This window comes from Euprymna scolopes, chromosome 2 (assembly GCF_053919585.1).
Source record: "Euprymna scolopes isolate OS-2025 chromosome 2, ASM5391958v1, whole genome shotgun sequence".
NCBI classification, from domain to species: Eukaryota; Metazoa; Mollusca; class Cephalopoda; order Sepiida; family Sepiolidae; genus Euprymna; species Euprymna scolopes.
The window spans coordinates 149,306,383-149,367,330 of NC_136483.1; the positions used below are offsets into that span (position 1 = coordinate 149,306,383).

At 33.9% G+C, this 60,948-nt stretch overlaps 1 protein-coding gene and 2 pseudogenes across 1 annotated transcript; 2 read left to right on the top strand and 1 right to left on the bottom strand.

Moving 5' to 3' along the window:
• Positions 1 to 31,354: 31,354 nt before the first annotated feature.
• On the top strand, positions 31,355 to 60,134 carry LOC145297556 (uncharacterized). Its single transcript, XM_080143555.1, has 7 exons — positions 31,355 to 31,511; positions 34,304 to 34,364; positions 36,045 to 36,181; positions 39,697 to 39,846; positions 44,748 to 44,956; positions 50,363 to 50,517; positions 59,813 to 60,134. Exons 1-7 carry the CDS (start codon positions 31,460 to 31,462, stop codon positions 59,955 to 59,957), a joined length of 909 nt encoding a protein of 302 aa, XP_079999681.1. The 5' UTR covers positions 31,355 to 31,459; the 3' UTR covers positions 59,958 to 60,134.
• On the bottom strand, positions 54,933 to 55,069 carry LOC145242586 (U2 spliceosomal RNA; annotated as a pseudogene).
• LOC145242032 (5S ribosomal RNA) lies at positions 55,445 to 55,563 on the top strand (annotated as a pseudogene).
• Positions 60,135 to 60,948: the final 814 nt, after the last annotated feature.

Here is a 60,948-nt window from a genome sequence, read left to right on the forward strand (position 1 = left end):
TGCCTTAATTTGCCATGGCTTAATTTGCCATGTCTTAATTTATCGTGCCTTAATTTGTTGTGCCTTAATTTGCCATGTCTTAATTTATCGTGCCTTAATTTGCCATGTCTTAATTTGCCATGTCTTAATTTATCGTGCCTTAATTTGCCATGTCTTAATTTGCCATGTCTTAATTTATCGTGCCTTAATTTGCCATGGCTTAATTTGCCATGTCTTAATTTATCGTGCCTTAATTTGTTGTGCCTTAATTTGCCATGTCTTAATTTGCCATGTCTTAATTTATCGTGCCTTAATTTGCCATGTCTTAATTTGCCATGTCTTAATTTATCGTGCCTTAATTTGCCATGGCTTAATTTGCCATGTCTTAATTTATCGTGCCTTAATTTGTTGTGCCTTAATTTGCCATGTCTTAATTTATCGTGCCTTAATTTGCCATGTCTTAATTTGCCATGTCTTAATTTATCGTGCCTTAATTTGCCATGTCTTAATTTATCGTGCCTTAATTTGCCATGGCTTAATTTGCCATGTCTTAATTTATCGTGCCTTAATTTGTTGTGCCTTAATTTGCCATGTCTTAATTTATCGTGCCTTAATTTGCCATGTCTTAATTTGCCATGTCTTAATTTATCGTGCCTTAATTTGCCATGTCTTAATTTGCCATGTCTTAATTTATCGTGCCTTAATTTGCCATGTCTTAATTTATCATGCCTTAATTTACCATGCCTTAATTTGTTGTGCCTTAATTTCTCCTGCCTTAATTTGTCATACCAATTAAATCTTTCCTTATAGAAATTTTTGGATGTGTTTAAATTAAGATTAATTTATCCAATCTCAGCATTTACGGTGAAAATACTATTTTTAATGCAAGCATTGGTACAGGCGGAAGAACAGGGTCTCTTATATGTGGACGCAACTAACGTACCATAATAGAGCGTACGCGCTTTCCTTAACAGTGCACGCACCCTTGAGAAATCTGCAACAATGTCGAGTGCGGTATTTATGAAGTGCGAAAATTTCATTTGTGTTTTTACGCCATCATATCACCCTTGGCAAAGACTTAGGATTAATTTTGAAATCGAGGCCACGAATTTTCTTCTTTCTGTTTTTCTTTCTTTCTTTCTTTTTTTTAAACTGGAAGCAGACAACCAGGTTATGATGTAGAGATAAAGAAAGAAACCGTGTTCAAGTCCTAAAATAAGTGGAAAATGTTGCGAGAGACATCCTTAAGTAATGCCTCCTATTTTTATTCCGCGTGAATGGATTAGAAGGGTTACAAATTGCATTGTTTATGATGACTGAACTTACTCATTCATGGCCTGAAAGTTTCATCTTTCTCTCACAGATATTGACGGCGTGAGACTCTAAAAATGCAACCCATGTGATGAACGTTCGTCAGAAGCAGAGATGCGTAATTGAATTCCTCCATGCAGAAAAAATTGAATCGATCAACATTCGCGGCACCTATTAAAAGTTTACGAAGGCAATGCAGTTGATATCAGCACAGTCAGGAGACGGGCTCATCGATTTCAGAATGGCGATGTGTGTGACAAAGCGCGCGTCGCACTTTTACGATCGAAGCATCAAAAGAGGCTAGCAAAAGCGCATTGAGAATGGTGGTGACTATGTAGAAAAATCAATTTTGGTGTACAAAAGGTCATTCGTTGTAATGGTACCACTCGTGTCTTCGTAGCTCTTTAACCTTTTAGTTTTTAAGTTACAAAATAGGAGACTTTACTTTTGAAACGTCTTTCGTAATAGCGAAAGCTATGAAGGTTGAACAATAAGAGCAAGGAAAATAAATTAACAGCGACAGTCATAGCCTTATTTCTGAAAAATTATATATTTATTTTTACAATTAAACTAGCAAACCTCCGAGCGTTGCCCGGTTCAGATATGATAATTTAATTTATGCAAATTTATTATTTATTGTCAAAGCCAATTCTCTGTTGAATATATATTGTACCCAATATATAGTAGTGATTTCAAAAGTGTTTAAAAAAATACGATTTGGGTTCTATTAGCTAGAATCGAATCCAAAGCACTTGGATTTTTAGCGTTATGCTCTACCATGCACATTAAGATGACGTGCGCATCCATGCTTTATAAATGAACCGACTTAAACGCATACATTTATATTTGCGTAAGCGTAGAACTTACACATTTAGTAGACTTATGTCTGCCAAGTTCCATTTTTTTCACCTCCTTAGACTCTATTTTCCGGTTAAAAATCAAATCATATTTGTTTTACACGTACAAGTCCTCTACATGTTAAGTTTCAAGTGTGTAGACCAACAATTGACAAAGTAATTTGGTATGGACTGTTCCGCAGAAAGAAGCACTCTGAATTGGAACAAAAATAAAAGTTTACCAATCCTAGAAGGATTTCATTTCACTGACTGGAGTCAAAACAGACAAAGTGTTACATCCAGTCAAAGTGTTGCCATATCTGTGGGATATGCTAATCAGAAACTGTTTTCTTGTCTTGACAGAGTACAAAATTGAATTCGCAATCTAATGAAAAGTGAAATATACTACTTTCTACATTCCTGTTCTACTAGTTTTTCTCTACTCTATCATTATCTCTATAGAATGTGTCCCACTAAGCTCCAATCTTTGGTTCGATCTTGAAGACATATTAGAGCCGGGCAATGTCATAAGATGTGCTTGTTGACGATTATTAAAATCATTTTAATATTTGTAGAAATTGAATGTCAAAAATTATGTTATCATAGCGAAATAAATATTTACAGATAAAATTATTCATGTTAAAAAGTTTTAATAAAAAAGAAATGTTAGTTTTCATAACTGGCACAAACAATAATTTTAAAATAGGTCTGACCTCTAGAGTCCGACGTAGTTTGACGTAGAGCTGATGTTGAAGCATTTCTCCTAACAAATACCCCGGATATCTTAGCACTAAGTGAGACTAACCTACACTCCTCCATCCCCTCTAACTACTTTAACATGCCTGGATATCTCCCACTCTGCCGTAAGGACTCTGACAGACATATGCACGGACTTGGAGTTTACATTCGTAATACCCTTCCCTTGACTAGAGAAACCAACCTAGAAACGGATGATCAAGCCTTTATGTGCTTTAGACTAATCATGCAACACAACATTAGCTACTTTTACTTTCTCTACCGCTCTCCCTCGACCCAAGACTGCACCATAATAAACAAAGTATCTGACAGCATAGACACAGCACTCTCCTTCGACACTAGCGCCCAAGTACATGTATTTGGTGACTTTAATGTCCATCACAAAAACTGGCTTGGATTCTCTACTTATACAGATGCAGCAGGCAGCGCAACTCATAGCTTCTCTGTATCTCACTCCCTATCGCAAATTGTTACTTTCCCAACCCGCTTCCCTGATCAGGAAGAGCAACACGCATCACTATTAGATCTGTTTTTGATCACAGTTCCTGATGATTGTGTAACGAAAGCCGACAGCCCACTTGGGAACGCTGATCATGCGGTAATAATGGTTGAAATCGCCCTAAACTCCAGACCCAAAACTGAAGAGCCAGTGCTCAAAACAACGAGATATTATAAAAAGGCTGACTGGGAAGCTATCAGAGATCTTATCAGAGACGCCCCATGGGGAAATATTTTTTCTCTTCCTGCTGAACAGTGTGCAACTGAGACCACTGAATGGTTCAAAACTGCAATCGAAGCGCATGTTCCCATGCGGAAATTCTATAGCAAGCCCCACTCTCCCCAATGGTTTACTTCGACTTGCGCAACTGCCATTGCTCAAAGGCAGCATGCATTCCGCAGGTTTAACCGACATAAGTCCAGTTCAAACAGACAAAAGTACATAGAAGCTAGAAGTAACGTTAAGAAAGAAATAGCGACAGCTAAGAGGGAATTTACGGAAACCACTAAAAAACGCATCGAAGCACAAAAATTAGGAACTCGTGACTTCTGGAAAATCTATAACAGTGTAGTAAATAATGGGCAATCAACAATTCCCCCACTAACCAACAATCACGAGGTTCTTTGCTCAGCAACCGAGAAGGCTAACATGCTTGCCAGTCGGTTTGCCTCCAACTCTACACTGGACCCTCTAAACCACCCCCTACCTGACTTTCCTATGCGGACAGACGCCACGCTAGACGATTTGGAAATCACCCCTGCTCAGGTGCATGCTATCATAAAAAACCTTGACACTTCCAAAGCATGTGGACCCGACCTCATCCCAGCTGTGCTATTAAAAAAGTGCTCAGCCGAAGTAGCTCCAGTTCTCTCCAAACTCTACAACAAATGCCTTAATGAATCTTGCTTTCCGAGCTGTTGGAAAACTGCTTCTGTGGTACCAGTATTCAAGAATTCTGGCGAAAGAACTGACCCATTAAATTATCGCCCTATTAGCCTCCTCCCACTTTTTGCCAAAATATTTGAGACCTTAATTAACCATGCTCTAGTCCAGCACCTTACAGATGCTAAACTTCTGACCGACCATCAATATGGATTTAGACAAGCCCGTTCCACGGCAGACATCCTCACTGTAATCTCTGAACGCATATACCATTCACTGGACAAAGCGGGAGAGGGCAGAGCGGTAGCTCTAGATATATCTAAGGCTTTTGACAGGGTATGGCATGAGGGTCTCCTCAGGAAGATTAGATCTTACGGTATCACCAGGTAGAATACTTAACACAATTAAATCCTTCTTAGATAAGAGAAAAATCCAGGTTGTCCTCGACGGTCGTACGTCTAAACAATATAATATAAATGCGGGAGTGCCCCAGGGATCTATCCTTGGTCCTCTGCTGTTCCTGATATTCATAAATGACCTCCCCGACAAAATTGCCTCTGAGATGGGTATATATGCTGATGACACCACACTCTATAGCAGGCACGACAGGAAAACAAATGAACATATATCTAAAGTAATGGCAGAAACACTAGAGGATGACCTCAAATCAGTAGTGGAATGGGGACAAAAATGGATGGTAACGTTCAATGCCACCAAGACAAAAATGGTTTCATTCAATAATTACAAGAAACCTTCTCTACCACCTATAGCAATGGCCAACAACTCTTTAGCTGAGAGTACGTCTTTCAAGCTCCTTGGCCTAACGTTCACAGGAAACATGAGCTGGAACAATTACATCGAGGGCATTGCCAGGGCCGCTGCGAGGAAGGTGGGCTCTCTCTACCGTGCTAGAAAACTTCTAACACCCGAAAGTATCCTGTACCTCTATAAGGCCACTATTCGCCCATGTATGGAGTATTGCTGTCACGTTTGGGCCGGTGCATCGGCTACTAGTCTCTCGCTCCTTGACAGGGTTCAAAAGAGAGTCACAAATCTGATAGGCCCTAAACTGGCATCAAAACTTCAGCCTCTGTCCCATCGTCGAAACGTTGCATCCCTCTGCCTGTTCTACAAGTATTATAATGGTGAATGCTCTGAAGAACTGCAAGCACTTGTGCCCCCACGACGTGAACACCCTCGACAGACCCGACAAGCTACAAAATCCCACCCCCACACTGTAGAGATCCCTAGATGTAAAAGATCTTTCTACTCCAGTAGTTTCTTCCCCAGAACTGCTAGGCTTTGGAATTCCATTCCAGGTCACTGCTTCCCCAACTGTACTGACATGCATAAGTTCAAGTGCAACGTGAACCAACATCTCGCTGCCCTAATCCCTACATAGTACCCCAGTAGATGTTTCCCCTGATAGTAGCCCCCTACATTAAAGTGGCAATGTTTGGGGTGAAAATGTAATAAAAAAAAATAAAAAAAAGATCACTTAGGATGACGTGAATCCCAGGAGAGAGCTTGGAAACGTATCAGTTGGTCTAGAGTTGGGAGTGTCGGAAACGCCCTTCATGGGATTAATGGACTATATCATGATGTCACTTCCTCTGGTGACGTCACTTCCGGTAACGAGTACCAGTGCCCAGTAGTCAGAAATTGGTACGCGGCCAAGGAGGTCGTGTGCAAACGCCCAACAGTTAATGAATGGTATTGCTCAATCCGCCTTGCCTGTAATATATGTGAATACATGTTTGTTCCTAAAAGTCCTGTGTTCATTTCGTTTTATTACCATTTAACACCATAACAGAGTCAGAGTCAGTCAGAGTCAGAAGGAGAAAAACAGTAGTAGACAGTAATGGATCCAAGCAGGAGAAAATGCCAATAGTAAAAAGCGAGGACCAACGTTACACCTTTCCAATGGGGGAAACATCCGAAATAAAGCTGCTGTAAATACCACCAAGACTTCAAGTTGTACGAATCTTTATTAGCAGCTTTTCCGATGTTCCGTCAAATCAAGGTCAACCCAAGATGGACCAGGTATGTTTCTCATTAGCCGATGTAAAGCCCCAGAGACTGTTATTTTTTCTTGTTTGTTATGGTTGTTATATGTCCTGTTTGGTCTGGGCGATAAATAGGCACATTCATATCTAGACGATCAATATATATACACGTCAATAAACACATCATATATACACACATCATATAGATGACTGTAACACGTATATACACTCTCATACAATCTAACGATTAGAAGACTCATGTATACATGTTATACACCTACCGGCTACACAATATTCACAGCAGGAACTCATCTTATTGCCACAACTGAAAATAAAAATTATTTTTTCTGTGTTAAATCAAGCATCAAGTAATTTCTACGAACAGTATTTCTTTTTCAATAACTTCCCTATCTGTAAAAACATATTACCGCTGGACTACTTCCCTGCAGACTATAACGTTGTCATCTTCAAATCCAATGTCAATCAACTACTTGTCACACACCGTCATCAAAATCAATCATATTTTTCCATTCTATTAATAACTTTTAATCGCGTCATAATAATCTTTATCGTTCAACTGGCAATCGATCCATCAAATTTAATTTTATCCTTGAATGGCTTTTGGCCTTGATAAATGATGCCTTATTATTAAAATAAAAAATACAATAGTTTTTCTCAATGTAAATACGTGAAACTACAAAATATATTTGCCATAATGGTAAGAGTGTTCGCTTGTAGGCCAGGAGAGCAGAGTTCAATCCTCGGTCGTCATACTAAAGAGTTAAAAGCTGGCATATGATGCCCCCCCTTGCTAAACACTCAACATTAAAAAGTGAGGATTAAGGATAAGTGGAGTTTTCTTCTACATCTTGGTGTAACAGCTAACGAAAAGGGGACCTTCTGGTTGCCTTCGACTATGGCCAATTACTTTTTTCATTACAAAGTATCAAACTAAATTGAAGAATTTAATTATATTTCTAGTCGGGAATTTCAAGTCAATTTTCTCATCAAAATGATTGAATTCAAATTATGGTTTTGTTGTTTCTTTGTTTTGTTGTTTCTTTGGGTTTTTTTTCCATCGATGTTAATCGCAACTAAAGTTTGACTTTGTAATTGCTGTCATTATGTTCTTGTAGGCAATCTTTGTGTTGCTAATCTCAACCTCATGTTATCGTTATTGTTTAGTCTCCCCCCCCCGGTTTAATTTTATTAGCGCTATCACAAAATTGGTTGATTTCTGTGTTTGTTACGAGTTTGGGAGGTTATTAGGTTGTACAATCATTATAAAAGAACTAGCAAGCAAATTCAATGAATAAAAAAATATGCCAAATTCAGCATATTTTCCTATTTGAAAATATATTTATTCGTAAGTTAATTTGATTGTAGTTAACCGTTCATATCTCTCTACCCCTCTCTTTCTTTTTATCTATCTTTCTCTCTATTTCTCTATCTGTCATACAAACACCCATGTATTATTATTTGTATTCATTAGTTCTCACACAGGTCATCAGAGATCACTCACGGTATTATCTGAAACCTAAAATAATTAAAACACACAATATGGGAAATTTTTAAACATAACTCAATCCCAAAGCTGAAAAATATTTCATCATGTACTTTTTGTAATTAAAACATAAAGGATAAAACACATTAGAGAAAACACCCTCATACAATAAACTTAGATTTACTTTAAGATATACTATGACAAGTAAGAAAAATATATTGTCTAAAACAGAAATTCCTGATAAGAGATTGGTTATAAGCCGAAAATTGGAAAATTTAAATAAATGAATGTTTATATTATTCCTTAATCGGAATTCATTTTGAAATGAGCATTATATATATTAATTTATTTTTATTTAGGACTATTATTCTCATTTTTATTAAATAAACAACCAATAAAGATGGAAAAAAAAACAACTAATAAAGATGAGAATAATAGTCAGAAATAAAAATAAATTAATATATATAATGCGCATCTCAAAAATGAATTCCAATTAAGGAATAATATATATACCAATCGGTACGGACCCGACTATGGAAGATCAGATAAATAAACGTGGATTTATAAGATCAAAGAATCCAACCTTGATCCCCCTTCGGGACCCATGGCGCAGTTAATAGAGACGTTGAATCTATACGGTTCCAGATGAGCATTGCCTGAAGATAGCGGTTTCAATCCTACCCAAAGCGTGCCAGAGGTTTACTTGGCCAAAACGTGGTGAGACGACAACAACTACGGATGGCAGTGATTGCTGAGAGTGCAGTTAGGAGATTCGAAGTTCCTATCCGTCGCGGTTACCACCTGACGAAGGCCAGTGGAATAGTTCGCCGAATGTCGTGAAAAACAACAACCAATAAAGATGAAAAAAAAAACTAATAAAGATGAAACTAATAGTCCGAAATAAAAATAAATTAAATGAATGTTTATTTAAAAAATAAAGAATATCTTACGTGTCTGATCTTCTAACCGTCATGTTTTGAATTTCATTTTCTCCGTACTTTTAAAAAGTGGATATCTATTAAAATATATTTCCATGTATGATAAAATGACTGCAGAAATTCCCCTCTGGACCAAAATATCATAGGTTTGCAACAACAGATGCCACATACAAATTCAATACATCTAGGCTAATAGCCACTATCTTATGCAGTTTTTGAACACAATTTTAGAAACATTTAGTTATGATAATGAAATACTAGATTGTATCCTACGAGCAACATCATCATAATCATAATCGCAACATCTTTAGAGGAAGGAGTCCCTATTTTTCTCCCTAAATATTTAGTCTTACCACTGTTACCAGGTGTCACCGGGACGAATTGTACACGTTCCACAGGTTCTGTGATTACACCGTCCGTAACTGGCTCATACATACATAGACCAAACATAATCCTTCCATTTTCCGTTTCAAAAATAATAGTAAAGGCCCCCTCAACAAAATCCGTCCATTCTGATTGACTTAGCTTTGAAAATTCTCATTTTCCGGAATCCAGTTCTTCGCTTTATAAACGAACGATTACTAACATTCAATTATGCCATTACCAAGAGCATATTATTTCTCCCAGCATCAAGTTCATTTAATGCATAGGTAATTTCAGTCATGTAAGATTGAAAAATACAAGAGAGAAAATCATTAAACGAAAGTTAAATAATCCGTTCACTTGCTTTTTTAAAAAGTTTAAAACACGTTATCCACTATAAAAATCTCTTTCGTCAACGTCTTTGTCCCCCCCCCCAAATATTTGCGTTTTTATATCAAGATTTCTCCTAAAAACAAAAAAAAAAAAACAAAAAAAAAACAAATTAAAAAATCAATGCGATTTTTTATTTTATCTTTTCCATGCGATTTGACGACATTTATAGGTTTTTCGGTATTATGATAATGAATATCGCATGTAAAACTGTCGCTGACAAATAGTTTTTATGTAATATTGTAATGCTTTCCGACGGCCAGCCAAACAACGCACGTGTCCGCATTGTTTGCCTTATGGCAAGACTATTTGTCAGCGGCAATTTTACATTTGTTATTCGTTTATAGATTGCCCGAAAACCTTTAAATGTCGTCAAATTAAGGCGGTGAGAAACAAATGATTTAACTTTTTTGAAACTTGAGCATTACCTTTATTATATTGCCATATTGAAGATGTTAACTGTGCACTTGAAGAAGTTATTTTCCACATTTTTGCGTTTTTTTTTTATTATTATACCGAAAAAAAAAATACGGAAGTTTTTTTAACGAAATAAAACAAGCTTATTTTTTGCCAACAATTTTATTTCCACAGCATATTTCTTTAATAAAATATAGATTTTTTTTTTCGGAACAAATCGTAATGAAAAAGACGCGATTATTTGAAAGCCAAACTCTTCAATATATGCATATATATGAAATGTGTCGGTTTAAAACATCACCAATCTACACAAGCACACAAAAAATAAAAATAATGATGTGTAAAATACATAAATGTTTATATATTTACAAACAGACTTTGTCTTTTTTTTTTTTTTTTTTTACTTCGGCATTTTGTTTGTGAAAATCTGGCCATAGTTATCAATTTGGCCTTTTTAGGCCTTTTTTTTCGGAAAGATTTTACTTCAAATATTTAGTAGAGTATGGCAACCCAATAAGGGTCAGCTATTGGACACGTTTACCCTTTTAGAACCTTTAAAACACACATAACTTTCAGATTGCAAAATGAATAAAACAAAAGAATTGGTGAACCTAAACTGTGCTGCCCCTACCATTTATTTATTTTTTTTATTTTTCACTTATTCGTAATTTTTCAGGCGATTATCAGCGCTTACAGGCTTAAATTTGAAATTATAATGTTCTACTTCAGTAAACATCCATTTTGATTAAGCAATTTTTCCTTTTCAATTTTTCATAAATTTTTACGGCGCTTATCATAGATTACACGCTTAGCTTTCACATTAAAAAAATACCTTGGAAAAAAATAAACAAAAAAGGAAAGCATTTAACGGCTAAGGACAGCATTAACAACTGACATCGCAAAAAAGTTTGTGTTCCATTTATTAGAACGTGATTATTACAAATCAATACCCGACTATTACAGTCATTAAAAATACTACCTTCAATTTCTTTTTTCATCTGCAAATTAAGCCCGATGTACTCGATGATAATTGCCGGAAAAAAATTAAAATAAAGTTAAAAGGAAAATTTTGAATGCTATGGGAATCATTGTTCAGGTCTACAGCAGTGTTTTTTTGTTTTTTGTTTTTTTAGGGGGGTGTTTCTTTTCCTTGTGACACAATGTTTCCTCTGAAATAAATGCACTGGGTTATAATAAAAATTTCTACCAAGGCCTTCAACACTACAAATAATCCATTTGTGTAGATTTTGGACAAATTAATTGTTGTGTAAACCTCTTACGACGAAAACTACGAGAGCATCCATTATATATATATATATATATAAAATATATATATATATATATATATAAAATATATATATATATATATAAAATATATATATATATATATAAAATAAAAATAAATAAAAATAGAGGTAAATTAAGAACAAATTAATTTATAATTAGATATTAAGCAGAAATGAATTGTAACTTAATGACTTGTGACTATCGATTGTAATAGTTTTTATACTAAGATTTTATATAATAAACGTATATCAAACATTAATTAATTTAGAATATAAACTGAATTAATCATTGAATACTATTAAGTAAGAGACATTAGAACTGTATAAACATTAGAGGGATATAGATGGAAATGGGTTATGTATGATAAAAAAAATGTTAAAAACATAAGTTAATATAGCGATGGATTTGTTCTAAGGGCGATAATTCCATCATACTTGAAATTGAATTAATTCTAACTTTGTACGCTTAAGGCAAACAATTGAGTATTTAGCGTAATTATAAATTTCAACCAAACATAATTATAGGTTTAGAATTAACTAATACTAAGAATTATAATTGAAATAGTAATAAACTTGATTATAACAGTTAAGTGAACTTAATTATGTATGGTTTCAAATTCAAATTAATAAATAATTTAATGCAACCGTAAATTGTAAATTGTTTGTTTTTTTAGTTTAGTTTAGTTTACTTTCTTATATGAAAACATGTGTAATAGTTGATAATTATTGATGGCATTTTCATAAGTATGAATACATTAATTAGAATTAATAAATTTATTAATTATTAAACGGAACATTTTGACAGAATATTCCTAAATCAATAGAACTTGTTAGTAGGAATAGATGGGTTTAGTGACTTTATTCTTAAAATTCAAAATGGCCTAATGGAAACATATAAGGTATTTACAGCTTCTCTTTCAATTTTCGGATTTTAATCATGTCAAAACGCACTTTATTTCCTTTGAACGTATTGATTGTTGCTATTTCTTTTGATGAGTTACGGGCAAATAGATTCACTGATTGATATAATTATTAAGTGATTCATTTTGCGCTACTAAGCAGATACTGCCAAGAATTATAAATGTCAACTGAATGAATGTCAACGGAATAAATTATAAGATGGTCAACATCATGAACTTTGGAATATAGTCTGTTGTCATTCATTATATTGCTCTGTAATTACATTGAGCTTTTTAAATAAGGATTAGTATATATTATAAGGAAGTAAAATATATCCACAGATATATATATATATATTAGTGTGGGGACGATTATTCGGAATCGGGAATCGGAAAAATCGGAAGATTTGGGGATATCGGAATCGGTATCAGAATCGGAAAACTTGATGCCTATTTTTCTATTTGATTTTGTTTAAACCAAACTCTTCCGTTGCTGGTAATAATGATAAAATAATAAATATTTATTATTTTTAAATTACCAGTTAAGCTAAAATCGATAGATCATCATCCACAAGTGTATTTTTACGTTTACGAAAATATCTGCATATTTAACATTTGTGTTTTTACAAAAATCAGAGGAAATAACAATCTTAAATTAAATAATTAGAGATTTATAAAGAATCGGAATCGGTAATTGTATCGGAATTAGGAGTTTAGCTCAGAATCAATAATTCTATCGGAATCGGGAAAAATATTGGAATCATCACTAATATATATATTTGTATATATATTAGTGGCCTGGCAAGTCTACAAGGGAGACAACCAAGCAAAAATTAAGCAAAATTAATTCCAAAGCAGTAAATCCGAAGCTAGCCTTCCAGGACACTATATATATACAAATGTAGGCAAATTTGGGCATATTTTATTGATTTCAAAATGTAGTTTCTTTTTGCAAATCGTAATAAAATTTCAACCATAGAATAGTATTATAATCGTCAAAAAGCCTGCAAAGTTTCATGTTTCGCCTAATAGAATCAAAGATATGAGCATTTCAATATTCAATTTGGCTACGAGTATATATATATATATACGAATATTGGCTGAAGAGAGCTTGGTAAGGATACCTTAAACGGGCCTTATTATCGGGCTTGAAACCGACGGTACCAATGATCTGTCTCAACTAACAACTTTCTGTACACAAAATATAAATACGCTCTTAAAATTTGGATTTTCCTTTTAATTGAGCACTCTGCTAGAACTCTTTTTCAAAAAAAAAAATAATCATATATATATATATATATATATATATATATACATATATATATATATATATATATATATATATATATATATATATATATATATATATATATATATATACTGCACGTGAAATGTTTGTGGTAGGCGGTGCACAATCTCCAACACATATCTCCTGGGTCGACATTCTTAAATACCAGTGGCAAGTGAAGTGTATTTACAAGACGACTGAAAACAAATGCCGATATAAGCGGAGAGCACATACAGCGCCAAGAATTCCCAAATGGCAACCCATATGGTACTTACCAGGCTTAACGTTGCTTAACTTCGGTGCTCTGACGAGAACCGGGGGTGTCAAAGAGATTATTTTTTTATTTGTTTTTGATTATGCCGTATATATATATATATATATATATATATATATATATATATATATATATATATATCAGCGACTATTGATCTGAATTTAACAAATGAAGGCTCGTTGAAAAGCTAATGACCTGACTTGTGTAGTGAGCTATGTAACATTTGCCTTTAAGCTCGCACATTATGAGGATCATCCAGAGCCTATTTTTGGGACGTTTTGTGGTCGTAAAATGTTTCAATGATAGTCATTTGTTTTCCTAGTTTTGAATATGAATTACAAAATATCTGATATTTCCTCCAAAATCTCTGGCTTTAATGGAGGGGAGACTAAAACTTTCTGCTATGGTTTCAAATGATCTGAAATAACAGCAAGGGCTCAAATCAAGTTATTAAGTTAGATCCATGTCTAATGAACCTATATCTAAAATTTCAAGTGTTAAGACCGAAAATTGTCGGAGGAGTTTGGTAGAGTTCTCAAAAATCAAATCGTTCAACTTTGACACCTTAACAGCGAAATTTCTGGCCGGAAATCGATCAGTTCGATGTTCCCAAATCTTAGTACCCCGTATATCAAATTTCGAGTCTGTAGACTAAAAATTGACAGAGTTATTGCGTAGAGAAACGTACACAAACAGACAGATACACAGACACACAGACAGACACACAGACACGTTCACTTTTATAGATATATAGACTAGCATTTCAGCCCGGCGTTGCCCAGGTGTTTGGATGTGTATGTTGAGCAAAAAAAAAAATCGTGGTAGTAGGAAGGCGGGCTCGAACCCGTACCGCAGAGGAGGAAAAGAACGGAAAAAATCCTGACGTCTATGCTGTTACGACCACTGCCAAACCGGAAGTGACGTTTTTTAAAATTAAGGCTAGACAATTTAAAGGAGAGGATTACTTTCAAAAATATCGGCGAAAAAAGTGACCCTCCCCCTGTAGAAAAGTGCCCAGTTTAAGGTGAAGATATTAATGATTTTAGCCAATTTTTCGATATTTGTCGTCTGAAAGGTCGAACTTGGTAAAATCCGTCGCCTCTGTCGCAAGTTTTGGGCAGACATGCAAACATACATACATACATACATACATACATACATACATACATACATACATACATACATAGATATATTGGTAACTAAAAATGTTCGACCCAAACCGATTAAAAAGCTTGCCCTATCTCTGAATACCCTTTATGTAAAATTTCAAATGTTTAGACCAGAAATTGTCTGAGTAATTTGGTAGAGACCGCAGAGGTCAATTTTTTTTTAAATTTTGACCGCTAGTATGACCCCTTAACATTTATTGTTTTGGGCTCAAATCAAGTTATTAAGTTAGATCCATGTCCAAGGAACCTATATCTAAAATTTCAAATGTTTGGACCCCCAATTGCCGGAGGAGTTTGGTAAAGTTCTCAAAGGCCAAGTTTAAATGTTTTGTTTTCAATTTTGACACATAAGCAGTAATTTTTGCCGGCTAAAAACAAACTTGAAGTATTCTACATGTCTAAATATAGTATACATCAAATTTCAGCTCTTTGCTCCGCGTATTCGGGGGAGTGTTTGATAGAGACTTTTCGCACACACATCGACAAAGTTATATATATATATATATATATCCGGCGTTGCTCGTTATTAAACGAAACGTTAAATTCCTTTAAGAAAAAAATGAAGTAAAGAAACGGAAAGAAACTGAGACATTGCATGCTTGTTTTCTTTTTCTAAATAGTTCACTTCTTGTAAGTAAAAAAAAAAGGAAGAAAATACTCGAGCTGAGATCGAAAACAAAAACCAAAAGACAGTGAATCAAGTACGATAACCATTAAGCTTGGTTGACACGAGTTTTTAAAAGTGTATTCAAGCCTACTTATTTTTAACATAATGTGAACGATTCGCGCATGCGCAGTCGTGAAAAAGTTGACAAACAGATAGAAATTCGATGAAACCCGAATACCCCATTTTCAAAATGACCCCTCAGCGGCACTTTTTTAAGGGTGAACCCCGATTAAAAAGTTTGAATACTATATACCAAATTTCAAGTCTGTGCATCAAAAATTCGTTGAGTATATAGGTTCAGAAGTGTCTTCACACACACACACACACATTCTCTTTCTCTCTCTCACACACCCACACACCCACACGCACACGCACACACACACACACACACACACACACACACACACATATATATATATATATATATATATATATATATATATATATATATATATATATATATATATATATATAAACATAAACAGAGAAAGAGTAGAAATAGTTGCCGTTAAGTGTTACCTTTTAGTGTGTTATTTATCTGTTAATGGTCCTGGGTCAGACGTTTCCACACAGCTTGTCTCTTTCTTGTCTAATTACTTATTAAAAAGATGATGCTGAGTCGTGAAAGATCCCTCGTCCTCTCTACGATGCATCTGTTACTTTCCTTTATTTGCCCTTCTAGTTTTCAATTCGTTTCATAAGCCAGTATATCTAATCTTTGCCACAGGGGCCTTCAGGGTCTTTATTTTTCTATCTTTCTTTTTATTTCCCCCCTTTTTTTTTAGTCATTCAATCGCTTAAGCCCTCTTCATTATTAATTCATTTATCAATTCTTTTTTTTTCTTTTTCCGTTGCTTTTTGCTCTTTACTACCACACACACACACACACACACACACACACACACACACACACACACACATATATATATATATATATATATATATATATATATATATATATATATATATGTATATACATATATATCGAAAGAGAGAGAGAGAGAGAGATTATTGAGCTTCTGAGAAGACGATTAACATCGTCGAAACGTAGATTAATTAGCGTAAGGATTTTCACATGTTTATATATTTTGACTATAAAAAATTATATATATATATATATAAATATATATATATATGTTTACACACATACGCATAGACATTATACACACACACACACACACACACACACACACACACACACACATATATATATATATATATATATATATATATATGTATATAATCGATAAAATGAAAGAATAAGAGGTGGGTTCGCTGCTTGTATTAATAATATAAGAAATTTGTGTATATTCACTGTAGTTGTATTTTGTGTCTGATGAGTAGCTATTTTGGAATATCTTTTAACGAAATAATTTTTAAGCTTGTCCAAATGGTTAAGAAACGATTGTAACACTGAAGAAATACATCTTCTGATAAACCTGTTGTAATATATTGTTGTCTTGGCTATTGCGAAAAAAAGTAAGATATATATATATACATATATATATATAATATATATATATATATATATATATATATATATACATTATATATCAAGTTTTGTGACTAAAAATCATAAAACATTTAGTTTCATTCTATGCAGTAACCAGCAAATACATAGAAATGTTAAAATTTTTCTTTAAAACTCCGCGGATTAAGAAGCACCAAGCTACTAGATTTGGAGTATTCTGCCGAATAATAAAAACTTTTTGTAAATTTACAGCTCTCTTCTTATATATATATATATATATATATATATATATATATATATATATATATATATATATAGCCAGTAGAGTTTAGTTTCCTAGAAGTATATCCAATGAAACAACATGTGTCTACCAAAGAGTGCTCAATGAGTGAACAGAGCAGGTATATTAAATTTATTTATATAAACATTAATGGCCATTAATGTTTGTATAAATAAATTTTATATATATATATATATATATATATATATATATATATATATATATATATATATATATATATATATATATATATATGCTTGTATGTTTACGCACACATATAGTTGAAAAAAAAACTAAATTAAATTTTAATATGTATAAATAGTTTTAAAAATTTAAAGAATATATATATATATATATATATATATATTCTTTAGATTTTTCAACTTTTAACGTAATAAAATTAATAGTGTTACAATCTTTCTTATATCTTTCGATCTGCCTCATTCTCTATGCGCTCCCATTCATACACTGCAAGCAATTAACATCTGAAGAATTAAGTGCGTGTAAAAAGAAGATCAACACAAGCACCTGTTGGTTTACCGGCTGCGCTTCACCCCCTCCCTGATAACATTGCAAGGATACGTCCTTTGTCAGAAATCCTTTGTTTTATATAATCCACTAGCCACAGAGTATATTCGTTTCATACTCTACGCGCGAAAGACATAATGCTCGCATGATGTTCTTGCCGCTATACGTACATCTCCACACGCGTATGAAACCCGAAACGTAATTTTTTTTTTTTTTTTTACTTGGGAGTTACCGCTTATCAAGGCCCGAAGGCCGATCGAGGATAAAGTTTAATGAATGTAAGGTGGTGGGTGTGTTATCACTTACTCTGTAAATTGAGTAGAATTTGATTATTTATGAGGACGGCTTAACAGGAATTTGTTTATATTACATTTGAAGGCTACCATGATGTATTCAACCGGGAAGCATGCCAGCGGAACTGTGTGCCAAAGGCGGGCTGTTCTGGGAAAAGAAGCTCTGTTCGTGGAATGTTAGTCTATATTTATGCACAGATAGAGAGTGGGAAACATCATATATATAGTAATTTTAGCTAGTCCAGTGTGTTTATGAAAGTTTGGCAAGGCGGGCAGTTCTGTGAAAGAAGCTTTGTCCATGGAATCTGCGTTTACATTTAGGCGCAGATTAGTTTTTACATTGTCATTAATTTGCAACACTTAATAATTGTCATTATTCATTATTGTTATTTTTCAATAACGAGGCCTGGCGGAAATTCCACAAGTATTTTTTTAAATTACATTTTCACTCCAACAAGGCACATGGCCACTTTGATGTAGGAGGCTACTATCAGGGACATAAGCTACGGAGGTGCTATGTAGGAAGTTGAGCAGCATGATGTCTGTTCACATTACACTTAAACTTGTACACGTCAGTACAGTTGGGGAAATAGGAACCCGGAACGGAGTTCCAAAGTCTAGCAGTTCTGGGAAGAAATTACTGGTGTAGAAAGCTCTCTTACATCTAGAGATCTCTACTGTGTAGGGGTGGGATTAAGCTGCTGGTCGGGTTTGTCGGGGGTACTTATGTCCAGGGGGTATAAGTGATTGCAGTTCATCAGAGCATTCACCATTAAAATACTTGTAGAACAGGCAGAGGAGTGCAACATTTCGTCGATGGGACAGAGGCTGAAGCTTACATAACAGTTCAGAACCTATCAGGTTGGCGGCTCTCTTTTGAACCTTGTCTAGGGGCGAGAGACTAGTAGCAGATGCACCAGCCTAAATGTGACAACAATACTCCATACATGGGCGAATGGTGGTCTTATAGAGGTACGAGATACTTTCAGGCGTTAGTAGTTTTCTAGCACGGTAGAGAGAGCCTACATTCTTCGAAGCAGTCCTAGCAATGCTGTAAATGTAACTGTTCCAACTCATGTTCCCTGTGAACGTTAGTCCGAGGAGTTTAAAAGAAGTACTTTCAGGTAATGTGTCTTTGGCCAATGCTATTGGTGTAAAAAAGGTTTCTTGTAATTATTGAAGGAAACAAGCTTTGTCTTGGCAGCATTGAATTTGACCATCCATTTTAAGTATTGTCTATATTTAAACTAAATTTTTGAATATCCAAATAAATTATGAAAGGCAGGATATTAGACAATGGTTCTGTTTTATAATTAAAGTGCAAGTAACCTTATTCATTTGTAGATTTATAAATAAAGATAAGATATTTGGCACACGTTTCATTATATTTCTGATATTTATTTGAGAGACAAGAACTTGTGCATAGCTCTGGAATACATTAAAACAAATAGAGGTTTATTATATTATTAAAGACAAGATATTTGGAGTTGCCTGGAAGTATTTTTTTAAACATATGTTTCATTATATTATTGAGGAGGATAAGCATCTTGGCATTTCCCGGAATATATTAACACAGATATATACGTTTCATTAAATTGTTGAGGTGGAGAGGGAGGAAGAAGAAGAAATTTGAAACAGAGGAGAAGAAATTCAGTGTTGTTCGGAAATAGATTTAAATAAATGTTTCATTATATTATTGTCGACATGATACTCTATGAATGCATTCAAACAAATATAGGTGTGATTATATTATTGAGGGGGAGATAAATTTGGTTATATTATTGCGTGAAAGAAGTAGGACACAAGGAACCCGGCGTGCTCGAAAATATATTAAAACAAATATATGTTTCATTATATTATTGAAGTGGAAGAGAACAGGAAACTAGGAATTGCTCAGCAATATATATATATATGTGTGTGTGTGTGTGTGTGTGTGTGTGTGTGTGTGTGTGTGTGTGTGTGTGTGTGGCGGCTTAAGTAACGGCTTAAGTAACGCGATTTGATGTTCTTTACCTTATTAAAAAAATAATAGATATTAAAAAAGTTCTAATTTTGTTTCACTCAAAAAATGGGTGTTTTTTTAAATTTTTTTTAAATTCAATTTTCACCCCAAACAAGGCACAGTGCCACTTTGAAGCAGGGGGCTACTATCAGGGACTTAATTAGCGGGGTCATTATGAAGGGAGATGAGTAGAAAGATGTTTGTTAGCATTACACTTGAACTTCTGCATATCATTGCAGTTGGGAAAGCAGAATCCCGGAAGGGAGTTCCAAAGACCCGCAGTTCTGGGGAAGAAACTATTGGAGTAAAAGGCTTTCTTGCACCTAGGGATCTCTACTGTAAAGGGATGAGACTTAGTAGCTTGTCGGGTTTGTCGGGGGTAGTTACGTCGAGGAGGTACAAGTGTTTGCAGTTCGTCAGAGCATTCACCATTGAAGTATTTGTAGAACAGGCAGAGGGATGCAACATCTCGTCGATGGGACAGAGGCCGAGGAGTTTATAAGAAGTACTTTCAGGTAATGTGTTCTTGGCCATTGCTATTGGTGGTAGAGAAGGTTTCTTGTAGTTATTGAAGGAAACAAGCTCAGTCTTAGCAGCATTGAATGTGACCAACCATTTTTGTCCCCATTCCACTACGGCACTACGGATTGGAGGTCATCCTCTAGTGTTTCTGCCATTTCCTTGGATATGTGTTCATTTGTTTTCCCCTCATATCTGTTATAGAGAGTGGTGTCATCGGCAAATATACCCATCTCCGAAACAATTTTATCAGGGAGGTCGTTTATGAATATCAGGAATAATAGAGGTCCAAGGATAGACTCCTGAGGTACTCCCGCATTTATGTCGTATTGTTTGGATGTACGACCGTCGAGGACAACTTTGATTTTTCTATTACTTAAAAAGGATTTAATTCCATTATGAATTCTTCCAGTGATTCCATATGATCTAATTTTCCTATGTCGCTCTCTCTCTCTCTCTCTCTCTCTCTCTCTCTCTCTCTCTCTCTCTCTGTATATATATATATATATATATATATATATATGTGTGTGTGTGTGTGTGTGTGTGTGTGTGTGTGTGTGTGTGTGTGTGTGTGTGTATACAGTAGAACCCCGGGATACAGTGGCTTTTTTTCAGGTTACAATGTGGAATACGATGTTTTCCCGGCCTCTAGTTACGCTATTTACCCCGCCTTTCGGTGTTATTTATAATGTTATTTGATTATATACATGTGTATTATATACCGTACTGTATTTTGTTACTAATTTTTAATGCCGTATCCCGGGGTTCTACTGTATATAAACGTATCAGTGTCATCATAGTGTTTAGTGAAAGATATGCAAAACATGAAACTTGGTTTTGAGTAGGCCTAATAACTATAAAACTGAATGCTCGGATAAATTTCTTACATTTTGTTTAATTTTAAAAAACATTAAATCAAGAGAGCGCAGGATTAGAGAGAGTGGGAGAGATGAGGTAAGGATAGAGAGGTAAGACAGAGAGAGGAAGAAACGATGATAAGTTTAAAAAGAAAGATATTACACGCACTTTTAACCCTCTTCTATTTGGATGCTATAGCATAACCCCCGTGAAGGCATGTTATTTTTCAAAAAAGTATATATTTTAATATTCCACTTAATAAAATCAAAATTAGTAGAATTGATATGGTTATATATTTTTCTTCCACAAATTCTGCTTAATGCATATCGAGTCTAAACCTTTTCTAATTAAATTAATACAACGAAAAAGGTGTGTGTACTGCGCAACATTGACGTGTGAAATAGAGGGCGAGAAAGCGCTAAGTGACGGCAACAGAGACACTTAAAAAGCACATATGTGTGCGAAAAGACTTTGGGAATATAATGAAATGCGTTGTTTTGGAAGAACCAGGAATAAATGCATTTTATTTGCACTTAAATGCCAAGTCGGATTTTTATTTCCTTTCCTGTTTTATTTGTTTGTTTCTTTGCGACGGTGACAAATAGCATGTGGTCCGATACAGTTAAACAGTAACGCCCATGTTACACTCTGACCAATTCGGTAGGAATAAAAAAAAATAGGAGGCATTACTTCTGGAACGCTCCTCCTACTTACAATATCGCGCATTTTTGCTGAAAATTCTTCGATTGAATAATCAAAATTATTTGAATTGTGTTTATGACACAAACGTCACCGTCAAATATTAAAAAAAAAAAAAAAAAAAAAAAAAACAGGCTAGTTTTCTTGCTGATCATCTCTTTATTTCTGTATACGAGGGAGTTAAATAACCTAACGGCGATGCGGGGAGAAGGATACAGGCCGTAAAGATGAGATGCTTCTGAAATATCTTCAACGTGTCATAAACAAGGACCGCATTATTAATGAGAAAATGAAAAACAAATTCAGACGAGCAGTCAGGTCGTATGAGGATCTACTGAACACAGTAAAAATAGGACAATGAAGTGGTACAGCCATTTCACGCGTTCATCGGGCATCGAAAAGACAACTTTACGAGGGATTGTACATGGATAAAGAAGCGAAGCGCAGACAAAGAAAAAAAACGGGAAAATAACATTCAAGAGTGACCAGGGCTGCCGCTGAGCAACACATTCAAGAAGGCGGGATATCGTAAAGTTTGGAGAAAGCTAATTGCCAGGTAATCTTTGGCGGTCACTTAAACCACAAGACAGATGATGATGGATAATGAGGGGGGAAGAGGAGGAGGAGGAGGAGTAAGGAGGAGGAGGAGGAGGTTGGTTGTTTTAGTTGTTTTGTTTTGCGGCATATTAGCCCTTTTCGAGTTATTTAATGCCGAATCCAGTAATTTTGGAAACAGCCATTATGCTTCAAGTTCTTTATATCTTCAAATATTTATTTGTAGAGTTTGCTTTGGTTTGGTTGTTTTACGGCGTATCAACCTTTTTCCGGTTATTTAATGTCGAATCCAGTCATTTTTGAAATCCTGTTATTTTGTACAAGGTTTTTATTCTTCAAACTTTTTTTTGTGTCTTCAATCGCTAGTTTGTAGTGTTTGGTTTGGTTTGGATTGGTTGTTTTATAGTGCGTTTTATCGTTTTTGTTCCCTGCATCAAAGAACATAAATGAGTTTTTCAATAGGAGAGTGAAAAGGATTACATTATTAATGTTTAGTACATTTTAAGTTCAGACACCAGTAAGGAAGTGGAGGAGAAAGAAAGAGAAAGGAGAAATGGGAAGAAGGAAAAGGGGGAAAAGGTAGGTTGTTGTTTTTGTTTTTTTGGGTTTTGCAGAACATAATTAAGTTTTGCAAAAGGAAGTTGTAAAAAAAAATGCATCAATGGGCATTTCGTCTGAGGAAGTCAATATCTTCAGACAGCCTGATCTGATAGCACCAGAGGAGAAGGGGTTTATACATTTTTCTCAAGAAATTTGGACGGAACGAGTGTCTGCTATCTCTATGGATAAAATTAAACGTTGTATTCGAAATTTCATACAGATTCTCGAGTTCGCCAGAAAGATTGTTATGGAGAAAGTCGATCTGTACGAGCCTTTTTCAAGTCTCACACAAAACACACATTCATATTTCAAGCTGTCATATACATACGCGCACACAAACATACACGCCCACGTCCACACATGTACACTTACTCACATTCACGTATATATACACACGCTTACGTATACACATGTACTCACACACGCGAATACGAACACACACGTGGACGACGTCACTTCCGCTTTCTAAGGAAATGCACATGCGCAAAATACACTCTGGAAACGAGTATAAAAACAAGGCGATAAGCTGTTTCTAATCCTCTTAAGAACCAACTCTCAACGAGAGAGGTTGGGCTTACAAGCCGCCGCCGTGTCGGCGCGCGGCAACGCGTACTTCACGCCCACTTCCTACTATGTATGGGGCACGAGCTAATGACTGTATGTATACATTCTCACTCTTTCTCTCTCTATCTACTACTGGCCACTAAGAACACCTTCGCGTAGCTGCCTACTAACTGATGACAACTCTAATATTCTCTTCCTTGCCTACACGCTGGATTCTCATTTCCACTACAACACTCACTTCAATTCCCACGCGCGAACAAATAATAATGACCCGAACTTGAGATGAAAACATATTTCCTATTCTTGCTACAACACCAGTCCTGTAACGAACATGGGTTACATACGCGCGGACATGTTATAACTAAAACATTCATTTCTTTCAACAGCAAATAAACGACATTTATCTTATCCATTAATTGAGTCTTTGTTTCCTTCAACCCCCATTCGTTTCATTATTCTTTTGTAACGGGATTGGGGTATTTATATATCCTAGTCCCCTACAGATCTACACACGTTCAGGAATGATGGACTTGCCCAAAACAATAAATGTATTTACATCTAAACGTTGGAGTAGTGATTCGTGACAGTTATGGCCACCAGAATCATGACGTGTACTTCTGTTACATACTTTTATTTATATCCGTTTTGTCAATTATACCACTGTGTGTGTATCGGCCTGCAAGGATATAATACTGGCAGCGAGAGATTCGAAACTTACACCGCTTACAGCAGTTTCGACAAGATACATCTGAAGAAGGTCTGATGTTACATCGACCGAAACGTTGTTCGAATAAGACTCAAGATTAGAACAATAGTCCGAATAATCCAAACAATACACATTTTGTTTAACACATTCCTAAGCTAAAACTTTTGTAATTAAATTAATCTGAAAAAAAAAAATCAGTTGCCTTCTGCTTTTCGCTTGTGTGTACAGAACAATGCTGTTTAAACACTATTACTGCTTCAAGTTAGAATTGATTACTTCCCTTTGATGTAACGCGTTCACATTGGAATGATAACCGATAAAGAAGAAAAAAGGCTGAATTAGTATATACTAGAAAGTCGCCCGACGTTGCTCGGTTGTAAGATAAACTTTAATATTATATTTTAATGTATGCAGATTAATTATTATTCTAAATTCTATTGATTATTACATGGCATCCAATATAAACAAGATGTGACGATAAACTTGTTGCACTAAAGAAAAGAACACTACAGCTTTATTTTCAAACTTTTATTGAAAAAAAATCAACTCAGGTAAACTGATTATGTAGTAGAGCTGACGTCTATTCAATGTAGCCCCCTTCAGCCTCAATCACAGCCTCAATACGGGTCCGGAACTGGGAGCATGCCTTTTCCACAAGTGCCGGCGGGAGCTCGGCGAATACTCGGCGGACGGCGGCGATCAGGCTGGCTTTGGTGTTGTGAGAGGTCATGTTGGTGATGTTCTCGACGTATGATCAGATGAAGTAGTCCAGCAGGTTCAGATCGGGTGATGGGGAAGGGCTAGTGAGAGAAGGGTGCAATGTCATAGCACTTATTCTGACGCCAAGCCTGGGTCTCTTTGGACTTGTGAGCCGGCACCGAGTCCTACTACAACACCAAGGATCTGCCAAGGGCCGCCTGATTGCACCAGGGGATCACCACACTCTTCAGCATATTCAGATACACTTTGGTGTTGACTTTCATGCCGACTTCCGAGATGTAAGGTGGCATGATGTGGCCCTCACTTGAAACCACACCAAAGACCATAACCGTGGCCGGAAACTTTGTTTTCATCACCCTGGGTACGTCCCTGTTATTCGTATCGATTCATTTTGAGGGTACTTACAATGGTCCTGTTGTCGCAATTTGGATCTGTAAGGCGCATAAGTTGTACAGCGGCGCATCTCCGATCTCGCTCGTTGAACATTGTTGAACATTGTGTCACTTTCAGACATGATAGAAGACTCTTGTCACTCTTGTGATTGGTACACAACTGGTCAACTAGTAGATGGTCTGCAACAAAAAAAGAAAACCGGTTTTCATTGAGCGGAAATGGAATCAAGTTGTCTTTTCTGTCGCGACAATTGTATCGTTCAACGCTGTAGTAGTGATTTCCAAAATTTCAAACAAAAATGACTTGTGTGCTATCAACCAGAATCGAAACCAAAGTATATAGCGTTCCAGCCTTAGTCGTAAAAGTTTGCTAGAAATGGGACAGTGGAAAACAAATTCAGACTTTTTGTATAATAAATAATAATAGGTTAGTTAAACACTAATCTATTAGAAAAAAATGAATAAAAGAAATAGAAATAAAGTAGTTCAAGTTGACCTAAACATATTAGCAATACGCTAAAAAGAGGGAGAAATAAAGGAATAGTAAAAACTTTTATATATAACTTGGTTTTATCACCTGAAAAAAAAGATGTGTAAGTTGATAATTTTTAACAATTGTTTGACATTAAAATCTACGTAAGATAGTTAAAATACTGTTTTATTTGCTTGAAAGCCTTTTTTTTTTTTTTTTTAAAGAAAATGAGTAATAATATAAAATATTTACAAATTTGTAAAACGTAGCCACACTGTTTTCTCGAATTATGATTTTAGCTGAAATAGGTTATTGAGTAGCAGAAAACTATCCGTTGTTTGATAAGATTATATTAGGAAAATAAATACTGCTTCAATGAATTTGTAAATATATATTTTTTTTGTTGATAGTTTTTATTAGTATTCCTTGCGTGAAATTGAATGTGTTGTTGAAATCAAACATATGGGCGTAAAAGGCGTTTGGGTGATATTTTAATTGTTCTTTCATACTTGTAAATTAGTTTTTATCTCAAATTTGAGCTGTTTCGTTGAATTTAATAGATGAAAATAAATAAATTTGAACGTTAGTTTTTAATGCAATGTTTATTAATTTTGCATGGTGATATTTTTTATGTTTTGTGATAAAATTTTAATAGTAATATTTTGGATGTTTTGTGATAAAATTTGGAACGGTAAGTGATACTTTGGGTGTTTTGTGATAGCATTTTGAATGGCTAGTGATATTTTGGATGTTTTATGAACTTTGAATGGCTAATGATCTGCATTTTTGATGTTTTGTGACGAAATGTTGAATGATTAGTTATGTTTTGGATATTTTCTGATAAAATTGTGAATTTTGTGATAAAGGCTGTCATTCTTCGTTTAAAGTATCGTAAATATTGTTTTCGTAGAATTGGTGAGGGTCAATTCTCATTGTTTTCAATCTCATCACTTTAAACCTTCCCAGTTTTCTTTTATTCTCACCGAAATATGCGATATGAAATATTAATAGATTTTAATTTTACAGAGTAAACTTAAAATAATCGATAGTTGCAAATCTGCAATTAAAGAAAATACACTTTTCAATTTAAAGTTCGCCGCCTCTAAAAAATCACCCAGTATATATATATATATATATATATATATATATATATATATATATATATATATATATATATATATATATATATATAACTATTAATTATTAATTAATAATTACTACGTGCATAAAAGGGAGTCATCTATATACATGCATAATATATATATATATATATATATATATATATATATATATATATATATATATATATATATATATATATATATATATATATTAGGGTTGGGACGATTAATCTGAATAAGAATCAGGAATCAGAAAAATCAAAACATTTGAGGGTATCGTAATCGGTATCGGAATCGGAAAAAAGTGTGCTTATTTTTCAATGTCAAAACGATTCCTTTAATTAGCTTTTTCTATTTAGTTTTCTAAACCAAAATCTTTTCCCTGATGGTAGTAATAGTAAAACTACCAGTAAAACTAAATTCCATAGATCACTTTCCTAAACACTTTTTTTTTTTACGTATGAGAAAATACTTCACATGTGTTTTTACGGTAATCTAAAAAAAAATAACAACTTAGAATTTAGAAATTCATAAAGAACCAGAATCGGAATCGCCAATTGTATCGGAATCGGGAAAAATTTTGGAATCGTCCCATCACTAATATATTTATATTCCTTGTGTGCGTTGTGAACATGATTCATATCTTATATGATATGGAGTTCAAGATAAACTGTTCCTGACATCACAGATGATTATAAGCAAATCATTCACACGATTTAAATAAAATGAAACACGCTCAGTTTGTCTGAAGCGATATCCTATTTTAGCAAGACACGCTTAAAATAAAAATAAAAGATAATCTGTGCGATTAGAATTTTAATACCGTTTCATGCCGAAACAAAATATGAGAAAAGGAGGTGAATGTCACGATGTATCGCCTGTGCCGCTTTCATAAGTCCATGTTTTGGAGTCTCTGTTTTTCTAGTCCTACTGAACTGTCTTTCTCTCTTGATTACTTTTAATCCGATCCATCATTGTCGTTTATGTTTCAAATGAAAATATTTGACGATATTTTCATTAAAAAATGTGTATGATTTTTATTTTTATTTTTATACTGATACGTTTTTTAATGAAATTTGAATGAGAAAGACGTATAATGAGTGTACACTATCTATTATGTCAGCTTGGGTTTTTGCTCTCTCTTTCTTTCTCTCTCTCTCTCTCTCTCTCTCTCTCTCTCTCTCGCTGTCTCTCCCTCTCTTTCTCTCTCTCTCTCTCTGTCTCTCTCTCTCTGTCTCTCTCTGTCTCTCTCTCTCTCTCTCTCTCTGTCTCTCTCTTTCTCTGTCTCTCTCTTTCTCTCTCTCTCTCTGTCTCTCTCTCTTTCTCTCTCTCTCTGTCTCTCTCTCTTTCTCTCTCTTTCTCTCTCTCTCTCTTTCTCTCTCTCTCTCTCTGTCTCTCTCTCTTTCTCTCTCTCTGTCTCTCTTTCTCTCTCTCTCTTTCTCTCTCTCTCTCTCTGTCTCTCTCTCTTTCTCTCTCTCTCTATACGCACACACACATACACACACACACACACACACACACACACATATATATATATATATATATATATATATATATATATATATATATATATATATATAGAGAGAGAGAGAGAGAGAGAGAGAGAGAGTCATCCACATACAATATTGTTTCATTGTATCACAACTCATCAGTGCGGGTAGACCAGCACCCTTCCCTAGGCGTTGATTGAATAGTCATCGCGTTGTTAGTCGGCAGCTGTAACCGCCGGACCATAGATCAGTGCTTGTAAATGTCTCATCAAATTATTTGGATTCATCGGACTACTGTTCTCATCTTGAGTGCGATTTTCAAAACGTTTCGGTCAATGTAAACTCCGACCTTCTTCAGGTGTATCTTGTCGAATTCGGGAATGTTTCTGTTGAACTCGGGAATTTTGTCTGCAAGGACTCGTGGCGCAGTGGTTAGAGTACTTGGAAAAATCAATTGTAAAAAGTGATATTCCCCCTGAAGGTTGAAGTTCAATCCTGAGTGTGGGCGACCGAAAAATACAATTGACCAAAACGTTGTGAAAATCACACTCAAGATGAGAACCGACTTCGAAGATATGAAGTGGCATATATATATATATATATATATATATATATATATATAGACAATAAGTTACAGTTTCATTCTGTCCGAGCAGCGCCCATAATGGGTGATTGCCCTGACCATTGTATCCAAAGCTATCTTCTGCACAGCACAACGAATTACGGAAGCATGCACAGAATTATTTCTGTTTGTTTCCGTATTAGCGAGACAGCACTAATGTCAAAGGATAAGTAAGACGCCGATGAATCCAAATAATACGAATAACCAATCCTCATCTCAAAAATTCAGAAACGTCGTCTAATCAAATGTCTATTAAATAAACATTCGCCCATTGCTTTTAAAGTGCTCGAGCAAACACACAAACAGCGAGTCTCGCTTAATAACCAAATAAGCAGCGAGGGAGATACATTTACGACAGAGGGGCTTACTATATATATATATATATATATATATATATATATATATATATATATATATATATATAACTCAAATGACCTTTAACGGGTGTTGTAACCCAACATCCAGTTTACGACTTCCGGTTGCGCATGGGTACATAAACAAATAATCAACGCGACAATAAAACGTATTGTTTTACTGTATACGTTTTCAGCGTCCCAATGGTTTTTGTTTTGTTTTTCGCCTTTAAATTATCCAAATAAACAATTGTTAATACTTTCTGCGTTTTTTTTACATCGCTCATTTCCGTATTACGTTTGAATAATTTTAACGCAATTTTCTTACAAATAAATCTACTTTAACCCGTTGACAACCATAAGAGTATTTTACAACGTCGATTACCCACCGCCTTCATTTTTTTTAATTTATTCCCCATTTTTAATACATCTTTCTTAAAAACATTCATACATTTTCTTCTACACTACCAACATAAATAAATAACCCCGAGAATGTTTTTTTTAACTGCGTTACAAAAAATAATCAACGCGACAATAAAACGTATTGTTTACTGTGTACGTTTTCAACGTCCCAATTTTTTAAAATTTTTTTTAAATTAAAAGATATATCAAAATTTTAATTTAACTTTAAGTATTATAATAATGTTCATTGCGCATTTACCTCAAGTATGGCAAACCACTTATAATCCAATGGCTGTAAGTTTTTTTCAAAAATAAACAATTATAAACAGAACAACTCATAGAAATCTATCTATATTCTTTTATCATTTTAATACACTTTCATAGAAATGTTCCTGTTATGTCACAAAAAACTATTTTCTTTACGTCACAAGTGTCACGCTCATACATTAATCCCATAGCTAATATAACACACTAACCCAACGGGTCACGGGTAGTTTAGTATATATATATATATATATATATATATATATATATATATATATATATATATATATATATATATATATACTTGATGGAATGTGTGACACAAAGGGTCAGAAATTGGGATTGAGCGGCCAGCGCCCTAGAAGAACACTCCGGCCTTGAAGCAATGCCTGAGCAGCCGCGTCGGCATTCCCCGCTAGGGGTGCCTCATTCGATTAGCAATACACTAACCCTTATTCAAAGGGAGAAGGCAAAGCCTGGGAGGATGGACTTTCTAGAATTGCGCAGGACCAGCAACATACCGCAGCCAACAGAGAAATAGAACATTTCAATAATAGCTTAGTACTTTCGTGCTGATGGAAGAGAGATCGACAGATAGACAGATATATAGACAGGGGGAGAAAGAAAACGAAGGAGACGAAGAGAGACACATAGACAAAGACAGTGAAAATGAGCAAACATGGATACCTTTACACAATCTTTCGGTACACAAAAAAAAAGATATGGAAAGAAAAAGACAATAAACACAACGGATGAAGGAAACATGAAACAAGGGAGATAATTTATTTCTGGTGACCCTCTAGATTTATTTAAATGCCTTAAAATCTGTTGGTGAGAAAATTTCTGTAAAAATGTGACTACGACAGCACGAAGATGTTATCCTGGTCTACGCTCTTATCTTTTCTTTCTTTCTCTTTCACATAAAAAGAAACACGCACCGCACAGACGTACACGTGTTTTTGTGAGGGTATGTGTGGATATATATTAGCGTGCACATCTCGCTCCTTTGTGTGTATTTATATGTGTGGGTGTATATAAATAAGAGACGGCACCTGTACTTTTCACAGTCCGCGAACACCCAGACATGGCCATTCTTTATTTGGTTGCCTTGTACCTCCTCTGCGATGGTTTTGCAGGTCGGTAGATTTCTTTAAAAATTTTTTAAAAAACTAAACTAGCTCATAATTTCGTCCAAAATTTATATTTTTTATTTTTCTTAATTTCTGATCTCTGTGTCTCTATCTCTCCTCTGTCTGTCTGTCTGTCTGTCTGTCTGTCTGTCTCTCTCTCTCTCTCTCTCTCTCTAACTATCTCTCTCTCTCTCTCTCTCTCTATATATATATATATATATATATATATATATATATATATATATATATATATATATATATATAAAATATATTTTAGTCATATATATATATATATATATATATATATATATATATATATATATATATAGTGGGGAACCATAAATTTGCTGCACAAAAACAAACACTAAAGATTTATTTTAAAACTTTTATTAAAAATATCAGTCCAGGTAACTTGATTATGTAGTAGAGCTGACATCTATTCAGTGTAGCCACCTTTAGCCTACATCACCGCCTCGATACGGGTCCGGAACTAAGAACATGCCTTTTCTACAAATGCCGGCGGGAGCTCGGTGGGAGGTCGGCGAATACTCGGCGGATGGCGGCGATCAGGCTGACTTTCGTGTAGTGGGACATCATGTTAGTGATGTTCTCGACGTATAACTAGACGAAGTAGTCCAGCGGGTACAGGTCGGGAGAGGAGGGGGCAGTTAAAGAAAGGTACAAAGTTGTAACATTCATTCTGAAGCCAAACCTAGGACTTTTTGGATTAGTGGCCGGCGCCGTCCTGCTGCCACACCCAGGGTTTGCCAGGGGCCACCTGATTGCACCAGGGTATCACCACACTCTTCAGTACATCCAGGTTCACTTTGGTGTTGACTTTTAAGCCGACTTCGAAGATGTGAGTTGGCATGATGTGGCCCTCACTTGAAACCACACCAAAGGCCATAACCGTGGCCGGAAACATTGTTGATCTCTGTCCTCAAGCGTTGAACTGTCCGTACTTGCATTTTGAGGGTGCTAGCAATGGTCTTGTTGTCATATTTGGATCGGTAGAGAGCATGAGTTGTACACCGGCGCATCTCCGATCTCGCTCGTTGAACATTGTGTCACTTTCTGACATGATAGAAAGCTCCTATCGCTTTTGGGATTTGTCCACAACTGGTCAACTAGTAGATAATCTGCAACAAAAAAGAAAAAAATAGAAAGAAAGAAAACTGGCCGAAGGCGACAATTTTCTCGTCCTACCCTGTATACTAGTAGGAAGACACTTTTCTCACAATTTCCATAACACCATATCACTTTCATATTTTGTACTGTCCCCCTCCTCTAGTTTTTCCCGCTAATATAGTCGGTAAAAGCTGAAACATTAGAAAATTATTTGAATTTATGTCTTATATTTGCATCAAAGTAGTGTCCTGCCTGGTACAAGTATTGACGGCTATAGTTTTCCATCTATCTCTCTCCCTCGAGACATTCATGAATTCATTGTTGCTCATCATTTTTGATGTTGCCTAGTCGTTAAGACTGTCAACGTATGTTTCTCGTTAATCATCCTCTGCTTCTTCTATCCTTGATCATTCTTGTTATTCTTTACTGTGTGTTGGAGAGTAGTTTGGTGACAATCAGGTGCCAACTTCGTATCATGGTATATGGTGTTCTGATTCAAAACACTATTCACAGTTTCTCGAATAAAGAGTTTGATGCATTGCCATAGTTTTTATTGCGGCTATATAGACAATAAGTCATTCTATCCGACCAGCGCCCATAATGGGTGATTGCCCTGACCATTGTATCCAAAGCTATCTTCTGCACAGCATAACGAATTACGAAAGCATGCACAGAATTATTTCTGTTTGTTTCCGTCTTAGCGAGACAGCACTAATGTCAAAGGATAAGTAACACGCCTCCTTCTCTCCGCTAGTCTGTGGGAGACTCTGGGCATGGTCGAGAACCAACTTAGCCCCTTGATCAGGGTTACGTGAGGTCATGGAAAGCAGGTGACTGATGTAATACGGAAGTATTTTACATATTTGTCTTTAAATTTCATTAGGATCAGATATACGGAGTGGAAGTTTTAAGGGGTCCTGTCCCGATGAGTCATTTAAAGGTGGAGGCATATATTTGCATATGAATGATATGAGCACAACGTCTCACGTGAAAATTCATATATATATATATATATATATAGACATGTAGATGTATATAAATATATATATAGAGAGAGGAGAGAGAGAGACAGACAGACAGTAGACACGTGGACAGAGAGATATTAAGTGGTAGATCCAATTTGTAACTAGCAGTTGTGTTCCAAAATTCATAATGATCGGTTAATTAGTTTACGAGTGAATAATATGCATAGTTTTATATAAACATTCATTAACGTTAGCTAATACACACACACACACACACATATATATATATATATATATATATATATATATATATATATATATATATATATATATATATATGACTAGATGAGTTCCTGTCCTGGAATCCAGTGAGACTAAGAGAAAAGTATGCTATAACATATTTAAATGGTCGATTGGGGAGAGAGAAATTGTTCTCAACTTCTTTACTAACTTTTTTGAGATGTAAAGGAGATCTTTAATAGAACATTCGAATATCTATGGATCTCATATATAGATGCAAGTGTTAGCCCCAGGAATGGGGACCTCTTGATTTCTGAGAACTTTTACCAAAGTAAAATTAAAAAGAGCGAGAAAAGAAAAAGAGAGAAAGAAAGATGGAAAGAAAATACATAAGAATAGTTAAATAATTAAATATCTATATTAATTTGATTTTATTCATTTTTTCTTCTTTTCTATTGATTTCAGCTGTGTCTGCTTTACCACCCAGGGCACTAAAAGAAGTCATCGTTGCTTCAAACCTGACGGCGTAAGTTGTACTTCAATGATAAGAAAATAATTACTAATGTTATTTTAATTATTTATTTTGATTATTATTGTTCTTAGTGGCTTTATCAAGACTCCATGATTCTGAATCGCCATCTTGGATTTTATCTTTTTTTTAGAGCTTGAAGCGGCATTGCGAAATTATTGATGACGACGTGCAATGTAGAACATTTAGAATGATAATTTGAGTTGCTGTTGTGGCTCTGGATGTCACATAGCGAGAAAAGTGCATTCGCTAGATCTCTTTAATGGCCCGATTTCAATCTATGTACCATGGGCGCTAGAAAGATACATTTAACTGGTCTATTGTAAGGATATCCGTACATGGAGATGCTCATGCTCTGCCCTTGTATGGCACACACAACACACTCTCCTCCTCCAAAGCCTGGCTTTATAGGAAAGTTGAAGCAAAATAAATGATAGACGATGCAGAGCACAGGTTCTATATAACAGTTTCTGTCACTTAGATGGATGAGTTAATAAAATCTACGGACCTATCTCGCCGAGAAGAGTACTATACTTCTACACTCCCGCAAATATATATAGGGAGGGTGGGGAACGGTTTTTATGCCCATTTTGATCAGACAATCTGTGACAAGGATGGCGCACCCGTGGGACAAACTTCGTGCAAATTTTCCACATCTCCAGTTCCTCGCGAATAATTGTGTGTACAGTTCCCACAGTGACATTAAACTGTGCACTTATTGTCTCTACAGACACTTAACGGCCCTTATCCATGAAATTCTTTATTTGGCCGATCAACTCTGGTGTCCTGACTTCCTTAGTCCTCCCACACGTCTCATCATCATCGTTCACAGATACCCTCCCTTCCTTGAATCTCTTATACCACTCAAAAATTGATGCTCGATTCATGCAAGATGGTTCGAATGCAATCAGAAACACTCCATACGTTTTTGTGGCATTTTTCCAAGTTTAAAACAGAATTTTATTGCATATCGTTCTTCTAAAGTGTCCTCACGTCCAGATTGCATTTTTGAAATTCCCCAGCTGTGACAATCAGGCTTTAGTAGGGTGTATTCCAACTCCTGCTGTAGTTGTTCATTTGAACCTGTAATCATAAAAATTGGTCAATCATCTCAAAAGATGTATAGCAATAACATACTGAATTTTAAACGACTACAAAAAAATCTGGAAACTTATTGGAGGCACCTCGTATATACACGTGTTGATTAGTCTAGCTAGCTGGTGTTTAATCCAGCTGATTCAATGCATTTTAGTTTAACGATCTCCATACAGGCATGAAACGCGTACGCCTCTCTTCAGCTTAATTGCCATAAATATATTACATATATCCTCAAAACCTCAGGCCTTCATGGAGGTAAGACTTGCTGCTATGGTTTCAAATTATCTGAAATAACAGAAAGGGGACATTTGATTCCAAATATTTCTCATATGTTATATCTTCCAAAACTATTTTGGGAAATAGAGTACTATTATGAATATCTCCAGTATTAAATAACCCTTATACACTATGAAATTTACTTTATGTATGAAAACCAACAAGAGAAGATATAACATATGAGAAACATTTGGAATCAAGTCTCCTATTGCTTTGCTAATTCTTATTGAAGGAACCTCGTATAAGATAGATCGTATATTTGTTTTTTTTTCTTTTCTGATTTGGTGCTTTTGTCTTTTCTAGTGAACAGTTATCACGAGTGGCGTTTAAGTATAAGTTTGTGAACCATGTTGGAGACATCTTCGTAAACAACCCAGGGGAGCCATCGATTAAAGTAGCTGCCACGGTCCGTGTCACTGAGGATGCACATTACAAGGCACGTATACATTTTATAATGGTTGGTGAATGAGGGGTAATTCATGGGAGAAGGATATCGATCTCTGTTATAATCAAAGTTTGATCGTGATCGGCGATCCAGTTGACTACAGATTTGAAGCAATTAGATAGAACGTTTAGCTGATTCAGTTGGAAAAAAAAAAATAGATGACAACATTGAAGGCGATCCGTAGAATCTTTTTTTTTTTTTATTTTAGCAGAACTGAAAAGGTATTAAGAATATCTCATGGTTACTCTTTTCAAAAAGGGGGACACGAACTCTTTTAGATTCTATCACAGCCTTGTGAAATGGAAGAAATAATCACAGAACGTCTGAATTGTTCAACTCGCAGAATCAAACACTGGTATTAGTATTAGATTCAGAGCAATTCCTCTTACCAATTCTTTTGTCATTTTTCCATTATTGACGTCATTCGCTCTTCTTCCAATTATATAAACGATTCATGTACAGATGTAAGGTGCACGGTGACAAGCAAGCAATAATATAATAATGAGCTTCATTAGTATATAAATACAAAGAATGTAAATTTAAAACATACAAATGCATAATACACAGACTGTTTTCAAACCGACCACAGTATCGTCGTCTTCAAGTTTAATGTGAACAAATACTTATCGAGTCGTCCTCTTGGAAAATTAATTCCTTTTTAGTAATCTTCTTTCCATTCCACCCACTGCTTCCAATTCCCTGGTGACGACAATTATTGTCAAACCAACAATGCTTATCCTCAAGTGTTATTCTCATAACGTTTTGGTTAATATAACATTCGACCTTCATCAGGTGTATCTTGTTAAACTCAGAAATATTTCTGTTGAACTCGTGAATAAACCTGCATAGGTTTTAGAACAAGCCCACCTAATTTTATTTCTTACGCCAAGACATTCGATTGGTCGATGGACGAATTACTCAGTGGTATTTGTCTATTTTCATCAAAAGAAAATAATGCATCAAAATAGGCGATTAATGCACATGGAATACAAGAGGGAACATCAAAAAAAAGGGATAAAAAGAGGGAATATAGGGCAAACATGTTTTTCATTCATATCACTTTGAATATTGCAACAAAAAATCTTGGGTTTCTACTGTTGTCGAGGACATTAAAGATTATCAGTAAACTATCCCTTATTCTTGCAGAGATGAAAGATAATTAAAATATATCTAACAGTCAAAAAGAGGGGTAGGCACCATACATCCTTGTAGATTCCATCCCGAGCTGGTGAGTTGGAAGCACTAACCACAGAATATCCGCTTTGTTAAACTCTAAAACCAACTGTTAAGTGGGAAACAACCTGCATGGGCGCTAGAACTTGTTCAACAAGTTGTATTCCTACGCGAAGATATTCGATTGGTCGCTGGAAAAATCGCTCAGTGGTACTTGTCTAGTTATATCAAGAGAAAGATTACACCAAAATAATACACGCGGAATACAAGAGTGAATGTTCAAGGAAAGAATGAAAAAAGGAGAGTAGTGTCGCTCAACTACGTATATAGCCAACCTATATCATTCATTCATATTTATTAAAAAAAAAAAAAAACTAAGAACAACTCATAATCACACCATGTTAAGATCACATATTGATTGAACATTTATACCTTTCCTTGTAATATTATAACAGTTTATATCAAATAAACATATTGACTGCATTCGGCTTTCCAAATAGTCTAACTCAATGGTTCTCCAATTAATTCTAATAAAACTATTTCGTCGACCGTCATCAGACAAAAATGCAACCAGAAAATTTTACATTACGGTTTTTCATTTTAATTGTTTTGACCTTAGACTTCACCAAACTAGATTTAGAAAGAAAAACTCGGCCACAAATTGTGCAGTTCAGTTATTTCCAAAAGTCAGCTGGAACTGCGGATCCATCGTGCTTTCTAAGCGCATGTTTCAAGACTGTATCGTTAACATGTTTTTTCTCAAACTTTATGCATTCATTAATGATTCTATTTCTGAAATGATTTCGATCTAGTTTGAACTTCTTAGTTATTTACATCAATTTCCATCAACATAAGGTCATTCCTCAGTGCATCCTTAAACTTTTTCATGGGGTTATGCCGCGGTCTCTTTGTTTTGGAAAGCTCACCATAAAGCAGTTGTTTTGGTGCGCGTATGCGAGCGCACGCGCACACACACACACACACACACACACACACACACACACACACATATATATATATATATATATATATATATATAAGGGCAGTTGGACTGTGTGTGAATTCGTTCCCAATAGACTCCAAAACGGTTGCGTAGATTTTTTTTCAAATTTCATACAAATGTACTTCATGTGTCTGGTAGTGTTCTTAGATTAGTTTTGTATCGGAATGCCTCCGATAATTATCGAAAATCGATAATCGAAAAATTCCGATTAGAGAAGTTAAACCCTTTATACAATCTAACATCGCAAGTGCATTTGAGAAGTTTTACCACAACAGAAACAAAAGGGCCCGGCGTATAAAATCAACAGTAGTTTTTTTTTTTATAAGACTGTGTTGCATTCGAAATTAATGTTTCTGATCAAAACACAATTAAACCATAGTACTTGACTTTTTGTATTTAAAACTTCAATTTAAGTCGTTATATAAAAATAATTTCATAAAATAAACAGTAGGTTCTCTTAAGTGCACTGTAGATTACAATTGATGTTCGACTAAGTGACTACAGGAAGTAATGTGAACTTCCATCCAGTGCACAATTGGCGATTTCACCTCTTTTGATGACAAAAGTCTTGGAATTGTGGAACATTCGTTAATCCCCATTTAATCACGAACAACGTCGGGTTTTCCGGCTATATATACATACATACATACATATATATATATATATATATATATATATATATATATATATATATATATATAGATAGATAGATAGATAGATAGATAGATAGATAGATAGATAGTAAATCGTTTCGTCCTCAATTCCCGAAACGATATATTTAACTTCTCGTTTAACTCCTTTTAGTTTTAAATTACGCTTAAATTTTACAATTTGCTTATCAATTTATATTATGCTACACTAGTTTAATACAAATAATAAAATATTATGATTACAGATAATCATAAACGCTCATTATTTTTTTTCGAATGTTTTTTTTAACGCAACATTTCGCCGACTACTTTCTTCGGTGAAGAATTGCTAGACGTTGAAATTACTAGGAGTCGCTTTCTCACCATATTGCAACAATGGTCATATATATTATTATTATTATTATTATTATTATTATTATTATTATTATTATTATTATTATTATTATTATTATTATAACATCAAAGGGAGGTTACTCTCATATTCTTGTCGAGAATTGCCGGATTGGTATTTTAAAAGCTAAATTTTACGAATTAGTTTTAATTAGGGGATTGACAATAAAAAAAACGAAGGTATTCTTTTTTAATTCTTTTTTTAATATTTGACCAATGCCTGTTAACTGACGTTTTCTAAACTCGAATATCATATGAATTTTTTTCGTCTTTTTCTTCTTTTCGTCCAGGCAGCCCTGATTGTCAGTCGCATGTTACGCAATACGCCAGTGAATGTTTTCAATTCCATAAGCAAAAGCGACGGGGTTGGTATTTTTAGTCGGTTTGAATCCGTAGCTGCGTTCCCGCAGTTTGCACATTTGGCTGACAAGCCTGGATGCACAAGTAAGATTATTATTCTTTTTATTATAAAATCATACATCTTTATATATACTCACATACTACGCACATGCACACAAACAAACCCTTATATATATATATATATATATATATATATATATATATATATATATATATATATATATATATATATATATATATATATATATATGGGGGAAATATGCTTATTCAATTTTATTTCAATTTTTATTCATACCAATCCTTTAATTTATGAAGGTGTAATTTCACAGCATATACAAATAAATGGCAAAAGTCTATATTTCAAATTGCCAGATGTTGACCATCTTACCGTTTATTACTTCAAATACGTTGACATGCACAGTTCTTGACATCACCTGTTTCGTAAATCTACCGAAAATGGTATTCAGAAGCACTTAATTTCATTCTATTAATGTGTTAATTGCCGATGGTTTGGGAGAAACGTGCTAGTCTGCTAAGCGAAGGATAACTTTGTTGATTGGGTTCAAATCTCCCGTTCAGCAGTAATTATCACTTCCTACATATATATATATATATATATATATATATATATATATATATATATATATATATATATATATATACTTACTTCAGAATAAAATTATCTAACAATTAACTGGCATGGAAACATGTGATTATAAGTTTTACAAGATATTACTGGTAGTAATAATCTATTAGTACATGGCCTGTCTACTGAAAGCGGTTTTAATTTTTATTTATGAACAATTTGCAGTTATTTTGGAGTGGAATTTGAAGCTCATGTTCTATAATTATAAAAAAATATTAAATATATCAATTTATATGCTTATTAATAAACAGATCCACCGGACCTATATAAAAAAAATTGTTTTAAATAAATGAATAAATTTTACCGGACCTGTTATACAAACAAAGAAAATTGCTCCAGAAAAATGCCTACTTCGGACCATTACATTGTGATGTGGATTACTCAGAATACAGTTTGGATGATTTTACCACACTGCTATCAAAGGCATTCACTTTGGATTTTACCATGAAATTTGGATGTGAATTTTTATATCCTTTTCATTAACTTCCCTTACCCTATGGCATTTAAATACTTAAACAACTTTTAATTGTGATTTTACATGTCTCACTGACTTTAGCAAATAAGGCGTAAACCATTATAACTATTTATAATATTTTCTCCTCTGAAGAGATACTAGACATCGAAATCCTATAGGATAAGGAGTTATAATTTCAAATGTATTCTTTGTCTTACATAGAATAATAAAAAATCTTTTGATTTGAAATTTAAACATTTCACGTCATAAATTTTTAAATTTTTAAATTCATTGAATGACTAAAATTTATAATATATATATATATATATACATATATATATATATATATATATATATATATATATAATTATTTTCTACCATAATAATTAAATACCTACAGACACTAGTGTTTCATCCTTTCGGGAATTTTCAGTGTAGGGTGTCACGATTAATACCAGTCGATCCAAGTTCTGAATATGCAAGTTCTAAATATACGATATGTTGAGCATTCAAACTACATTTTCTTTTCGTTTATAAAATACTTGAAGCTGCTTTAAACTATATATATATATATATATATATATATATATATATATATATATATAGTTTAAAGCAGCTTCGAGTATTTTATAAACGAAAAGAAAATGTAGTTTGAATGCTCAACATATCGTATATTTAGAACTTGCATAAGTCGACTTAACAGTGAAAAAATCACAAACAGAAAAGCGACTTCAATTTATTAGTAGTGAAAAAAAAGAAACCTTAACTTAAATTATGAAATAGAAAACGAGAATCAGCAACCGTTTAACCTGTAACTGTTTCAGAGATTTTAAAACGGAACAATTATCCAAGTCATACCTTTTCAGTGGTCTTGATAAAAATACTATGTCGCAATAACCAAATGTAGAAACAATCCGGTTACTACTTCACTGATTTATAAAAATTGATTTATTCTCCCTTTCATTGAGAATTTGGTTTTCTTAAAAGCAACATGGATAACGAGGTTTTTAGTTATTCATAACTAATTCACCGAAACATTGTCATGATCGTTTAGCAATAGTAAAATGTTGTGTAAATATAAATTTAACAAAATATACCTTGCTCTATTTATTTATTTATTTATTTATTTAGTTATTGATTTATTTATTTAGTTAGCTAGTTATTTATTTATTTATTTAGTTAGTTAGTTAGTTAGTTAGTTATGGATTTATTTATTTAGTTATTTATTTAGTTATTTATTTAGTTATTTATTTAGTTAGTTAGTTAATTAGTTATTTAGTTATTTGTTTATTTATTTATTAAGTTATTTATTTATTTAGTTAGTTAGTTATTGATTTATTTATTTAGCTAGTTAGTTAGTTATTGATTTATTTATTTAGTTAGTTAGTTAGTTAATTATTTAGTTAGTTAGTTAGTCATTTAGTTATTTATTTAGTTGTTTAGTTATTTATTTAGTTATTTGTTTATTTATTTATTGATTTATTTATTTAGTTAGTTAGTTAGTTAATTAGTTATTTATTTATTTATTTATTTATTTATTTATTGCGTCCTTCCGTCTAGATAGACGATGGAGAATCGCGTCTGAAGATTGTAATGAGTGGTGTCAGCTGTTGCTGTGACGAAGCAGGCCGATGCGGCAGCAGCACATTCTGTTCACTTCCCCCATGGATACTCTCCGCCAGGTTCTGCCGATGCTGCTGGTGCTGATGCTGTTTTTTTGCACCTGTATATATAATGACAAAAAAACTATAATCCAAAATTCATGATGTTGATCATCTTATAACTTATTCCTTTAATTCAGTTGACAAGAATTGTAAATATCAACTGAACTAAAGGAATAAATTATAAGATGATCAACATCATAAATTTTGGAATATTCTTTTTTGTCATTTACTCACTATGTTGCTCTGCAATTACATTGAGTTTCTTAAATAAGGATTGGTATATATTGTAAGAAAATATATTTCTACAGAAATATATATATATATATATATATATATATATATATATATATATATATATATATATATATATATGATTGTTGGGCTGGGTTAAATCCGACGATATGAAATAAAATGGAGGTGGAAGGACCTGAATACTCAACGCTTCGCCCGATTTATTCGGGCTTCTTCAAGAGGGATGATCATTGACGAGAGAGTCGGAGGATTGGGGCTATATATAATGATGGCGGAGAGCAGCGTGTTTTCCTTATGTAAATTAGATGTCACATATACATGTATATACATTTTATGAGAGAGAATAAATTAGAGTAAACTAGTGTGGTGGATTACGTCTAAAAGATAAAGTATCGTAGAGATTAAAAAATTGCGTCTGGAAATATAGCGGTGATAGATTAAGTAAATAAAACGACACGAGATTACGAAGGAAGTTTTTTTTAAATTAGAGATAATTGAATTGGGATAAAATAGCGTAGTAACTTAAAAGATGGTGTCTAAAAATAAGAATAGGTGATAAAAATGGAGTCTAAAAATAGATAATGATAAAATAAAAACAGTAAATAAGTAAAATAAAAATAATAAAATTAAGTGAAATTACGAATGTTTTTTTTTGTATATATATATATATATATATATATATATATATATATATCGCGTTTAACCGGTGTCTAAGTTGTTCTCTTTAATAATTACTTTCGACAGAAAGGGAGCAACGTGGAAAAAACCTTTTCTTTGCTTAATTATATTATAATCTCCTATTCCAGCAATATAATTAAGCAAAGAAAAGGTTTTTTCCACGTTGCTCCCTTTCTGTTGAAAATAATTATTAAAGAGAACAACTTAGACACCGGTTAAACGCGATATATATATATATATATATATATATATATATATATATATATATATATATATATATATATATATATACAAAAAAAAATTTCGTAATTTCACTTAATTTTATTATTTTTATTTTACTTATTTACTGTTTTTATTTTATCATTATCTATTTTAGACTCCATTTTTATCACTTATTCTTATTTTTAGACAGCATCTTTTAAGTTACTACGCTATTTTATCCCAATTCAATTATCTCTAATTTAAAAAAAACTTCCTTCGTAATCTCGTGTCGTTTTATTTACTTAATCTATCACCGCTATATTTCCAGACGCAATTTTTTAATCTCTACGATATTTTACCTTTTAGACGTAATCCACCACACTAGTTTACTCTAATTTATTCTCTCTCATAAAATGTATATACATGTATATATGACATCTAATTTACATAAGGAAAACACGCTGCTCTCCGCCATCATTATATATAGCCCCAATCCTCCGACTCTCTCGTCAATGATCATCCCTCTTGAAGAAGCCCGAATAAATCGGGCGAAACGTTGAGTATTCAGGTCCTTCCACCTCCATTTTATTTCATATATATATATATATATATATATATATATATATATACACGCACACACAATCAATGAACATTTTAGTCCGTTAAAGATGACCAAAAGTTATAGACTTTTGACTGAGAATGACTGCTTTATGCTGAATTGATGGTTGAATATGATTAAATCTGTACTCATTTTTTTTCTAATCCGATTAATGTTTAACTTTGCATAAAACGGATACCATAATACTTAGTTCGCTGCACCTTATCATAACATAGGTCCTTAAAAATTTCAACCAGATCGGCCCATTAGTTTTCAGAAAAGTGGAACAGACAGACAGACTAAGAGTAATTTAATATAGATAATAATAGCATTTGGGAAGTTTACTATCCGTCATATGTGTGAGTTACCATTGGGTTTCTCCATAAAAACATTTACACAGTATACGATCGGTTGCTTTTGCGTCCATAATTCATTTTATTTTGTCACATTTCTATATGTTCATTGGATCTCTTTGTCCTTTTGTTCCTGTAGATCGCTGTGACGGCTACTGCCGATCGACGTGTTCCGGTGACGGTCGTAAATTTTCAAAGTTGGGTGGATTGGCCAGCAGGATTGCTGTCGTCCTTGAAGATATTGTAGCATGCAGTGAAAACGATCCGTACGGCCATCAGGAAAACATCCTCGTTCATGAGTTTGCACATACCATCAGGATTTTCTTACCGAAAGAATTGGCCAGAAGGGTAAGTAAAATTAGAAAAATGACAAGTAAATACAAAGATTGATTCCGGTAATTGGAAAAATAATGCTTAAATCATATATATATATATATATATATATATATATATATATATATATATATATATATAAGAGCAAATAGTTAATAAAACATGTTAAAAAACATTCGAAAAAGAATTAAAAACATATTTAATTTGAAAAGCAAAATTCGATCTCGCATTTCGCTAAATCCTACCCTCTGATGAGAAGGAAAGTATTTCTTCAAAACTCCGCGGATTAAGGACTATCCACTTATTAATGTTTCCTTTTCAAATTAAATATGTTTTTTAACTCTTTTTCAAAGTGTTTTTAACATGTTTTATTAACTATTTGCTCTTATTATAAGCTCTATCTCCTATTTGGTTTTATCGAGCTTTTACATCTGGTTGAGATTACTTTATAAATACTAATCTATATATATATAAATGTAAATTTGGTTCGTTACAAGTGAATAAAACCATATTTCTACGTTACCAATTTATTTGAAATTTTCAGACAACCCATCTTTAGAGTCGAGGTATGTTTTTATGTTATTAAAATAAATTTATCTCGCGAATTATTAAAATATTAAATAAAATAAATATATTTTCGTAAGCCGTTACTGTGAATCTGTTCTGTTGATAAAACTGAAGTTCCGGTTCGATTCATTTCACAGTCACGAATTGACGAAAGATTTCATTTTCTGTTAACTTGATAAGTAAAAAAAAAAAAACATAATTCATTTGTTTATCTTCCAAATTTTTTAATTTACACATTTTTTTCTTTATTATATAAGGCCAAAAAAAAAGTTTGTCGCTTGCTTGTGAGTTTTATTTTTTGTTTTTCGATATAAGATTGGTTGGTAAAGTACAGTTCATTCCTGTTCGCGCTATTTTTTAAATCGTATTTCCAGGTTTAATTACAGTTTTATTATGTTTTTTTATTCAATTGTAAGGTTAAAATACACCCTCCCCTCCCCATGTTAAGAATGGCTTTTTGAATATTAACGTTACTATTACAACACAGATCACCCTCTGCATGAGTACTGTACTTTCACCAAACAATTTAATAAACAAAACATAATACTTATGCAGAGAAAGTAGCATAATAATATAATAATAGAATAATAACGTTATTTAGAAAGCCATTCTTAACATGGGGAGGACGTTTTGTTACTATTCTATACTTTCACCTAACAATTTAATAAACAAAAGATGGTACTTATGCAGAGAAGGTACCGTGCTGAAATAACGCTATTAAGAAAGCCATTCTTAACATGGGAAAGGGAGAGTGTTCTGTAACTATTTTATATTTTCACCTAACAATTTAATAAACAAAAGATAGTACTTATGCAGAGAAGGTACCGTGCTGAAATAATACCGTTATTTAGAAAGCTATTCTTAACATGGGGAGGGAGTTTTGCATCTATTCTAAAATATGAATGCTTTTTCTTTAAAGAAATTGGGTACTCGTGCACGTATTGATCCGTGCTGAAATAATAACGTTATTATTTAAAAAGCCATTTTTAACATGGGGAGAAGAGGGTGTTTTGTAACTATTCTGGACTTTCACCTAACAATTTAATAAACAAAAATTAAACTTAAGCAGACAAGGAACAGTATTAACATTATTTAGAATACAATTGAATAAAACAAAAAAGCTTTAATTAAACTTGGAAATACGATTTAAAAAATAGTACGGATCGGTAAGTGCATTAGCACCATAAATTTTTCTAATTCTTAATTTCTTATGTTATTGGAAAAAAAAAAAGGTAAATATGAGGAATTACTCCACCCTCGAAAATTCCTTTAAAATTACCACTCCTATAGGTTTTCGGGGTCGCTGAAAACGAAAATAACCTTTATAATTAAGGCAAACGAGTAGTTTCCAAGATATGAAGAAATGTTAGTTTAAAAAAGTGAAGGATCACTTTTCTATAATAATTTAACGTAAAATGAGCACCCACTTTGTGGCCACGATTTTTGGGGTGAAGGCTTTCTTTCTACCCTTGGAAAATCCTTTAAAATTACCTGCTTAAATTGGTTGGAGGGGCGGGGCGTCGGCCGCCAACCCCCCCCCCCCACCCCACACACACACAGAGAAAAATGCCCCTCTCTCAGGTGGCCAGAAAGTGGGTGCTCATTCTAAGTTAAATTTAAATTGAAAAGTGATCATCTACCCACTTTTCGAAAAAGTAATTTCTTCATATCATGAAAACTTTCTTTTTGCGACGGAAACGGTTTGCAGATGCGTTTTTAGTACACTGAAATCTACAATAAAATATTTCGTTATACACGAACATGAGACGGGCCTTAAAGTAAAATAATAACGGATTTTGGGGGCAGATTTGCCATTTAGTTGTATAATATACTCAAACCAGGTAATCACTAAAAGGGTCTCTTAAAAGTCGTTACCTGTATTGATCAAAATTTAAAACCACTGATTATATGTCAGCCTACGTCACAGTAACATATATTGAGTGAGTTCCTAACAGTATTTTGTATAGTTTTTTAGCTTAAACTCATTTTCCCAAAATTTCCCCAAACTTAACGTGTTCGATACAGTCTGCTGCCATTTGTATTTTTCAAATATACCGATAAACACTGCATGTTTTTGAACTGATTAAACATTATACATTACATTAAAACACTACAATCTTATCCAGTTAGGTAGAACATTTACTTTTCTTGCCTTTGATAACATTTATTTGTTATATATTCATTTTTTGACAACTTCTTTGTATCTGTTAATACAAACCCTTTTCATTTAATGTAACGTTTAGTCAGCTTGAAAAACAGTGTTTATCGGTGTATTTGAAAGCTACAAATGGTGGCGGACACTGTTGATTATGTTAAGTTTGCGAAAGTGAGTTAAAACTAAAAAACTACACAAAATACTGTCACAAACCGACCGATTATGTCAGCCTATGTCATGGTAACATATTCAGTGGATTTTTGACACTGTATTGTATAGTTTTTAGTTTTCAACTTCATTTCCCAAACTTAACGTATTCAACAGTCTGCAACCATTTCTGTTTTTCCAGCCGATTAAACATTTTACCTTACATAAAAACACTAAACAATTATCCAGTTAGGTAGAAATGTAACTTACCTTACCTTTGCTTTCATTTGTTTTTGGACAACTTTTTCGAATCTGTGTATAGTAACCCCCCCATCACTCAAATATTAATTACTAACTCACATTTTTGTATACAGAAAAAAAAACATTTAGCGTTTCAACGTTAGCTTTATCCACTGATTGTTGGTCGAGCCCAAGCAATGATTGACGGTAATCCTGAGGATCAGGATCCAATTCTACAAGAGTACCATTTTTTTCATTTTTTTCTTTCTTTTTTTTTTTTTAGAGTGGGTTGCTGTACTAAGAATATAAGAAACATGCATTTTCTCTTTTTAGTAGAATTTTCCATTGCACCAAATTTAGCCACAGCAACGCGTGGCAGAGTACAGCTAGTTCTTTATAAATATTAATTCTTTAACATTTATAATATACTTTAGTTTTACCATTTTGGATCATTTTGGTAAATTTAATTGTAATTTATATATGTGTGTGTGTGTGTGTAAATATATATATGCATGTGTGTGTGTGTAAATGTGGGTTTTTTTTATTGTATTTCACCTTTTATTCATACCAATCCTTAATTTATGATGCTCGATATAATGCCCTTTTCTCTTCCCTGGGGTCTCTTTCTCACAGAAGAGACGTTGCGAGGCTGTCTCTGTTTTATCGTTATTTTCATGGCAAGTGCTTGTCTGAGCTCCAATCTTGGTCCCCCCTCGCCAAACAATCACGAGAAACTTTCTAACTGAAAATACTATCAATAGTTACCCCCACACTTTATCTGTGCCTAGACCTTAATGTGGATTCCATGAACAGAGCTTCTTTCTTAGAACTGCACACCTGTGGAACTCTCTTCCGTTTGCTTGCTTTCCAGCTTACTACAATATGGTTGTCTTCAAGTCCAACATAAACAAGTTCTTGATGAGCCGTTCTCCTTAAGTAATCCACTTTACCAAATTTACTCTTCTAACGATTACTATGATATTGTCCTTTTGACTACTGTACACTCATTAACCCTTATCCTCAATTTGCCTCTGGGCCTTGATAAGTGATGATTCCTTTATATATATATATATATATATATATATATATATATATATATATATATATATATATATATATATATGGACATAAAATGGAAAGGAAATAATAAAATGCTCGACGATTCTTCTGTTCCATGAGTATGTATTCAAGAGATTGTAGGTTTTTTTCAATATAATTATGTTTTTTTTTCCAGCTGTTTTCGAAATGTAGGGCATATCCTTTCGTCTTCCAGTTAGTGTCTGGTAATCAAGATAGAAATATGAATCGTTTTGTTCCCTTTTCTTTTTGCAGTTACTTCTATGGTAAATCTGTTTGTATGCTGTTTATATTTGTGGAGTATTAAACTTTAGTTTCCGTATAATGTCGGGTCATCAGAAGACAATACGCACTGTTTCCCGGCCAATATCTCGACAGCTTTCTTTTTCTGTATCGGTATCCCCCTTTCTCTCTCTCTCTCTCTCTCTCTCTCTCTCTCTCTCTCTCTCTCTATCTATCTATCTATCTATCTGTCTCCCTCTCTCTATCACACACACATACACAGACATATATATATATATATATATATATATATATATATATATATATATATATATATATATATATATGTAGTAATGTGATTGATAATTTAAAATGCAAATTAGAATTAAAAATTAAAAATCTGTTTCATAAGAAGGAACAACAACAAAGTCAATAATTTGTACGATCGTTTCGGAAACGATGTTTTTATTGTGGTAGACATTAAGCTACGAACAATAATTTTGACATATGTTTTTTTTTAAACAAAGTCTCCTCATCAGCAAAAGTATTGAGTGGGTTTTTTTTATATGTAAAAGACACCATAAATAAACCTAGCAATTTTTAAGTAAGGCAGATGTATCTGGAAAAAAAATTAAAATAAAAAGGGAAATATTTACTTGATAAGAAATAATATACACTCTGCTCTTTAGACTACTGTTCTAACCCCCTTTAAATATATATATATATATATATATATATATATATGTATATATTTATATTTATATATATATATATATATATATATATATATATAGAGAGAGAGAGAGAGAGAGAGAGAGAGAAAGAGAGAGATTATACTACGAGAAAATTCTAGCAATTTTCAGTTTTGTTTCACATAATATTTCACTAAACGTAAGTTGTATCCCATTAAATACGAATTGGATAAATTGTGATTTAACCCAACTGCAACCTTCCATGACATTCAAAACATCTTTTATATCCACTGTTAAATGCGTTATTTCTCTTCTTTTTAGGCCGACGCCGCTTATGCAGAGGCTAAAAATTTGCGTCTCTGGACCAAAGGGAACTACCCTTACGCCATGAGTAACTTCCAAGAATTCTGGGCGGGCGCGACAGAATCATTCTTCATGACAACGACGCGTTTGGATTTTACGGGCGGTATGAACATGTAAGTCGCTTAGTTTACTCCTTTTGTACTTCCCGGATTACAGATAGAATCCAACGGAAGCAGGTGGGTGCCCTACCTCGACAAACTAAAGCATTCAATGTGTCTATTAACTTAAGTATCGTTTGTTAAACATCCGAAATCTTGGACCGTGGTCTTTGTGTGCTCTATGTGATTATGCGGTCATAGAAGGCCCACGCTCCCTGGCTTTACCTTCCTGTCTTTGGAGGAAAGGTTTGTTAATAGCTAGTCACCTGGGACGCCTATATCAAGGAATGTCGATGGGGATGCTCACGCATGATTAAAGCAGTAGTGTTGATCATCTCTCTCTCTCTCTCTCTCTCTCTCTCTCTACACACACACACACAAACACACACACACAAACACACACACACACACACACAAACACACACACACACACACAGAATAGTTTATAATTTGATCAGATAGAATGTTTCGATTCATTATAATAGCGTCAAACAAACAAAATAAAATTTTAAAAAAAAACGATGGCAGCCATGATGGAAATATTTGAAGTCGGTTCAATATGGTAGAATGAATAATTTAGTGCATACATCCAAGATAGTTTAAATGCAAATTACAGGCAAAAAAATTCTGCATGTTTGAGAAAAGCATTTGTTAAACGAATGGAAACGGTTGTAAACATTGATCTACGTATGTGCATTGCTGCCATCTTGAATAATCTATTTCTACAATGCAATGCTAGAAGATTAACATGCCAAGGAGTATAAGGTAATCCGTTATGAAACGCAGGATCCCGACGGATTGTGTACCTTTCTCTATTTGATTAAGAATCTTCTTTAGAATAAGTTACAAGAGTATCTTGAGGCTGCATGAAACGTGCATTGGTAAACACTTAAAGTTTAATATTAACTAATTAGGTTTTTAACGCGTAAATAACGGAAAAAGGTTACAGCCTATTGACTTAGAATGAGTGCTTTATGCCAAATTGATGGTTTAATATGGTTAAATTTGTGTTTATTTTTGCATTAGATACTAATCCATATGCGTCTTTATTAATCACTAATTGTGTATATGGCGGATATCATATTTAGTTCGCTGAACTTTATCATAACAAATATATATATATATATATATATATATATATATATATATATGTATATATATATATAGCCTCCCTGTACATTATCTCCATATATAATAATGTTGTAATTGCAGAAATTCCCCTCTGGACCAAAGTACACTAGGTTTGCTCCAACAGATGCCACATACAAATTTATTATGTCTAGACTATCAGCCATGTAACTTTTGAACGCCATCTTACACACATTTATTCGTTATATTAAAATCTTACATTACATCCTAGGAGCAACATTATCACAGTTGCGACCATCTATAGTGGAAGTAGTTGCTATTTTTCCTGCTAAATAAAAAGTACTCCTACTGCTCCCAATCAACACCGGGAGGTATTCTGCATTTTGGTGAATGAAGTTGCACTCTTATTATCTGGCTCATATGCTCATATACTTTTATACATAGCATAATCTTTCTTTTCCCGATTCCAAAAATAATGATTTCTTTCTTCTTACACCAAACCTCATTGGCTGAGAACTGACTATTCGTTCATTCCAGACTGTAAATCCTCCTACAAAAACGAACACTCCAGCAACGCCGGTTAACGGGTCCTGCTAGTACTGAAATAAAAGTGAATGCTTTGCAGCCAGCTCTAAATTCTCTATTTTATAATCGCAGTATCAATGGACTTTAGGAATTCTAGTATGGGAATTCAACAATGAATGATGTTTTTTTTTTTTTTTATCTTTCAGCTTAATTATGAGCAAAACAATGTATAGTATTTGAACAGGGGGATTATTTTAAAAAAAATTACTAATCGACTAAAATATGCATAGTTTTCTCTACAAGCACGTTTTGTTACATGCACATTTTTTAATTCAAAATTAAACAGTTGTATTTATAAACGTGTTGTTTTGTATACTTTGGAGATGTATAATATAAAATAAATTATTCATAGTTTTATATACAAACCTTGCAGCATTAAGAATCGATTATATAACGTTATAAATTGGATTTTAAAAAAATTCTTAATGCTGCAATATTTTAAGTTATAAATTTATTATATTTTTTACTAGAATATCTTGTCCTTTTCTTTTCAAGTTTTAACAACTAGTTCGTTATTTTTCCATATTTAAGCTAACCATGTTACTTTTCGTGCTCGCATTTTTCTATTGTAATTCATGATTTTTCCAGGCTTCCAGTAAATTCACTTGTTTTTCGTTTAATTTCAGTCTTATTTTTTTGCCTCATAAACATTACATATACATATGTAATAACAATGTACGGAACTCGCCTACTTTCAATAAAATCGCCCAATTATCTCCATTTCATTCTTTCATTCTCTCCGTTTTACTTGTTACTTTTCTTTTCCCGAGAGCGGTGAATTGGTAGCAACAGTTGTCGCTGGAGCGACGTGGTTGCTGATAAAATCAGTCAAAAAAAAAAAAAAACGTCGCTCACCTGCTTACGTTTTTTACTATTTTGAACGCTAGTAAATTCATCACTTTTGTTTTACTGAACAAAAATTGAACATTTTTTTCACAATATAGCTGAAAATGTGAACTATAAACTAATAATTGTTTGAAATTGTGTTTACAAATGAGTGAGCGGTGAAGATTTAAAGCAGTTCTAAATGACTAAAACTGCCACTTAACCATATATTCAAACAGTTATCGCGTTTGAATGATTAAGTAATCAATACAATTATTTGATCACTAAAAGTAAAATTATTTTTATAATATATACTGAAAATAGCAAATGTTGACAAGTACAGACCCTTCCAATTAATAAAGTATACATTAAGTAGTTTATTTTTACACGATTTTTTCCCAAACTTCAATAGTTATCGATGTACTGACATGGTTCAAGTGATATCCGTCCACAAATTCATAGACAATTTTCCGCGTTATCCGGTGACCACTTCAACTCTCTTAAGATTTTGTTGGATTTTCAGGAAATATCCTGTTTCCTGATTATTGTATTTTTTTTTTTAGAAAAAGCAAGAATGACCACAAAAAAGTATTTCCATGGTTTTAACTATTTAACTTGTTGTCTCATTTCACACAAACGCACACACACACACACACACACACACACACACACACAGAAAACGAGAGGGAGAGAGAACAGTAGGGGAGAAGGAGAAGGAGGAGGTATGTCGATATTTCTGTAGTTCTAGTAGCGAGGTATGATGGAATTCTTTTTTTATTTTATTTTTTTTTTTTTAATCAGAGCTTCCACTTTAATACGAAAAAAATCATTAGATTAAAAATTAAGCATTTGTTTGAAATCTTTTGGAAGCGGTCTCTTCTTTTCTTTTTTTTTTAATTTTTTAATTTTTTATTTTTTTTTTTTTTTTACGAATCTCTACCAATTTAAAAACTTTTATTCCTAACATTGAATGCTCTACAAGCTTGGTCGGAGTGTCGGAAGTCAACATTTCTTGCAACGTATAAGTATTCCAGCGATCGGTCGAATGAGAAATCATCTCCACCGAGCACATTTGTAAGGAATTGAAATCTAACATATAAAGTTATCTTGTCAGATTTTAAAAGCTGCATTTGAATAACATTCCAACTTTGATTCTTACTAACCAATTTTCATTTGTTATCATTATACCATGTTATTGGCACGGTATTAACGCACGGGGGTCGTTACAAAAGTAAAGCCTGATATATTTTAAATCAGAAAGTTGAAGATCTACGAAGAAGGGATCGATACCATTAAAACGGACGATCTTTTATTGCTCTATAATTTATTTTTCTACATAACTACCACCATTCTCAATGGGCTTTTTCCAGTGATGATCGATGGCTGTGCATGGGCGTCCAGAACGTGCTTTGTCAGCCGAAAGTCGTTCCAGAAGTAAAGCTTCCTATTTTTAACTGAAAAAAACGATCCTTGTATTATTTTGTTCAAATAAACAAAAGAAAAGCAAACATTGTTTGGTCTTTTGGTCCTTATACACTTGCCTTCCACTTTGTAGAAATATCCCCTGTAACGCAGTTGTTACATGTCAACACTTGAAACCCAACTCGTTTTATGCAGGCAGTCGCAAAAAAAAAAAAAAAAAAAAAAACACGGCCGATAGCCATTAGTCGCGTGCTCTCGTGTAATGAATGAATGCGTGAATATAGGATTGACATGAAATTCTTAAAGATAAACTAAAATGACCGAAAAATGGGTTGAAATGACTTAAATAAATAAAACGTAAATGACTTAGAATGACTTTAATGAACTTAAGGATGAATTGAATGACCTTAAGAATGACTTGAATGCTTAAAAAATAACGGGAATCCTTCAAAAACAACTTGAATGATCTGGAGAATGACTTGAATGGCTTTGAGACTGACTGGTTGTAAAGTGGGTGATCATTTTACATTAAATTAATACAGAAAAGTGATCCCCCACTTTATATCATAAAGTTACAAACATAAGTACAGCATGTAGTAAGAACAGATACCACACTTTGATCTTAGCCAAAAGGCAAAGAAAAGCTGTATTTATTTGCTCCCCGCCGAGCAAATTATGCACGAGGCCGATTTTTAATGTGAGGGATGAAGGGGAAATGGGGAGCTGGATAGTGACAAGGTCTTATATGTGGGGCTACCCCCACATATGGTCTTTGCTTGCAGTATCTACCGGACAGATACTACATTTTGGCTAAAAGGCAAAGAAAAGCTTAAAAAGCTAAGAACAGCATCTATTAACAACAGACCTTTGATCTTAACCAAAAAGGCCAAGTACAAAAATGTTACGGACAGACTGACCGACCGACGGAGTGACTTATAAATTCGCTTGCACGCGACTAACAAAGACAAAAAGAAAGTCGACCTATTTTTTATCAATTGTAACAATAGATGTTTATTTACAGATATACGGCATAATCATGTTGACACGCCGGTTCCCGTCAGATCACCGAAGTTAAGCAACGTTGAGCCTGGTCATTACTAAAATCAGTGACCGATTTGGGAATTCCAGGTGCTGTATGTAGGAGGGCGTCGACACCTCTCTGCAAAAAGCTGCAAAAAAAAACTAACGTCGTCATCTCCCCTAACAGGGATATACATGCGACTGGGGACCGCTTGTGAATTTCATACACCCATGAAACTTAAACCCTGAATACGGTTGGTGCTGACTACACACATTTACATATACTTTCAGAATAGCGCCTTGTGTCTTGTTCAAAAGTTTTCTCGTACTCCAATATACTTAACAAGACTCTGCCGTGTCGAACGCGTGGTACTATGGTTTACCCGGTCATGTTTAAGACATCTTTTCTTGTCGTTCACGGGCCACGGGTGTAACACGTCTATTTTCACTCTCGTCTCGAGTCCTCTACGTCTCGAATACGTCTCAAATATCTGCTTCTCTGAACACGTATGTCGTTTTTATCTTTGCTGTCACACCGCGCAGCTGGCTTGGTCATCTGCACATGACTGTTGCTGCTAACCAGCGGCAGCAACTATGTTACACCCCGACAAACCCGATAAGCAACAAAATCTCACCCTTCACTGTTGAGGTCCCTAGTTGCAGGGAAGATTTTATTCTTATATATTTTATTTTTCGAACTGTTAGACTTTGGAATCTCCTCCCTGCTTCATGTCTCCTTCACTGTACCAGCATGCATAAGTTTTAATTTAACGTGAGCAGACATTCCGCTGTTCACCTCTTTAAATCGTCTTTTTATAGATATTGTCCCAAATAGTAGCCCCCTCCCCCTACATTCAAGTAGCAATATGCATTGTTTGAGGTGAATAAAACGTTAAAATAAATAAATAAGTTCAGTGCATAAAATGTACATTTTGACGCATGCGGAGTTAGAATCTTCGCAGATGGTAACTTATAATTGGGCGACTCAAAACTTGTTTATATTTATGTCCAACAGTTTGTCTTTTGCGTTTGATTTTTTTTTTTTAATACTGTAGAGTCACCGCTTATCAAGGCCCGGCGTCCACTCAAGGATAAGGGTTAACGGGTATCAGATAGGACAACACTGTGATGATCGGTGACGGTGGAAATTGGCTGAGTTAATTTATTTTAGAGGAAGGCTCATCAAGAACTCCTTTACGTTGAACTTGAAAACATGTCATAGTCAGCTGGGAAGTAGCTACACAGTATTGTCTTCCACAGACAAGGAGTTCTGGGGTAAAGGGCTTTGTTCATAGAATTTTCGTCTAGATTTGGGGACAGACAGAGAGTAAGGAAAATTTCTGATAGTTGTTATAGCTAGTCGAGCTTTTGCCGCGAATGCCTTACTGAAGTGACCCTAGAGTAAAGCTTGGTAAAGCTTAAATTTCTTTCTTTTGATATTTGTGCCTTAACGTATTATTTTTTCTTGTGTTGACTGGTTCTTGTCTTATCTAGTATCTCCCAATCTGATGGAATATGGAAGAGTCGGATAAACGATCATCTGCTGGTCCCTGAAAACCTTAGTAAATCGTGTGGTATTAAAGAATTTGCGTTATTTACCTAGAAAAAATACACATGAATTTAATCATCAAAGTTTTTGGATATTCACAAGTATTAATCGCTTTTGTTTCGAGGAGATATGAAATTTGAAAAACTGGAGACAGACAGACAGACAGACAGACATAGTGAGTTTTATAAATGAGATTATTATCATCAGCATCATCACCATCTATATATTAATAGGATAGCGTGCATTTCTTGTAATAAATAATTTTACCAAAAATTCTTCATAAGTTTTGGTTTCAGCTAATGGCACTTAAATAATCTATTTTTTTTTTTATATAAATAATTTTACCAAGAATTCTTCATAAGTTTTGGTTTCGGTTTCGATTATAGCTGATGGTCCTTCAGTAATCTACTTTTTTATAAATAATATTATCAAGAATTCTTCAGAATTTTTGGTTTCGGATTCGATTCCAGCTGATGCACCCAAGTCATGTGCATATAATTTTTTTTTCATTTTGGAAATCACAACTTTATAATATATACAAAAATCGATAGAACATTAACTCTATAATAATATATTAGAAATTTGAAAGAATTAAAATATCATATTTAAGCGTACTTTAAGACCGGGCTACGCCTGGCGTCCCTGCTAGCTTAGATACATACTTTTGTAGTTTTAACAAAAGAGCTACAATAATACCAGAGCGTCTCCATTTACGCTGAACATCTACAGATTGCAAACATCAATATATTACATATGAATGAGTTCCCTGTGGAATTTCCACAGGTCTCGCTAGTTATTATTATTGTCTCATAAGGAGCTTTCACACAGGTCATAAAGGATCTCTCCTTGAGAATAGCGTATGGTGTTCTCTGGAAGCTGAATAACAATAAGTCTACTCAGTTTCCTAGTGTCCTCCACCTCTTCTGATAACATTTGCAAATGAATTTGCATTATCACAATAGCCGTCCATCATGCGACTATTAGTCTCCAATGGAATTTGAGTGGCAATAAGCCTCCCTAAGGTTCCAGTTCTCTTCGCACTTGTCCAGCAAAGGTCTGGTCAGTGGTCTCTCCTCGGCCTTTTCATCATGCTTGACCCTTCTCGGCTATTTGGCATCATTCTTTTGTGGGGGCGATGATTGGGTAATGGAAGGGGATCGGGGAGGGATGGAGGAAAGATAGAGAACTTATAGATATGTATCTTCTATGTTCTTGGTTCCTTGTGACGCTTCTTCATGATTTGTCTCTGCAGCAGTTCGTGTGGTCCGCACGTGTGGCTCATGTGTATTAGTCCCCGAATTCAAAAGTTTTCCTTAATAATTCAGCTGTTTTCATTATTATTATTCGTTGTATCTTTCCAATTATTCATCTGATTCCAATTTCTCCCATTCTTTTTTTCAAAGTTTTTCGGGATTGTTCCTAGTGCTCCTACTATTATAGGTACTATCTTGATTTTTTTTTTATCATCCATATCCCTTTCAGTTCTTTGGCTAGCTCTGTGTATTTGTTCCGTTTCTCCTTTTCTTTGATATTTGTTCTGTGGTCAGCTGGAACAGCAAAGTCTACGATTTAGCAGGACTTTTCTTTCTTGTTAATTATTACGACATCCGGTCGTTTGCATGTTCATGTCTTATAGGATATTTTGATTCTCGTTTTCATCATCATCATCATCATCATCATCATCATCATCATCATCATCTATACATTAATAGGATAGCGTGCGTTTCTTGTAATAAATAATTTTACCAAGAATTATTCACAAGTTGTGGTTTCGGTTTCGATTATAGCTGATTGCCCTCCGGTAATCTATTGTTTTTATAAATAATATTATCAAGAATTCTTCGTAAGTTTTGGTTTCGGTTTCGATTCAAGCTGATGCACTCAAGTCACGTATACATTTTTTTATTTTAAAAATCGCAACTTTATAATATATAAAAATGGGTAAAACATTAACTCTATAATACTATATACGAACTCGAAAAGAATTAAAATATCATATTTAAGCGTACTTTAAGACCGGGCTACGCCTGGCGTCCCTGCTAGCTTAGATACATACTTTTGCAGTTTTAACAAAAGAGCTACAATAATATCAGAGCGTCTCCATTTACGCTGAACATCCACAGAATGGCAACATCAATATATTACATACGAATAAGTCCCCTGTGGAATTTCTACAGGTCCGCTAGTTATTATTATTGATATTATTATCATTATTATAATAATTATTAAATAAAATTAAATAAACGATTCAATTTGAAATTTCATGAAGGTTCCCGAGTTCGATAGAAAAAAAACTTCCGCATCCAACAAGATACACCTGAAGAAGGTCGGAGGTTATATCACCCGAAACGTTGTGCGAATAACACTTAATATAAGAATAGTAGTCCGATTAATCTGAATAATACAAATTATCAATCTTCATGTCGAAAATTCAGCAACATAATGTCCAGGGTTTGTCACTGATTCTGTTACTGACGAATTTGTCATTCTCACTGTTATGAATGACTGGTTTTTGGGTTGATAGGAAGCCAGCAATGTTTAAGACCCACGGGACAGTCGATATTTTTAGAGAGCATTGTATCACGTCCTCATTGTGTTGTATGGTATTAATTAGCTTTATCAAGAAAACTACACATGTTCACTTAATTTAATCAGAGGTTTATGGGTATTCACAAGTATTAATCGCTTAGGATAATTAATTTCACCAAATGTTAAAATCTATTCACTTTTTTCTTTTTATTTTATTTTATTTTATTTATTTATTTGCTTCAAACTGAAACGTTGTGTTAATTTTGAACCTTTGTGATTAACTATTCGCAGGTGCGGCTCGAATAACGCTTGTCCAGACGAGAGGGCCGCTCGTAGCTATATAAGAAGACATCAACCTAACCTGTTTCACGTATTGAACGAAGTATACACGGGTAACAGAGCCAATATCAAAAGCGGACTAAGAGTTTGTATGTAAATAAAATCAAAATTAAAAACAAATAATTGAAAAGAAAAAGAAAAAACTCATGTTGTTTCTTTCCGTTTAGATATTTTAAAAGTGTGTCCGATAAATTAGCGCGTTTGAAATTCTTTTTAACTTTTTTTTTTTTTTTTTTTTTGCTTTTTTTCCGTAATAAACCATTCCTCACTTTGATTTTTTTTTTTTTTTTTTTTTTGTACTCGGTCTTGCATTTATCGCCGATTCTCCTGACTCCATTCCCCGTTTCGTTTTCCTCTCTCTTAGCTATCACCCTCAGTTACAGATTGATCTGCTTGTTTTCGCTTGTGGACAGACGGGAAATCAGTAGGCAGTCTATTATATTAGTTGGGAAAAAGAAAGACAATGTGAAAGAGGGGGTGTTTTATAATTTTAATAAAGTCGTTAAAAATTTGGATGGTGGTGGATTGTGTTGGCTTAATAAAAACAAAAAAAAAAAGAAGCTTATTTGGTAATTCGCTTGATGTGTTGTAAAACGAAACAACCAAACCAAACGATAAATAAATATTTGAAGATACAAATGTGTCCAGTCTTAGTGATGTCCCAATTTTTGTCTTAGTGATGTCTCCAAGATTGCTCCGATGAAAATCGCAGATGTCAAAAAGTCCCAACCCGTCAGATTACAACTCACCCAACATTGTCAAAATCATGAGGGTAATCGTCCGGCTTTGGTCACTGAGTAGTAGTGGTCGTTTTAAAGCAAAAAATACAAATAAATAAATAGCAATTCGCTGTTTCTTTTTTCTCTTTTGTTTTTCGTATAAAAATTATTATGAGTAAATTTACATAATTTCATTTACAATGTGGAACGATAAAATTGTCGCTCTAGAAAAGACGATATGATTCCATTTCCTTTTGATAAAAAATGATTCCATTTACTTTTTTAGTTTTTGTTTCAAACCATCTACTAGTTGGCCAGTTGTGCAAATTCTAAGTCTGAAAGTTACACAATGTTCAACAAATGAGATCG

What these genes read in the sequence shown, in the direction of transcription:
- LOC145297556 (XM_080143555.1), top strand. Translation starts at nt 31,460, where the DNA reads ATGGCCATTCTTTATTTGGTTGCCTTGTACCTCCTCTGCGATGGTTTT. An exon ending in CCTCTGCGATGGTTTTGCAG is followed by an intron (nt 31,512 to 34,303) that starts GTCGGTAGATTT and finishes TATTGATTTCAG; the next exon opens with CTGTGTCTGCTTTACCACCC. An exon ending in TTTACGGGCGGTATGAACAT is followed by an intron (nt 50,518 to 59,812) that starts GTAAGTCGCTTA and finishes AACTATTCGCAG; the next exon opens with GTGCGGCTCGAATAACGCTT.